The sequence below is a fragment of the Ursus maritimus genome, unplaced genomic scaffold (genome assembly GCF_017311325.1).
Source record: "Ursus maritimus isolate PB19 unplaced genomic scaffold, ASM1731132v1 scaffold_18, whole genome shotgun sequence".
Classification (NCBI taxonomy): domain Eukaryota; kingdom Metazoa; phylum Chordata; class Mammalia; order Carnivora; family Ursidae; genus Ursus; species Ursus maritimus.
Window position 1 is genome coordinate 23,129,844 of NW_024424230.1, and position 71,626 is coordinate 23,201,469.

Below are 71,626 nucleotides of genomic sequence, written 5' to 3' on the forward strand. Positions count from 1 at the left end.
ATGTGAAGAGCTGGAAATTTGGGTGTGCACTGCCTTGTCAAGCCAGAAGGCGCATGAATTGGAACAGAGCTGTAACAACAACTTTGACCGTGCTCTGACTTTTGACTGAAGAGATATTGGGCCTGTTCCCAGATTTTAGGCCTGGAATATCCTCGCACTGCAGAGTAAAGCCAGAGTGTGACGCTGCTTCTCTCTCACCGGTAGGTATTTGACTCTGATAATTGGGCCCCAGTCAGCCTTCAAACCACAGGCGATTTTAGGTTTACTCTGTAATTCCATAACCCTTTGATGTGTCTTAAATGCTCTCATATAGTTAAAGAAGGACAAACAAGGGGCGCCTGGGTGGCACAGCGGTTAAGCGTCTGCCTTCGGCTCAGGGCGTGATCCCGGCGTTATGGGATCGAGCCCCACATCAGGCTCCTCTGCTGTGAGCCTGCTTCTTCCTCTCCCACTCCCCCTGCTTGTGTTCCCTCTCTCGCTGGCTGTCTCTATCTCTGTCAAATAAATAAATAAAAATCTTTAAAAAAAAAAAAAGGACAAACAAAACAAAGCTGCATTTATGACAATCCAGAATACATTGTTCCTAATTTTTTAGGCCCTTAAATCTAGTTCCACAAAATCTAGGTTCCACAAAAAAGACATTAGCTTGGTTGAAAGGTACTTGCTTTCACTTTTACCAGCGTCTACCCCACCACGTGGAGCTGTGAACAGTGTTTTCGATATCTTGTAACTTTTATCTCCTATAATGCTTTCTTTTATGGGAAACCCTACCACCCCAGAATTAACTTTACTAATTTGTTTTGTATATTTATTTTATATGACAGTAGTATCCTGGGTGGGCATCTTCAAACTGCACAGTGATAATGTTTGAAATTTATGGGGCTAGAAGTTTGAAGGTAGCTGCTGAACACTGTGTTTGAATTCACCTTAGTGAAAGTGAAATAAGTAAGAGTAACTAAACATCAAAAGTAACCAGCAACTTAGGGACTCACATAACTAGAAAGGAAATTCCCCTCTCCTTGCGTTTTGTTTTTTCAAACTAAGAACCATATAACCCATGACATACTCTGTCTTGACATTTCACATTGTCTTTTCTAAATAATGTAAATAAAACAAGTTGGTTTGTCTCTTCCAAGTGGGGATATTGTGGAAGCATTTCTGAACAATTAATATCCTAGTTATTTGCAGACATTCATGTTAGGAGCGAAACCTTAGGTATGTGGGTGAAAAGCTAACCCTTTTGACTTGGATGGCTCTTCGCTGTCTGAGAAGGGCATTCTGCACCTATTACTCAGGGGTAATAAACATTATGCTAAAATATCAGGTAACATGCCGATGAACTAGAATAGAAGAAGCAAGTATCTAGCAGCACAATCATACAGTTGGTTTAGCCATGGGATTTATTGACAGATGGAAATGTTCTTGGGGATATTCTTATTTTGGCACTTAAAAAAATTAGTACAACTGAGCAAGTGACTGTCCAGCAGTATCTCACATTCCTCCCTGCAGGAAGCCCCTTGGTTTTTCTCCGCTGGATTCTCACCTTGGACTAATCTCTGGGTCTCAATTTCCTTAATTATGAAGAGACCTTTCGATCCTCCCTCTGCAGGTGGCAGGGAGCAGGGAATAACTGTTAGTGGGTTTGGGATTTCTTATGGGAGTGATGAAAATGTTCTGAATTTGATTTTGGTAATGGTTGTACAACTCTGAATACGTTAAAAACATTGAATTGTACACTTTCAATAAGTGAACGTTATGGTATGTGTTCTGGGCTGAATTACGTCCCTGTCAAAAGGCACATGCTGAGTTCCTAATGGCCAGTACTTTCAGAAAGAGACTGTACTTGGAGATAGGATCTTTAAAGAGGCAATTTAGTTAAAATGACATCATTAGGACGGGCCCTAATCCAGTATGACTGGTGTCCTTATAAGAAGAGATTAGGACACGCACACACCACGCACCATAAACGCACACCACACCACACACACACCACACCATACACACACACCACACACACACACCACACACACACACCACACACACACCACACACATACCACACACACACCACACACCACACACACACCCTACACACACACACCACACACACACCACACACACACACCACACACACACCACACCACATACTACACCACACACACACCACACACACACCACACCACACACACACCCTACACACACACACACACACCACACACATAAGACACACACACCACACACCACACACACACCCTACACACACACATCCCTGTTGTTTCTGTTTCTCTGGAGAACCCTGACTAACATATTGCCCTAGCAGGCTAATACCGTATGTTTATTATATCTCAAGAAAGCTGTTAAAAAAAAAAAAAGAGGGGAACCTGGGTGACTCAGTTGTTAAGCGTCTGCCTTCGGCTCAGGGCGTGGTCCCAGGGTCCTGGGATCGAGCCCTGCATCGGGCTCCCTGCTCTGCTAGGAGCCTGCTTCTTCCTCTCCCTCTCCCCCTGCTTGTGTTCCCTCTCTCGCTGGCTGTCTCTCTCTGTCAAATAAATTTTAAAAAATCTAAAAAAAAAAAAAAGAGCTCAGAAGGCTACATCCAAAATCTTAACAAGAATTATTTGGTGGTAGGATTTGGAATGTTTTAGGTTTATTTTATGTTTAGCTTATTCGGACTTGTGATTTTTGTGTGACTATGTTATAGAGGCCACTTTCAGGCCTATGGGAACTTGAGCAAGGCACAAGGGCCCCCAGTGACCACCCAGCTGAACGCAAATAGGCTCATTAAGTGACCTACCTCGAAGTAGCCAGAGGCCCTAACTAACCAAGGGCTACTTAAAACCAGGCACAGTTAGCGTAGAAGGGAAAGTTCGATAGGTTCCTATACTTCCCTCATTCCGCCCTACGACTGTGGCCCCTCACCACTGCCCTGCCACAGACGGTCTCTCCTTAGCTGTCCAACCTGCCGCTCCCTTGTGGTGCCTTCAGTAAGCTTGATCTTTTTTGTTCTGCCTTGGGTAAATTCTTTCACTGCCCGCAGCAATTGGAGCCCAGTTGGAGCCCCCCTACACATGTGTTGTCTGTGTAATAATTTAAGAAAAGATTTCCATTCAGAAGAATGTTTAGAAGCAAGGTTAGATAACCAGCACCCGGAAGACCTAGGGATCTGGTGGGCCACATCGTAATACCACTTACCCAAAGACTTGGGTACACAGAAACCAAATTACATCTACTACAGGGAGAAAACCTCAGCATACGACAGACTTAGCTTACAGTACAGCTGCTAAGGTTGCCCCCTGGAACATGAGTAACAAAGGAATTTCAATTTTCCTACTAACTCTGTGTTTCTACCATTTTCACTTATTATTTCATTTAATCATCTAACAAGCCTTTACTGGAGACCAGTTGTGTCCACGGGGGACATGAAATACCAGAGATTGGAAACAAACAAAATAGACTCATTTTACACTCCTGTGGAGGAGACAACATGGTACAATGTGATAAGGGCTCCCAGGGGGTAAGAGAATTATTGGTGCCCAAGGGAGGGACTGCCAGCCTGGAAAGGTGGGGGCGAGATGAGGCCTTTTAAAGTGAACTAGTGTTACTCCATTTTATAGTTGAGTGAATGGAGGCTCAACGAGGTTAAGTAATTGGCCCAAATCTCTCAGGAATAAGAAAGGGATGTGAATTGCATCTTCTTTCCACTGTGCAGTGTTGCGTGTCTCTCATGCATTGTCATGTGGACAAGGAAACAAGTAGAATACATGGAAATATCTGAAGTAAGAACCCAGCTCTATATACTCTATCATTTGTCTCAGTCTTAATTACCTTGTCCAATTCTTCCATCAATTCTCCTAAGTGCTACTAATAGTAACAACAACAGTTAACATGTATTGTTTCCTGGTGCCAGCTGCTACAGTCAGTGCTTAGCATAGGTCCTCTCAATCAGTCCTCATTACAGCCCAACGAGGCAAGCTGTGGCATTGTTCCTATTTTATAGACAGGGAAACTGAGGCTCCATGAGTTATGTGGTGTTAAGTGGCAAAGCTGGGATTTGACCCCAGATCAGATTCCAAGGACAAGTTTTTAACCATTTTGCTGCAGTGCCCAAAACCAGACAACTGACAGCTTAAAGACAGTTGCTGAATTTTTTTTTTTTTTTAAAGATTTTATTTATTTATTTGACAGAGACAGCCAGCGAGAGAGGGAACACAGCAGGGGGAGTGGGAGAGGAAGAAGCAGGCTCACAACGGAGGAGCCTGATGTGGGACTCGATCCCGGTACGCCGGGATCACGCCCTGAGCCGAAGGCAGACGCTTTAACGACTGCGCTACCCAGGCGCCCCTTTTTTTTTTTTTTTTTTAAAGATTTTTATTTATTTATTTGACAGAGAGAGAGAGAACACAAGCAGGGGGAGCGGGAGAAGCAGGCTCCCCACTGAGCAGAGAGCCAGATGTGGGGCTCGATCCCAGGACCCTGGGAAGGTGACCTGAGCTGAAGGCAGCCGCTTTACCAACTGAGCCACCCAGGGGCCCCCTTTTTTTTTTTTTTTTTAACAGATTTTTTTTTTTTTTAAGATTTTATTTTTATTTATTCGACAGAGATAGAGACAGCCAGCGAGAGAGGGAACACAAGCAGGGGGAATGGGAGAGGAAGAAGCAGGCTCACAGCGGAGGAGCCTGATGTGGGGCTCGATCCCGTAACGCTGGGATCACGCCCTGAGCCGAAGGCAGACGCTTAACCGCTGCGCCACCCAGGCGCCCCCTGAATTTTTTAATTAGAAGAAAATTCTGCAATGTCATTGAACTTCCAGATCACACAGGAATGATCAAAAATATCTTCTTCAGTTTCTGAAGAAGAACTCCTTAAGGGAGTTTCAATTATTCCATTTCATCCAGAATATTTTTTTGTGGCTGCATCCACGAGTGGGCCACAGTGAATTTCTGGAACTCTGGGCTGCTCTGAGAGACAGTTACTGGACTGCTGGGATGTTTGGATTTGGGACCAAGGGGACCCAAACAGACCCTTCCGCAGATTCTTTCATGGTAGCAGGCTCAAGCGTTCCATTCCATGGAAGCCACCCCTGCCCCTGCTTTCTGCTCTCCTCCCTTGAAGGCCTGGACTTCACAAAACAAACCAGGCAACATCTGCAGTGATGAGCCTCTGGAGGGGATTTGTAAGGGATGAAAGAACGGGCAAGCTGTGCTTCCTCGGACAGTTCTCCCACGGCTCCCTGTTCACTGGGACGCTCTTTTCCTGACTCAAGATGGGAGCAAGCTCACATGAGAAGCAGGCACAGAGGTCCCTGGGACACCGGGGGTCTGGGGAAGTCGAGGCAGAGCAGAGGAAGGAGAACCAGCCCACAGCCATGGGTTTGGTTGGGAATGAAGCTGAGATACACCCATATAGATCCACTAACCTTCAGTGTAAGGTGGATCTGGCTTAGGACATATGAAAAGATGACTTTGAGAGTGTTGATTGTTTACTGTGAAAGCATTCACCCCTTGCCTGTGTGCCAGGTGGCCAGAGAGTTCAGGAATACGGCAGTCCAGGGCTAACCTTAACTGACCCAAGCTTCAGGGCTCACAGTGATAAGCCCTTCAGAGGCAGAGTGGGGATGTGATAAGCCCCTGCTCCAGTAGGCACTCACACAGGCTGTGAAACCTTAGAGCCCTGGTCCCTTCTGGTGGGGCACGAGTGTGTACCTCTTTTGGAGTGAGGAGGATGAGGGGGGGGCTCTGAGAATCTTGCCTCACCCCCTGGTTGCTCTCATATCTTTGGATCACCACGATGCCATGCCCTCTGCCAGGTGGCAGTCAGGTCAGAAGCTATGTCTTAGTTGTCCCTGCATTCTTAACCCTTGATGCCTCTGCCACAACCGGGCTTCCTTGTCCAAGGCAGACGGAGGACTTGGGAAGCTGTAGGAGGACTTACCACCTGCAGGCAGGGTGATGGCAGAGCAGATGGTGGGGGCCCCGATCTGGCAAGCTGTAGTCTCTTGTGCCCAGCACGGACCCTTTAGGTCTCATGTTGAGCACTGAGAACTGTGATGGCTCTGGACAGCGGGGGCTCTGCCCACAGAGGAAGAGCAAAGCCTCTGCCTGCAGTGCTGGTGGGGTGGGGAGTCATTATAGCCAGAAAATGTAAGTACTCAGCACCCAAGGCCTGCACAAGGAGTACTGGGGACAGGAATCTGTGACATCATCTATGCCTGGGGCAAAGACACTGTGCAGACTGGCCCTGATTGGCCTTGATGGAAGGGTTTGGACTGATGAGGATCTGAAGGCTCTGTTTGCTAAGGCCCCTTACACCTCCTGCTTTCATAAGATCTTTTTTAGCTATCATTTGGAGACTTTAGGGCCTATTTTATATAGCAGGTGGGGGTTAATCCAGATTAAAGATTATGAGGCAGTCCTAGTAAAAGAAGTAATTTTTATTTTTTTTTAAGTAGGCTCCATGCCCAGCATGGAGCCCAATGCGGGGCTTGAACTCAAGACCTGAGCTGAGATCAAGACCTGAGCTGAGATCAAGAATCTGATGCTTAACTGACTGAGCCACCCAGGTGCCCCCAGTAAATGGACTAATTTATCCCTAAAAAAGAGCATTTACGGAATCTGATTAACCTTTGAGAGCCTACCGGTGTCCTGTGTTTTCACAAAAGTTAAATGAGGGTTTGCAATGGTGAATGTAGTATACACATTTAGTCTTAGTATTTGTTGAGTAAATTCACAAATCAGTTCAACCTAAATCCACATCCATACAAATCACAATTCAATGCAACAAATATTTGTTAGATGGCTAATAAGTGCCTTCATGGGGCTTAGAATATAGTTCAGTGTCTTTAACTTTCACACTGGGACACAGTAAGAAATCTATTTTATGTTGTGACTCAACACGCCCCCACCCACTACTGCAACAAAAGCTTGTCTTACTAGGTGAAATCCATTCTGATGTTTTCTATTTTATATATATTCTACTTCTTTTTTTAAAAAGGTGATTAAGACCCACTGAATCGATTTTGTGACCTGTTAATGAGTCACAATCTGCAGTTTGGAAAAACACTGGTTGCTACATGAAGTTACTGAATTTCTAATTTCACCTTCATTGAGCTAAAAGTTGAGAGGGTGAGTTCAGAAGCTGGTGATCACAAGGAGACATCTCCTCACTTCCTAGTGTCCTGTGCAAGTGTGTGTCAGGGGAGCCGAGGGTCCAACAGGCAAGGAAGTGGGGGGATTTCCCAGGAAATAGCCCAGGAAACTGGGAAATAAAAATTTTTCCTTTGTCTATCTTCCCACAAAATAGATCATGACAGGAATGACAAACAACAAATTTGTCATCCTTGAAAACAGAAAGACTGTCCCCTACTAACAAATCTTTAATTAAAAAGCTTTTAAATTATGGAGTTGTTAACATCAGAACGAATCTCCTGAAAATAGTATCAATCCAGAAAATGCTGGTTCTGGAGAAGGTCTCTGACTGATGTCAATGGCTCATAGTCAGAATTTTGACTCTGCCCCACCAAGAGCTGACCATTCCTGTCTTTCTCTCCCCTTCGCATCTATTATTTCTCTCATAGCACCTGTGAAATCCTCTTCCTTCCACATTGTTGGCTTACAAATCTGTCTCTGTCCCAGATTATAAACTGTTGGTGGACAAACAATGGTTGCTTCTCCATCTTTATATTCCCAGAGTGGGGCACAAAGTAAGTGCTTTGTATATGTTTGTGGAATCATTGAACGATGCTGGTTCAAATTGGTTGGAAAGCTACTAATAGGGGGAAATGCAGATTAGTCAACTTATTGAAGAAAAATAAGCTGCCAAAAGAGAGTGGACTTTATGAAAAAGAACTTGAAATTCTAACTGATCATAACTTGGATAAGGTCAGGATGAGGGCATGGTACAAGTATTCTTTTTTTTTTTTTTAAGATTTTATTTATTTATTTGACAGAGATAGAGACAGCCAGCGAGAGAGGGAACACAAACAGGGGGAGTGGGAGAGGAAGAAGCAGGCTCATAGCAGACGAGCCTGATGTGGGGCTCGATCCCATAATGCTGGGATCACGCCCTGAGCTGAAGGCAGACGCTTAACTGCTGTGCCACCCAGGCGCCCCTCTTTTTTTTTTTTTTAAGATTTATTTATTTGAGAAAGAGAGGGTGCACGTGTGCGCATGGGAGGTGAGAGGGAGGGGCAGAGGGAGATTCTCAGGCAGACTCCCTGCTGAGTGCATAGCCGGACTCTGGGCTCTATCTCGACCCTGAGATCATGACCTGAGCTGAAATCAAGAGTCGGACACTTAACCAACTGTGCCACCCAGGTGCCCCCCAAGTGTTCTTACATAAGAAACATACATAATACACTTACAGTTCTTATACGGAATTTTTTTTTTTTAAAGATTTTATTTATTTATTTGACAGAGATAGAGACAGCCAGCGAGAGAGGGAACACAAGCAGGGGGAGCGGGAGAGGAAGAAGCAGGCTCATAGCTGAAGAGCCTGATGTGGGGCTCGATCCCATAACGCCGGCATCACGCCCTGAGCCGAAGGCAGGCGCTTAACCGCTGTGCCACCCAGGCGCCCCTTATACGGAATTTTGAATCACAGGTCTCAGATCAGTGAGAAATCCCAAGAAATCATCTAATCCAACCTTCTACCTTTAAGGAATTGTGTGTGCGTGTTTTTTTGGTTTTTTTTGTTTTGTTTTGTTTTTGTTTTTAATAGATAAAGCAAACAGGGCGTCCTGGGTGGCTCAGTCTGTCAAGCGTCTGCCTTTGGCCCAGGTCATGATCCCAGGGTCCTGGGATCGAGTTCCATATAGGGAGCCTTGCTTCTCCCTCTCCCTCTGCCTGCTGCTCCCCCTGCTTGTGCTCTCTCTCTCTCTCTCAAAAAAACAAAAGAACGTAGCAAAAGTTTGAGATTTATACAAGTTTCATCTTAATGATTTTGAGGTATCTGAGAGCTCTATACCTGATGAAAGATGTGGGTGACAAAGGGTAGAGAGCAGAACTTCACAGCCCTACACATGGCTTTTGTCGAGTAGAAGGTCCATGTGTCAGACCCTGTTACCAGTGTCATATCCACCCCTCTCCTTTCTTGCTAAAAATATTCTTGATGTTGTTCCTGGTGGTGACGTGCCTTGGTTCTGTTGACAATTCATTATTGGCCTAAGAAAATTATGTCATCTATCTTTCCTTTGCCAGATACTTGACTTTCTTGCCTCTGTTGCACTTGGAAAGAAGTGTCCCTGTGACTAGTTTTGGCCAAAAACAGATAGAGGAAGTGTGCCGAGGCACTTCTGGTAAGGATTTTGTTTCTCTGATAAAAGAGAAAGATATGGCTGGTGCCCCTCTTTCCCGTTCATCCAACCTTGAATGTGAAATGATACCTGGAGATGTGGTCACAGTCCCAGACAAGCAGATGAAGGACTGGTGTAATGACAATGGCAGTCTAAGTACAAAGATAAAACGGACTGAGGTCCTTGATGGCACACCTTAGCAGCTGAACCAATGCTAATAACCCCTATCTGAATGTTTGTGTTATGCAAAACAAACAAAACAAAACAAAAATAACTCTTGTTTGTTCCAGAAACAGAGGGTTGGGTATTATGTTACAGCTAAAAGCATTCCTAATTTATGTGGCCTATTGATATGGGATACATCAATGACCAGACCTTCTTAGCCCTATCAAAAACACTTAGAACAGGGGGATGGGGTAGCTGGGTGATGAGCATTAAGGAGGGCACGTGAGGTGATGAGCACTGGGTGTTATACACAACAGATAAATTATTGAACACTACATCTGAAACTAATGATGTACTATAAGTTGGCTAATTGAATTTAAATAAAAAAAACGCTTAGAACAAATGGAAAACAGTTGTTATTTATTTTAACAGCTAATAAGGGAATTGGGGTTTAACAAAAGTAATTTATTTATGCCCAAAATAAAAATATAGTGCTCACAGATCAATCAAAAAATATACGCAGGTCATCCTTCAAGAATCACTGAAATGCACACTGAAAAAAAAAAAAAAGAATCGTGGAAAAAGGAGCTGACGTTTACTTTGTTGGCCACTGGCCTGGCTCTGCACCACATGTCTTCACGTGTAATCCTCACAAATCTCACAAGACGTATTATTTTTTTCCATTTCGTGGACGATAGACCTGAGCTTTACAGCTGTTAAAATAGCTGGCCCGAAGTAACACAGAAAATCTTAGGGCCAGGAATTAGGCATAGAGAATAGTTTTAATGATCTCCAAATGAGTAAAATTTCATTCATTTTGCTCTAAATTGAAGGGGATCTGAATTAGAGGGGAAAGTTCAATTAAAAAATGTGTAAAGGAAATGGATTTTGATTACTTAGAAGTATGTATGGTCTACCTCAATGAAGGTAATGAAAGTCTTAACAGATTACCTTATGAATCTTGCTTTAATAAATAGATAAGATTTGTTTCTTAATAGTACACCAGTTAATTTTTGGTAAAGGGTATACCAGACATACTTGAAGGTGCTCAAAAAGTATTTGAGCTTTTAAGATATTTAAACCTCCCCCCCAATAAAATTTGCTTGTATATTAATTGCTGCCATTTGTCAATAGTAAAAGTCAGACTTCAGATTCACCCTTGTCTCCGTAAGTTCCAAATTATGTGCATCAATTAAGTTTTACTACATACAGAAATTTACTATCTGGGTAAAAATGAGCGTATCTGAAGTGAAGAGACGGAAGCTAATTAGCTCAGGACACCACAGGAAATCTTTAAAATAGGCTTTCATTCTCTAGAACCATCTCTTACCTAAAGCCTGGTTGACTGGTGTCATTGTGACAGTGATCTTTCATGAACAACAACAGGGAGGCTAAACCAAACAAATACTATTAGGGCGATGGGGAGACCCCTGGGCTGCCCAGAGTAGGAGTGGGTCTGGGGGGAGCAGAAAACAGGCCATGAAGATGAGGTTGGAGAGAGAAAATGGGGCAGAGCCGGGAAATTTTGAGGATCCTGAACTTGACCTTGAAAAGTTCTGGAAGGTTCTGGAGGATTAATTGGAGTCCCATTGTGGGATAATGTGAAGTGCACATAGAATGAAGTCAGAGAAATTCATTTTGATTCTTGAATTGATAAACTTCTCAAAAGCAGAGGCTTCATCGTTCATCTCTATGGTATACATATGCGTATAAATCACATTATGTCCAACATATACATTCAAAACCTATTCCTCAAAATTGTTTATTCAACCCAAACCAATGAAGTGACAATATTACAAAGAAACACATGCTCAACATTGAAGCAAAGCGACTCTGGAATTTTTGCAAACCTTCTTTGTAGGAGATCCCTAAGAACAAATTAGCAACAATTGGGTGGGTTACTTGGTGGCAATTTATCTGTACCCGGCAGTCACTCTCAATCTGGTAATTTCATGATAATCCTAACTGTATTTGGGAATCTGAGGCTTAAAGAACTAGCTGACTGGCTGGCTGGCTGGCTTGATTATTTGGTGTTCCAATCCAGCATTATTTGTGGACAATGAAATTTGAGTTTCTTATCATTTTCATGAGTCACAAAATACTCTTTTTTTCACTACCTTCACCCATTTTCCCTACTCCCCTCTGCCCCCACCTCTGGCAACCACCACTCTGTCTCTATTTCTATGAGTCTGTTTTTTTCAGATTCTGCATAGAATTGAGAGGACACAGTATTTGTCTTTCTCTGTCTGATTTCTTTTACTTGGCATCATGGCCCTAAGGTCCATCCACGTTGTTGCAAATGGTGAGGTTTCCTTCTTCCTTCAGATAAATACCCAGATGTGAAATTGTTGGATCGTATAGTTGTTCTATTTTTGATTTTTTGAGGAACCTCCATACTTTTAGAAAGCCCTAAAGTCAAAACTTGGAAGCAGATAAAATCAATGATTCTTCATTTAGATTTCCTTTAACACAACCAACTTCCCATTAACTAATTTTAAAATCTCATTGATTTGACAGAATTTCAGTGTGTACACACCTGTCCAGAAGCCCAGACACTGAGCAGTGTGAGTTTCTCTTCATTTACCCTCTCTACAACACCGCTGCATTTCAAGTCACATCTCCTGAATGCATGCCGGAACTTCCAAGTTTGCAACGTTCCTGGTTGACAGTGACTACTTGGATTGCAGCAGTAAAGTCACGATGGACCAGAAAATCCTGTCGCATTCCACATTTAGCATGTGGTGCTCATTCTGAGTTTTACACATTTGAGGTGGAGGGGGGTGCTGCCTGCATGTGCAGGGGGGAAGTAGGAGAAACACATCACAAAGGGCTTTGCCAAGATCTTCCAAGAAAGGTAAGGGTTTTCCATTCAGTATTTTGAATTTGTTTACTTGAAATGTTTTACCAGAGTTGCTATAACTCTAAGCTGCTTTGTTAAATCACACCATGAAGACAAACGTCTCATACAACAGGTCCTTTCAAGGAAACAGCAAGAAGAGGGAAGGGCTACTCCCTAGTTCCAATGATTGGGCAAATTCAAGCTTTGGCCATTAAATCAATTCCAAGATGGATTTTACAAATGCTCAGAGTGGGGTTGATACTGGGACAGTTTTGATAGATAATCTCTTCCATGGCCTTGTAGAAAGCAGATGCCATGAGTAAAATTATGCCAAGGGTCCCAGGCCACTAACTCCTCCAGGACACCATAACTGTACACTTAGAAGACCGCTGTGTATGTGTACGTGTGTGTGTGTGTGTGTGTGTGTGTGTGTGTGTGTGTGTGAGAGAGAGAGAGAGAGAGAGAGGAGGGTTGCAATTTCCTACCCTGATGAAGAGGTGTGCCTTAGTAATATATGGGGGATGCTGCTTATAAAATTGGCCAGGTCCAGTTGTATTGCCACACTATCACCCTCAGCAAAGAGATCTTGCTGTCATTAAGAGTTGCCCAACTTGGGGACACCTGGGTGGCTCAGTCAGTTGAGCACCTGCCTTTGGCTCGGATCATGGTCCCAGGGTCCTGGGATTGAGCCCCACATCGGGCTCCTTGCTTGGCGGGGAGCCTGCTTCTACCGTGCCTGCTTCTCCCCTACCTGCCGCTCCCCCTCCTTGTGCTCGTGTGCTCTCTCCCTCTGTCAAATAAATAAAATCTTTATTTAAAAAAAAAAGAAGAAGAAGAGTTGCCCAACTGGAACCGGGTCCCCAGTGTAATCCACTATCAGAAGCCATTCAGAAGCACTGGTGCCCGAGGAGTGGCAGTGTAGATCTTTACCCAGTGACTATCTTGTATGCAGTGAAGAGAAAGCCTATTGTCATAACAATTTAACCACTATCCCCGGCACCTCCCTACACACAAATGAAATTAGCACTGAATGAAACATCCATTTACTTAAGCTACGATTGTGTTTAATTAGCTGCTGGGAAATACCCCCAAAAAATGCCTTTTTAATTTTTTTTTTAGCAAAATAACTCATTGTAATTCCTATTTTGCTTCTGTAGAGTTAAACTTGAGTATCATGAATGCCACAAACCAATGTTGGCTTTTGTTAAAGTAAAAGAAACACTAAAAAATGTGCTGAAAATTGTAAAGATTCAGATAAATGGGGGAATCATTTGCTAAGAGCCCACTCTATGGACTAAGTGTTTGTGTGTCCTCCCCCCCCCCCGAATTCCTATGTTGAAACTCTATCCCCAGATGCCTTTGGGAGGTGATGAGGAATAGGATTAGTGCCTTTACAAGAAGAGACGAGCGAAAGCGTGCTTCCTCCCTGACCTCTGCCACGAGAGCGCACAGCAAGAAGACAGCCGTCTGCAAACCAGGAAGCAGGCCCTCACCAGACACTGCACCCCCCAGTGCCTTGATCTGGGACCTCCAGCCTCCGGAATCGGAATCGCGAGAAAGGTATGCCGTCTGTGGTCATCTGTTCTAGCCGCCTGCAGGGACGAGGACACCCACTGCGTGTAAACACTGTGCTGGGTGCCACAGGTTTGGAGTGACATTCCACAAAGACTCACAACCCAGGGTTGGAGAGGCAGGTTCCTATGTAATCATTTGAATACAATTTGGCCAGTGATAAAGGCCATCGTGGAGTGCACGTGCGGGGGAAGAAATGGACCAGGCTCTTGGGTCTGGGCTGACTTTTGGTGTGGGGTTTGAACAAGACCGGGATGGCTTAGAGGGAGGGTAGCATAGTTCTAGGCATGAACAAACACTGAGGGTAGACATTTTCAGGAAAGTGGAAGAAGCTGAGTTGAGGGCAGCTATGTCAGTGAGCTGGGAGAAGGACAGCGGAAGAGAAGAGGAGCCCATGTGGGAAGGTCAGGCGGCCAGGTGGCCAGGCGCGGGGGCTGGCAGGCCAGGACGAGAGTGAAATCAGGAGCCCTAGAGCTCTAAATTTGCTGGGGCCCTCCCTCTCAGGTGCCCACCTGCATCTGCCTACCCCTAAGAGGGAGAGTCTCCTAAAATGTTGTCCCATGTCTCTCTCCCCTTCCTTCAGCCCTGGCCCTGATTGTACTGAACAAACATCATAATGGACATTGGACATAATTGCCCACGGCCTGCCAGCTTATGACCTCTCTGAGGGCAGGGATCATATATTTTTATCTCCATAGTTATCTTTATATTCCCTTACGCGTTAGTGTTGGGCTGAGAGCCTGACACTGAGGAGACTCTCAATAAATGTTTATTGAATGAGTAAATACTTGTTTAGTGACACAGTCAGGGCAGCCAAGGCAAATGTGGTAAGCAAATAAATACTGGGGCTCCAAGCAGAAACTCAGCAAGATATAAAAGTGTTTTTATTACATCAGTAATAAGAGAAGACCTTGCCCTGAAATCAGCTCAGTATTTAAAACCCATTTCCCAATGTGTGGAAGAACAAGAACGTGTGTAACTTATCATCAAAACATGTATAACTTAGAATCAGAATCAAGGTCTGTGGTACCCTTGACACTAGAACAAATGCGTGATTCAAAATACAAAAGCCCAAAGCAAAAAACATTCTGTAAAATTTATAACATTCAGAGTGCTCTCCTCCTACATCCGTTCCTGAAAGGAATTTTTTTCTTAAGAAATACAAACGGTTCTTTCTTTTTTTTTAAAGATATCAAAGTCACTGTATTGTTAGATTTGGGATTGCTATGTTACTTAATTATATTAAATGTTATTTCTGCTCATCAAAGACAAAATCTTTCTTTTCATCCTCTTTTTTGGGGGAGGGGAGAATAACGTATGTGCAGCCTAAATCAATATTCATTTGGGGGAGTAAATTCTTAACATAAAATTTGTGACGATGAATTCAGCTTTATTTTTATTCTAACAGGTTTAAAATTTCAGGAACAATAGAAAGCTAGAATTCTCTTTTCTCTAGGGATCAAAACCAAAGAGAGAAAGACAGCTAATCTCATTATTCTACCCCCACTTAGTACCATGAGATGAAGGAAGCACATGATGAATAGCTTTCTAACAGATCCCTGAGCAACTCTGGAAGCACTGAGTTTACACTCAAAACCAACAAAACAAAACAAAACAAAACAAAACAAACCCACACAAACCACCCCCCCATACACAAAAAACCCCACCACCCCCAACAACAAAAAACTAAAAACCCCAAACAACCAAAAACCAAGAAACTGCAGTTTATTTTTTTAATGTATTCTGTTGGGGGATGTGCACTGCAAGTAAAAAACATTTCTTAAAATAAAATAAGATAAAAATATACAGGGAGGCAAACTAGAAGAGACTCTTAAATATAGAAGACAAACTGAGGTTGCTGGAGGGTTAAGGAGGGCACTTGTTGGGACGAGCACCATGTGTTGTATGTAAGGGATGAATCACTAAATTCTACTCCTGAAACCAATAGTATACTGTATGGTAACTACTTGAATTAAAAAAAAAAAGTAAAAAAAATTTCTTAGTTTTTTTTTCATGCTTAAAAATGCAAGAAAAAAAAAAAAAAGACTAGTAACTTTCTATTCTGATTACCCCTGCTGATTTTTTAAACTGAAAGTAATAAATGCTTTTAGTAAGAAAATTCAAACAATGCAGAAAAGTATACAGTTGAACTAAAAGCTTTCTTTCTTGCCCAGTTACTCTCCTCCTAGAAGACTCTTGTTAATGATTTCTTGAATGTCTTTTGAGAAAAAAATGTCTTTTGGGAAAAAAAATTGCTGATACAGCCAATTTTTTCTCAAAGACATTCACATACATTGAATTATTAATATATTCTCCTCTGCGCCTTGCTTTTTTCACTTAACAATATACCTTGAACATCTCTTTTAACAGACCTACTCTATTCTTTTTATACCTCTTCCTAGTATTCCCTTGTATAAAGTTACCCTAATATAGTTATTTAACCTGTCCCCTGCCGATGGACATTTGCAATAATTTTTTGCTATTATAAATAATGTTTCTATGAATACCTTCTTACATATATATTGATGTCATCCTTCATATGTATTCATAAGGTACCTGGCGCTACTTTATACAGTTGCCTTGGTTGTACACCACACAAAGCACTTCATCTATGTGGGCAACAGTATCTTTTAGACCTTATAACTTTAAATACTTATTATAATAATTTTTTGGCAGGTTGCATAAAATGTCTTAAGGAAGGGGTTCCCTTTTCTAATTTGCACAAAATCGCCGCAGCCCCCCGGGCTAAATGACTATCAACAGAACTACTATGTCAAAGGGCATATGCACAAGGACTTTTGACAGATATTGTCAACTTTCCCTCCAAAATGGTGGTACTAATAGCCATCAGTTTTCACAGCGATAGCAATGGAGTCTAAGATCAAAAACTTGCTGTGTTTTTTAAAGCCATGGTCAATGTTCATTTACCTGAAATTATAAGAAAGAATGAGAACAGGAATACTTAAACGCTACCAAAAAAAAGGGCACCTGGGTGGCTCAGTCAGTTAAGCAACTGCCTTCGGCTCGGGTCATGATCCCAGGGTCCTGGGATCGAGTTCCGCATTGCACTCCCTACTCAGTGGGGAGTCTGCTTCTCCCTCTTCCCCTCCCCCTTCTCGGGATCTGTCTCTCTCAAATAAATAAATAAAATCTTTTTTTAAAAAGCTACCCCCCCCAGGGGCGCCTGGGTGGCTCAGTTGTTAAGCATCTGCCTTCGGCTCAGGGCGTGATCCCAGGGTCCTGGGATCGAGCCCCACATCAGGCTCCCTGCTGAGGGCCCGCTTCTTCCTCTCCCACTCCCCCTGCTTGTGTTCCCTCTCTCACTGGCTCTCTTTCTCTCTCAAATAAATAAATAAAATCTTTAAAAAAAAAAAGCTACCTCCCCCCAAAATCCCAGTGGATAAGATTAGGTGATTTGCTCATTACCTACTTTCTTTTTCTTTCCGGGGACAATCTAATGTAAAGTCTCTTAAAGGAACAGAGGCCGGTGGAAGAGAGAGGAAGCTGCTTGAGACCTAAGGCCCACAGAGTTGATTCCTGAACATACATGTGTAGATAAAACTGTCTTCTCTTGTTCTTTTCTGGAGAAATTAAATGAGCAATACTGGGAAAGGCACAATTAGCTGTGGATGAGAGGCTGGGATTGTGGGATCAAAAACGGGATTATTGAAGTTCATCTCTCCATGGTTTATGTAAAACACACCCTATTAAGATAACCTTCTCCAATCCCTCAAGGAAGAGTCAACTGTCCCAAAAGAGACTGCTTTTCTAATGACAGAAGCACTTTCTAATGACTTCTAATGATAGAAGCATCTTCAAGCATTTGGGACATAGGCGTACTGCTCTGTTGGTAAAACCATGCCTGAAATTGTGTCAGAAAATGCCGACACATTTGTCGCTCAGTGGGATTCTACTGGAAAGGTAAATGCAATCCCGAGACTGTCTAGTTTAAGAAGAAGGAACATACTAAGCATTATCCACAACGGACAGAAAATGGACACAAGGAAGGTGGGGAAGAAGGTGGAGAAGAAAGGGATGGGAGGAAGGGAAGGAAGGCCTCCCAGAAGGAAGGCCACAGAGAATAAGAGTGGCTTGTAGAGGTGAATGGCCAAATCCACGGAACGGCGAGCTTATCAGAGCACGAGAGAAAGCCAAACGTGGAGTCTCCAGTTCCACCAACTGCCTTTGAGACTTCAGGCAAGCCCCACTCACTCTGCCTGCCTCTCGGTTTCCCTACTTGTCAAGGAGGCATGAGAATGACCCCCCTTCCCCCAGGACTGGGAGGAAACAGGACAAATAGCATAGAATGCTTTGGGCTGTAAAGAGCAGGGACAAAGTGACGCCCAGTCTTACTGGTGGAGGGATTTGGCCTCTCCTGGTGCTGTCTGTTGTTCCGATCCCGTTCACCAGTAAGTACGCATAGCTTTCTCACTGGGCCCTTGAACAGTGGGAAACTAACGTAAGACTCTTCAAAGTTTGCCAAACAGCATGGCCTGAAATGCATCTTTAGCAGTTATCAGGGGGTAGATAGCCTTAAAAGGTCTTATGATGTATTTCTCTCTTGTGATAAAACTCTAATTCATTCTATGTTGCATATTCAAGGACAAAATGCAGCTTGGCCCGCCCCACGCTTGTTTAAGGGACAGCGATGTTCCTGAGATTAGTTACATTCACCTTTCGTCGGGATGAGCTGAGGCAGAAGCCAGCCGCCCGGTGCTGCTCACCGCCTAGTTCGGGTAAGACTGCACAAAATGTTTTCTGGATTCAGCCCATTCGGTGAAACCCTATAGGTCTTTGATTGCTATAGATGAAACCAATTAGGTCGAAAGATGTTTATGTACATTTATGATTATTTTTTGGAAGTCGGGGGCATTGGCGATGCTGTAGGTGTAATTCATGAGTCAGATAGGAAGGGTATTTAAGATTGAACTTTTTAAAAAACCTTTATTGGCATTTATTTTATGCTGAATTTACTCCTGGGTCAAAAGTTTTTGTTTTTCCAGTTTTTTCTGGGATATCTTTTTCTTCGGTGCAACAATCTATCTGCTCTTTTTCAGTATCATCTCAGTGTGGTGGGAGGACATCATACAGGGGTTAATCTGACTGCGAGTTCTTAAATCCGGAGATGCATCTCTGGGGCCTTGTTCACCTAGATGAGCCCAATGACCAATGAATCAATGTCTAACTTCTTTTTTCCTTTTTTTTTTTTAAGATTTTATTTATTTATTTGAGAGAGAGAGAGAGAATGAGTGGGGGGAGGGGCAGAGGGAGAGGGATAAGCAAGCTCCCCGCTGAGCAGGGAGCCCAACACAGGGCTCGATCCCAGGACCCAGAGATCATGACCTGAACTGAAGGCAGACGCTTACCCAACTGAGCCACCCAGGCGCCCCTCAACATCTAAATTCTTAAATTCAGCATTATTCTCTGCTTTTCTAAGCATGTGCAGCAAAAACTCAGCATTCTTTTGGGGCCACTGATCCTGTGTCCAGCCCCATTGTTTGGCCTGAGTCCTACACCATTGTAATGATGCAGTGGGCATGCATTGCTTCTGTAATGTGACATCTTTCAGGGACCTGGTGGCTTTTCAGATATGCATACCTTTGATCGTCTGGGCTGTTTCATGGATGTTCGTAAAGTAAACACAGAGGTTTGAACGTCTTGATGTGCATGATTGGTCAGGGTTTTCTGGGTCAAGTGAGTAGAGAACCATTTTCAGAGATCATCTCAGGCTACATAAGGATGAGTGTGGACTTATTCTTGCATTCCAGTACTAATAATGCCTGCTAAGTAATAAAGTCAGGAGACCAGAAGGCAGGACAGCCAGACAGTGGGTTAGACAAGCAAATGGCTGCCAGCAACTTTCTGTTCTTAGAGGCTGTCAAACTAAAGAGACTTCACTCCACTTCCCCATCTGGGTATCAGAAGGCTCCTGCTTCCCTGTGCTAGAGGGTGTTCGAAGCCAAGAAAGAAATGTGGTGCTTTTCCCTATGGCATTTACTTTATTCAAAGATTTGAGACAAAAAGACCATGGCTTTTATATGAAAACAAAACAGATACATAGTAGCGTGGGAAGCAAACAGTGCTGAAGTTTGAGAAGAGCCTTCCAAGGGATGTCTGCTTGCAGCAGGCAGCTTTGGGCCCTGCCATTGCTGCAGGTGGCTTCTGGAAGAATCTGGAAAGGGTGAGGTTGCCTGGCTCATCCAGGTCATCCATCTGGGCTCCCAAACCCATGCCACACCTGCCTCCTACAATACCTTTCTTCCCTGTCTCCTTCTGCTAAACTCTGTTTCTGGTAAGCCCTGGTACAGTGCTCCTTCCTTTACAAAAGACACCCTGAAGGACTGGCCTTTGACTCCAAGCTCCTTGTCAGCTCCTGTCTATGGCACTAATAGATTCCTCCGGACACACCAGACCATGTCTCAACTCCCCTCTCCGTTGGTTCTCCTGGAGAGCACAGTCTGAGTGTTGGGCCACCTGGAGAGCGCTGTGCATTGTTGAGAGTAGGATCTCCATAAACATTTGAAGAATGAACAACGAATGAACGAGAAGTGGGTATTCTCAATATTCGACTAAGCAAGCAGCTGATTTTATTTCTTTTTGGAAGTGGAAATCAAGAGGGGGTTTGGCCTGAGCTGGAAGGAGTTCCTAAAAGAAGATGAGAGGGAGGAAATGGAAAACTATCCCTTTTAGAGGAGCTTTGCACCTAGACAATGCACCATCACAGAAGAAGGGAGCTCTGAAAATGCTCACACCGGAGAAAAACCATTGGATCGGTGACTATTTCTCCTCATTTCCCAAGTCTAAAGGGAAAGTGAACTGGTGTTGATTGATTTGGTTCTGCCTGTTGCCCTTTTCATCAGTAATGCAGACCAAGTAATTATCCTCTTATTTTAGTTACATCAGCCCCATAATGTACTTTTGCAGATAAGGAAATATTAATTGAGAATTCAAATGGAGTTGTTAAACAATAAAACTAAATAACGATGGCATGGAAAGGACATCGTGTCATCAGTATATCAATATGTTGCTATCAAATTATCAAAGAAACTTCCTCTAATTCCCAGAAGAAAGGTACTGTGTCCTAAGGCCATATTAGGAGAAGCTTAGCTCTGTTGGGCATAGTCCTAATGTGGATGCTTCCCAAGTTTGTGCTGTGTCTGGAACTCACGGGGCTATTAGCTGTGCTGTGCCCTTTGTGGGAAATGTGTAATAGAGCTGGAGTTGGATCAGGGAGTTTCCTGGGCAGTTTTGGTTCTGCTCGTGATCTTCTCTGCGGCTTTAAGCCAAACAGGGAGAACTTGTCTGCATTTTAATTTTCCCATTTGGCAAGTGAGGAAGACAATACTTACCTGTCAAATGTTTTAAAACCTGAATAGAAAAGAAACTTTAAACGTGTCAGCTGTGTTCCTGTCCACACAGCGGGTCAACTTCTGTCCTGGTTCCCCGGCGAGAGTTGGCAGGGAACCCACATGCTTGCCATGCAGATTTCCCTTCTCCAGCCTCCTCCATCGCCTGGTTTAATTTTATCAGCTTTTTGGTCATTCTGAGCACTCGATGGATTAGTTCACCATAAGAAAATGTCCTCCCAAGTGTTCCTCCCACTCCTGCAGATAACCCAACTCTGGTTTTACTGAGAAGATTAGGGCTCATTTGGAAGAAGTAAACTTGCTCGTCTTTCTCATTGTGCGTTGATGTATCTCCATCTCTGTGGCTGCCTCCCAGTTTCAGACAAAAGGGGGGCCTCTCTCTCCCTCCTCTCCAGAGCTCACCCTTGCCCCTGTGTCCTGAACTGCCCTTCCCTGTTTTTGGTTTTTGGTTTTTTGTTTTTTGTTTTTTTTGCTTCTTTCTCTTCCACTTTCCAGTACTTGCACAAGCCAGGTCTCCCTTGCAACTGCTTTCAAACGCGCCCAGGCTCTATTCTATTCTAAAAAGCACACAAGAACACCGGAATGCCTTTGCTTGACCTTGCTGTCTCTTCTAGTCTATTTATTGCCTTCTTTTCCCAGCAAGACATCTCAATTTCCTCTTCCCACATAGCCCCTTAGCTCTGCGGCTTCCTTTCTCTGTCACTGTTGAAACTGCATTCTCAGAGGTCACCATGGGTACCTGGTGGGTCCAGGCCAGAGAGGGTTTTGTGTTAGCCTCATCCTTCTTGTTTTCTCAAAAGCATTGCTTTTCTTTCCCTCTACTTTTTTTTTTTCAACCTTCCACTCTGAGGTACTTCTCTGGTTACATTGTGTATGTCTTCATCGTGTTTCCTGCGCGTGTTTCCCCCAAAGTTGCCCACCGCACAGCATCGTGGCTAAGAGTCTGAGCTCTGACATTAGCCCGCCTATGGTTTAATTCTGACTCTGCCACCAATTAACTGCATGACATTTGGCAAGGTCAACTCCCGGTGCCTCAGTTTCCCCATCCTTACTATGGGGATCATACTAAGAGTACTTACCTTAGGTTTGTAGTAAGAATCAAATGAGATAGTCTATGTAATATTTACCTCAATGATTGGCACGTAGAAATATCCAATAAACGTTTATTAACTTAACAATAAACTCCTAGGGGCGCCTGGGTGGCTCAGTCGTTAAGCGTCTGCCTTCGGCTCAGGGTGTGATCCCAGCGTTATGGGATCGAGCCCCACATCAGGCTCCTCCACTGGGAGCCTGCTTCTTCCTCTTGCACTCCCCCTGCTTGTGTTCCCTCTCTCTCTGGCTGTCTCTCTCTCTCTGTCAAATAAATAAATAAAATCTTAAAAAAAAAAAAACAATAAACTCCTAGAGCTTTGAAAACGTGACTTCTTTTCTCTTAGGACATACTGCCCACTTTGCCAAACACAAGGCCAGACAATAAATAATTAATGATAAATAGATTTATGGGAAGTCCAAGGAGGGAGGAGGGAGCGGAGGAAGGGAGGCCTGCAAATTTGCAAGTACAATTATTCCCAGTTTTGTTTTGTTTTACCAATAAATCAACTGTTTTGTTGAGAGTTTAAATCGGTCCTTTCAGCATCGATGGTGTTTGTTGAGCAGAAAGGGGCGTCAGCGTTAAAGCTGTAGCTGTTGGTGCACCGATCAGTCACGGAGAAGCTGCTTGGCCTGGAACACTGTGTCCCATCCTTAGATTAAATGCTGCTGGAACTGGATTAGGGAAGGAAGCATCGCCCCTGCAGCTGTGCCCGGAGCCTGGAAGCCGTCCATTGAGTGATGCTGCCATCTAGTGGCGTCATGGGAACCGCGCTGGGCAGACCCTTCACTGATGCAGGGGAAGAGCCTCAGAATTGCAGTCCTTTCTTTACAAAGTGTGGGTGAGACTCGGACCGAGGGAAGAATAAGGGGAAAACACAGCAAGGGGAAGGGGGAACGACACCTCAGCACAGTTTGGGAGAATAAAAGACACAAGTGATGCTTGCAACCACTAAGAACAATCTCATCGGATTATTAGAGCGCAATTCCCTCTTCCACCCCAATACCGTCATCTCAACTTTTGGTTCTCCCCCCCTGGGATTCTCACTTTCCAGCACTCTGTGCTGACCCGTTATCGTGAAAAGATCCTGTTTCACCTTCTCATTTCCCTTCTTCTACGTTAGGAATTCAGGGCTGGGAAAATTGAGCAGAGTCATCCCACCTGGCGACCACCCCGGAACAGCGGATCTAGGACGCGGACTCCAGCCGCACCTGCAGCAGCTGACCACGTGACCCGCGCCGGTAAGGGCCCGCTGCAGTGCGGGAGGAGGCCCAGGTCGATCGGGGTTTCCCCGGGCGGTTTTGGATTGTCACTCGGGTCGCTGACATCAAGGGCAGCTGACGTTCTCTTTGCAACACTGAAGTGGGCGATGCTGGCCATGAAGTCAGTCTTTCTTCTTTTCACAAACTATGTCAGTCCACCTCTGCCCAATGGATGGATTATAGATCCTTGTATCCAGGCAACAAAGAGCTTTAGGAAGGGGGAGGGGGCCTGAAGGTGAGATATTTGTGCTTCAGACCAAAGCGTGGACGCAACGTGTCCTTCCCCGCTGAGCACGCAGGGCGCTGTATGGAGACTGGACATTAGTTTTTGTTTGTTTGTTTTTTTAAAGATTTTATTTATTTATTTATTTGACAGAGACAGCCAGTGAGAGAGGGAACACAAGCAGGGGGAGTGGGGGAGGAAGCAGCAGGCTCCCAGCAGAGGAGCCTGATGTGGGGCTCGATTCCAGGACCCTGGGATCGCACCCTGAGCCGAAGGCAGACGCTTAAGGACTGTGCCACCCAGGCGCGCCTGAATATTAGTTTTGCACACACTGATCCTGTGCACACAGTGATACTTTGCACACAGAAGTACAAATGCTGCATCTCCGCCCTTTGTTACGAGCGATTTGACCTGAGTTGTTTACATTACTCTAAGCTCATTTCCCTCTTTGCTAAAACAGACATAATTAAACTAACCTTTCAAGATTACTGTGAAGATTAAATTAAACTCAAGAAAAGCCTCTTCTTTGGAAGGTTAGATTTGAGAGAGCTAATGGAAGAAGTTGGTGAAAGCAGAGAGTCAGAGAATATGACGCACGCCTCAAATATTTTACCTTAAAATATAGACTTCCCCAGTCTTTGATGCAGGGCGGTGGTCTTGTCTTTGACTATGGATCCGCGAGCCGGTGGATTTTGAGGTGTCTTGCATAAGGTACACTCATCATCTGTGAGTTCTGGTTTTGGTTTCTTTCAGTGGAACAAGAGCTGAAAGGCACCTGGGGAGACCTGTATAGTCACTTCTGTGCCGCCATTCAGGTTCCAGTCATCGTNNNCATGAGCACTCTTTCCAAATGTTTACTGTCCACCCCGTTTCTAAGCAGACAGCAGGTTTCGAGCAGCTTCCCATTGTTGGATCTTTCCAAAACATTCCATTTGGCATTCATAGAAACAACTTCCTTTCTTAGTGTATTCATTTATCATCAACTTCTAAAATGTTTAAATGCCACAGTTATGATAACAAGTACAGGTGTCAGAAACTGGTTCTTGGTCAGCATAAAAAGAACAGGGAGCAAAAGTGAGGAGTGGACGCCATCAGCCACACACGCTGGTTGGTGCAGTTCATGGAGGGCCCGAAGAATATGGTTCCCCTGGCAAGCTGGCTCAGCAGCAGTCAGCCAAAACAGCTTCTCCGGCGGTGTGTACAAAGTGCTAAATGTGGTACCTAGCATACACAGTGCCCAATACATGGTAGCTGTTAATATTATTATGATGATTAATAAGGTCAGTGTCAGCAGAAGTCTAACAGTTTTGGGACGGGTGGCTCAGTTGGTTAAGTAGACAACTCTTGATTTCAGTTCAGGTCATGGTCTCAGGGTCATGAGATCGAGCCCTGCGTTGGGCTCAACGGTAGGCACGGAGCCTGCTGGAGATTCTTTCTCTCCCTCCCCTCTGCCCTCCCCCCTGAAAAAAAAAAAAAGAAATCTAACAGTTTCTTCCCCTTGATTTACAGAAACGATCAAAGTGTTTTGTAATTTTGGCCTTCATAATATACCTCTTGGCTTCACTAAGTAAAAGGATTATTGACAACAGACCTAATATTTTGAGTCAGAAGGATTTTAATTTACAGAGGCATTTGGGAGTCAGCCTAAAGTACAAAGCAGTTTTCTAGGTCGCCCTGAATCCATGTCTGTTCAGGAAGACCAGGTAGAATCACATGTGATGAAGACAAGCTCCACGGTCTCAGAAATGATGAAAAATGGGGGACAAGGCATTAGCAGAAAGCACTTCCCACAGGAAAAAGAACACATGGAAGAATGCACACAGGGATGAATGAAACGATAAGCAGAGCCATGCCTTTGGCTTTGAAGTGGCCTCCAGGTGGCCTCCCAGACTCAGTCACACCGGCCTCGGCACCTGGGATGACCTGAGCAATCCGCCAGAAATACCTAATTCCTCCTAGCAAAGTGTGGGGGTGAGTGGGCTTGCAGCTGGGGGTTCGCACACCTAAGAAATCCTTGAATCCATAGACTGTGTTCAGAAAGCTCCTGTGATCCTGCAAGGCAACAGGTGGAAATTATCCTTTCATTTGATTGGATTGGGTCTAAAGGACTTCAGTGTTGGAAAGGAGAAGGGAAGAAGACACCGAAGGCAGGAAGGAGGGCCCGTGGGTAGTGGGAGCGGCGAGCTCAAGACCCACAAAGCTCCAAGTGAGGGGCCTTGGGACCCCCAGAGTAACTTTTATGTTTGTTTTCTCTTTTAAGAAAACGTTTAATGTAAGAATAGTATTCAAGAAGAGTGTACAGATCATAGCCTGTACAGCTCAATGTGATTTTTATTGTGAAAGAAATTCAACGTGCTTCACGAACCCAGGCTGTCAATACTGTGTCCTCGGCAAAGACTGACACTCTCTCCTCTCTTACCCTCTTGGCCCCAGCTGCTCCTCTGACTGCTGGGGTCTCTCCCGATGTGTGGAGTATGCCAATTCTGGAGTTATTTAAGTTCCACTGTAGAGGCAGTAAAAAAAAAAAAAAAAAATGCAGTGCTCAGGCCCTGCGCGCTGAGACTCTGACCCAGGAACGACGGGGTGGGCCTGGAGTTCCTAACAAGCGCTGCGGCGGATTCTGCTGTCGGAGGTGCGGCCAACATGGTGAGAAATGTTTTGTTTTTCCTGCACCAGGAATGGAGATGAGCCCTCACAAGCTGTGCAATCGAACTGGATCATAGTTTCATCTTGTAATGAGGACGCAGGGAGGTAGGAAGGGCTTGCTAGCTGAGGTCGGAGCTAGAGCCCTGGGCGTTTTCCTAAGCACGTACTGAATCCACCGGGTGGAGCCCTCAACCCTCACGTCCTTGGCACGGCGTGAGAGCCGTCCACGGCCTTAAATTCTAAACATGCCTATTAAGAGGTGACAGGGCTGGACGCTTGGCTTCCGAAGCCTGGAGCAGACGTTTTGGGTGGCTAAACTTCCCCTACCTGCTAGGCTAGTCCTACAAGAGAAGTCCAGCGTAATGAACGGCAAACCAGCTTTGCTCTCCTTCTCCGTGGAGAGAAGCCTCTGGTGGGATCTTCATGCCTCAGAACAGAGATACCAGCTGTTTTATAATGAGGCCTTCTTCGGGAGCAGCCCCCAGCTTGACCAACTTTGCTTCTTTTAAGCTCCCACTACCCACAGCCAGGTGCTTCTCAACTCTGATCAGGACCATTCAACCCAATGAACCTGCTGAAACAGAAGGCGGTGGGCGGAAAATCCCCAAAAGAAACAACCAAGCATGTTTGGCCCCAGTGTGAATTTTTAAATCCCTTCGTTCTGGAGAAGACTGGCATAGTAATAGTGTGGTTTCTTTCTCTTAATGCAGTGGTTTTCCCAGTGTGGTCCCCAGACCAGCAGCACCCCGGTATTACCTGGGAGCTTGTTAGAAATGTGGATCTGGGGCCCTGCTTCACATGTACAGAGTCAGAAACTCTGGGGATCAGGGCTGGGCATCTGGGCTTTAACAAGTCCTCCGGGTGATTCTAGCACACATACAGGTGTGAGAACCGCTGGCTTAATGGAATGCAAAACTTACGGGAATGCCTTTATTCAAACAAAGAAAATATAGCTAATTGGTGGGGGTGATCTTTTTTCTGGGCTTTTATTTGAGATCCCCGTTGCAGTAGTGGGGGGAGCTCTGCTGGCCAGAGATGAAGAAGAAACAGAGCCTAGGGGTGGGGGATGAAGAGGTGTTTTCATGAATCTCTCCAGTGTCTTCTGACCAATAGACCATTATGAGAACTGCAGGGGTGGAGGAGCAAAGACAGTGGAGAAACCAAATCCCAACACACCTTGGTCAAACAGAGTCAAATGTTCCAAAGCACAGCTGTTTAACAGGGCTGGGTGTGTCAGCCACCCGTGTTTAAATAAGTTTACAGTTCAAGTCCAATAAGTAGGGTGGCCAACATGTCCAGGTTTGCCTGGGACTTCCCTCCTCTTGGCACACAATATCCCACGTCCCAGGAAACCCCTCAGGTCCAGGCTCCGGTGTGTATTTTTCCCACATCACCAATCAAGTCTCCAATCCTCAGCAGATACCAACTGGAAGTCCTATAATTCAATTCTGAACTATCTACTTAGAGATAGGGTCAGGCTCACAGGTTAAGGGCTCCGTCCTACAAGACAGTCCCCAATCCCTTTCCTTTAGATGTCAGTTGCAAGTCTGGGTTGTCACCTGTGCTTGTAACCAACCGGCTATAGACTGGATGTTCCCGCAGCCCCCTCTTTGGTTTTGAGGAATTTGCCAGAACGGCTCACAGAAATCAGAGAAACATTTTACTTACCGAGTGACCAGTTTATTATAAAAGGATATAACTCAGGAAAAGCCAGATGGGTGATGTATGGGGAAAGGGCATAAAGCTTCTAGGCCCTGAGTGTGCCACTCTCCCCAGATCACCATGTGTTCAACAACCGGAAGCTCTCTAAACCCCCTCCTTTTGGGGTTTTGTCCAGGCTTCATTTTACCTAGGCACAATTGATTCAATCATTGACCATTGGTTGTTGAACTCCGTCTCCAGCCTCTCCGGCCTCCCAAGAGAAGGGAGGGGACTGAAGTTTCCAACCCTCCAATCACAGAGCTCGTTTCCCTGGCAACCAGCTCCAGCCTTCCCTGAGAAAGGGCTTTCTGAAAGTCGCCTCATTAACATGACAAAAGATGCCTAGATCGCTGTAATTGCTTGGGAAATTCTAAAGGGTTTAGGAGCACTGTGCCAGGAACAGGGACAAAGACCGAGCATATATTTATTATAAATCTCCACATTGCGGGGCAAACCATGGTGACTGGTCAGGACACACCCTAGTTCAGTGACCGCCCATTGGAATTACTGGGTGAGCTTTAAAATTACGGATGCTGGGGCTCACCTCCAGAGATGTGATAGACTTGGTCTCAGGCACAGCCAGGGCATCCGGAGATGGAAAGTTCCTCAGGTGACTTCATAGTGGCTAGCGATGGGGAACCCCCACAGCTCCTTGCGTATCATTTCTCCTACCAAAAAAAATTTTTTTAACCAAAACAGAAGTCAGTGGTTCTGATGAAGTTAGAGTCCTACCACATACCACATACAAAAATGGACTCAAAATGGATCAACAATCTAAATATAAGAGATAAAACTATAAAAAATCTTGGAAGAAAACATAGGGAAGTCTTCATGACTTTGGATCTGGCAATGGATCCTGTTATCCTAGTTCGGACTTCTACTAGTTCAGACTAGTTTATATTAGCTTATGCTAGTTACCTCAACTCAGGTTGTAGATCAGAAATACTTTGTGAGCTATATTTATTTATAATATATATTTTAAATAATACAGACACCTAGTAAAATTACAAAACTGTAGATATAAAAAAAAAAGTATGAAAAAGTAAGTGTTCTTCTCCCCTTGGTTTCTCAGATTTCTACCCCACAGGCAATTTTTGTGAAGATTTCTTGGGTATTCTTCCCTGTTCTATGCACGTGCAAGCGTATGTGTACATATATATTCCTTTCTCATACTAACAGTAACATACTAATTTTCACTTTTCACTCAACAGCATGTTTTGGAGATCATTTTAGCGTAGGTCGATCTGCCCAATATTCTTTTATTTCCTTCCAAAAAATTATGTTTATTAACATATATTATCTATATAGATTTCTCTTTTTTTAAATATTTTTTTAGTGTTTTTGTGCCCAATATTCTTTTTAATGCCTGTGTTGTGGTCATGTGTAGTTGTAATATACGGTCTAACTTATTTATATTAAATAATCAGGTACAACTATGAAAGGGGATTAGATTGTTCATTACCAAGTGGTGGTGCCTTTCCTGTACATGTGTCCTTGAGCATATGATGTCCCTGTGTCTCTGTGGGGTGCGAGAATGGCTGAAAGATATGCGCATTTTGAAATTATAGGAGATGATATCAGGCTCCACTCTAAAATGCAGTACCAATTTACATCGTTGGGGAACTTTTAAAAACACAAAGTTTCAGGCTACTTTTTACTTTAACTCGTGAGAATCTGTGTGGGTGGGGCCCAGCATCTTTATTTTGTTTCTTTGGTGATTCTGATGCGAGAAGGCTCTAGGATGGAATGGGAGCCCCGGGACAGACCGTTTGGATGGCCCTGCTGGAGTTCCTCCTGCTCTTTATCTTTTGATGGGACTGTTCCTTCTCCTCACCAAGGGGACAGGATCCTCAAGGACAGACTTCAGGGATGTCGCTTCTTTACGCTCTTACCCTGGCACAGTGTTTTGTAAGACACTGCTTGTCAATGACAAGGCTTGGAAGAGTGTTTGCGGCTCATGTGACGATTCTGTTTTCTTTTAGTTCCATGGACCAAACAGAGAGAAGAATCCTGGGCCAGCCCCTGCCAGTCCCCACCGCCCAGCCCAAGAAGAGAAGGATGTCAATGATGTCTTTCTTTTCCAAGGTCTGTCACCAAATATTATAAACAGAGGTCCTTCCCCGACAACCACTTGCAACAGCGCTGGGTCTGCGTGAATCGTGGTGGCTCGGCTGAGGCACCTTCTGAAAAAAGCCTGATGACACCTCTGATAACACGGACAGAATGTTTATAGGGTAACGCGATAAGCTGGGAGGAATTTAGCTTGCTGCAAACTTAATAATAAAAGTATAGAAAGAACTGCAACGAGTACTGAGAAATAACGATGAGACCCAAATACTGATTAGGACTATAGGTCTAGTCTGCAGCCCCTCACTACCCAGGATGGTGAGGAGGTGGCTTTTTCCTGGATCCTGTCTAGATCCTGCCTTGTCTTGGTTCTGACGTCAGCACATGTTGCTGTGTCCTGTGAGGGACAGAACGCTGGCGTCTCCCTGGTCTCGTAGGCTCACAACAGAGGTAACCTAACTCTCGCTCTGCAGTGAGAGTTTAGTCCCTGAAGCAGCTTCCTGCATTAGCCACATGGTGTTTCCCAATTTGCATTACTTGTGCGTTTCTTTTCCTAATCTCAGTTGCTCAGACGGATGCATTCTGGGATGGGACATCCTTTAGGTGCCCTGAAATGTTTATAGTTGTGCTGTGCTAGTTGGGTCAAATGCTATTGAGGCGTTGAGGAAGGAGAGTACTGAGAATGAACCCTTGGATTTAGCCACATCAACCTGGCTGCAGAAGGTTCAAGAGATAATGGAGAGATGAATTGGAGAAACCAAGCATGGACACGTCTTTCGAGGCGTTTAGCTACAAGGTAGAGCAGAAAAGTGGGGAAGAGGGGAGGAGTAAGAAGGGTTGGGGAAATGCTTTTCTTTGAGATGGAAGCAGTCCAGCATTTCTTGTCCTGTGAAGGATCCCTGGTCTCAGCTCACATCAACGCTCTAAAGCCCCCTTTCTTTTTTCTTTTTTTAAAATGATTTTATTTATTTATTTGACAGAGAGAGAGAGAGAGAGAGATAGTGATAGAGAGCACAAGGAGCAGGCAGGGAGCCCGATGTGGGGCTCAGTCCGGGCCCCAGGGTTCAATCCGGGACCCAGGGATCATGACCTGAGCTGAAAGCGGATGCTTAACCGACTGAGCCACCCAGGCGCCCCCTTTCTTCTGAGCTCTAGTTCAGCGATCCTAGAGCACCTGTCCCCATACTTCCCCCAACCTACCTCAACACCAGCCCTACATTATTTTTCTCTATCTCTTTCCTCTTCCATCCATTTTCTTCCTTATGTAGATCAAATTAATGTATTTCCAGCAAAAATCAGGTGTCTTTAGGTGGAGAAAGATGGGCTAAGTTGAGCAGGCCACACAGGACTTTCTTTAGGGGGAGGGATTGGGGTTGGGATGGGTATGACTCTGAATACTCCCCCAATCAATACTTTTTTGACTTACTACCCAGGTCTCTTGGACACTGAGGTTCCAGAAGCAGGAGTCTCTGAAGAACATGTTTTCCATCTTGGCAGAAAGAGCCCAGGACCCCAATGCTAAAAAGCGTCACATGGCGATGAGAGGCCTAGGAACCATGGCCTGTGAGACCCCTGACAAGGTAGGAGGGGAAGGTGGCACCCGGCCAGCCCTCCTGGCCTGGAGTCCCCAGGACTGGGACAGGGCGCTTCATGTGCCAGTTACCTGTTGCTGTGTGACAGATCACCACAGACCCAGCATTCATCCTCTGGCAGTTTCCTTGGGTCAGGAGTTTGGGTACAGCGTAGCCGGGTCCTCTGCTCAGGATCTCACAAGGTTACCATCAAGGTGTGGGGCAGACTGCATTCCTTTCTGAAGCCTGGGCTCCTCTTCCAAGCTTAAGGGGCCGTTGGAAGAACACGGCTCTTTCCACTTGTAGGACCAAGGTCCCTGCTCTCTTGCTGGCTGGCCACCTCAGCTCCCTGAGGCTGTTCTCTCACAGCATGTGAGCTTTTTCCTTCAAGGCCAGCAGGAGAGCCTCTACCACTCATGCCTGCTGAGATGGACTCTTATATAATGTAATGTAACCATGGGAATGATATCCTATCACTGGTGCCATATTCTAGAGGCTAGAAGCAAAGTCCCTATTTCCTTCCACATTTAAGAGGAGACTGTGCAAAGGCATGACTCATTTGGGGTTATTTGGGCGTCATCACACCCCAGTATTATCAGCCTTGGGAAACAGAGCTGCAGATGGGATTAACACACACCTGGACATCACCCTCTTGGGTGAATTTAATTTATTTTTTAATAATTTATGCCTGTTCAGTAAAAGGTGTTTTCCCCACCTCTGCTTTTAGCATCTGTCCACTTCAGTGACCATTTTGTCTCATCCCCAATAAAAGTATCTACTATGTCCCAGATGCCTAGGCCATCCAGCCCACCACACTCCTTGATGTGCCCTTCCTGGCCTCATCTGCTCATTGGCCAAGCTCCAGATTGCTCTTTCTGTTCTTCCTCCAGGACTGGGCTGGCTCTTGGGTCAGACTAATGGAAGCATTTGTATTTCAGCGAGAGTTGTGGCAGTTCCTGAAGAAAGCCACGCTCTCCGTCCAAGTCTTAGGTTATTGGAAGATTAGAAGTAGGATTGCTTTTTAACTCACAGGGAGCAATTTCTGGACTGCTCATGATTTTCAAACCTTGTTAACAGGTGAGAAAGTATAAGAAAATCATCCTAGACCTGCTGGTGCATGGATTATATGACCCTGTGAGTGCTGAAGTCATCCTCGAGAGCGTGAAGACTCTGACCATCATCTTGGGCAAGATCCAGGGGAAAAGTCTGGGTTCCTTCTTCGTAGACATCACTCTTCAGACTAGGACTTTATTAGATGACGTAAGTGAGGACAATTCAGAAGAATTCTGGGTTATTAAAGTAGAAGTGGGATGAGACATGTGAGCCCTGGGGGGTGCATGGCTCAGAGAACATGGTCTGTATTATTAACTTACTTATTAAGAAATCATGAGGGCTAGTATCATACATGGGGTCATGGAAGACATGTAAAGAAGTTTTTGTTGTTATAGAGAAGTGAATACATACACGCCAATGATGAAGATGGTGATGGAGATGAGGGTGAAGATGATGGTAACAGTGCCAGCATGTGCTCAGTGCTCTGTTATGAATGTGACGATAGCAGTTGTTAGCATTTAGTGCGCCTGTACTGTGTGCCAGGCACGGTGCTGGGCAGTTTTCATGGGTTATCTCACAGAATCTCCTCAATAACCCTGTAAAGTAGGCACTATTATTATCTTCACTTTATAAATGAGGAAACCAAGGCACAGAGAGGTTAGGTGACTTGCCCAAGATTCACAGAGCCAGTAAGCGGATATGAACCCAGGCCCTCTGACTACAGGACCTGCACTCTTCACTGCCTGGTGACAAGGCAGGCTAAGTAAAAGTGCACGGATATGTTGTTTGCTCTGAACCTGTGGGGACTCTGAGATACCTTCCTTTCAGGCTGACCAGTTAGCCTGCTGCAGTTACACACACACACACACACACACACACACACACACACGCACACACCCTCTAACAGAGAAATAATACCTGTAGAACAGGAAACAGACATTGTATTTCCTCACAAAGCACCTTGCGTGAGTTCCCCACACTGAGTTCCCCAGATAGACCTGTACCACAAGAGAGGAAGAGAAACCTCGAAATGATGAAACTTGGAGTTCATATAGGAACGTCTGGCCCATCTGCCTCTCCCACTCAGAGAGATGGAGAGACCTTTGCTCTGGAATGCAAACCAGCCATCTCTGTGGGTAGCGGGGAGAGGAAGGTCTCTACTTTACCTCCGTGAAACGTAAACAAGTGTCTCCAGGAAGATGTCTAAATCTCTCTGCACGTGCTGTCTTAATTCCCAGGACTTGTTTGCAATCACTTTTTTATACCCAGATGACTGTAATTTTTTACCAGGAAGCCCTGGTTGTATAGTAACCTGGAAATACTCAGGGAGAGCTGTGTCCTGACGGTGTATATCTAGGACAGCCCTCTTGACTGCCCGTCTTACGCTGCGCTCCCTTGGGCGTGTGCTCCCTGTCAGATGACTGTCAGGCACTAGCAGGCCAGGCACCCCTCTTATGTGTCTCATACATCTTATAGCAGTAGGGTAGTATTGAAATGAATTACACACACGCATGCACACACATTGGTAGAACAATGAAGAAAGTACAACACTAAAGCAATTTGTGTAAGTGTCCCATACACTAAAAAATATTTTTCAATCCTTCACGAAACGATCAGTGGTCTTTGGCCTTGCTGAGAGTCTATGACCCCTAGTCCTAGGTGCTCCTTGCCCCTGGAGAGGCCCGGCCCAGCTCTGTTCCTTCTGGTTTGCCTGGAGATTTCATGGGACCAGGAAACACTGATATAAAATTCCTTCACCAACAGTCACGAGGCTGGGTGCTACCTGGTTCCTTGTCACCTGACAGAGTGACTCTGACCGAGTCACTGAAATGCCCTGAGCCTTGGTGTCCTCATCAGGAAAGGGAGAAACTTGGACCAGACCTCTCACCTTGGAGACAAGAAAGGACTGAACCCACTGAGACACACTCAGAGACAAATCAGCCAGCCGTACTAAAAGCTGGGAGAGTTGGCAGGTGGTGAGGGAAGAAACGATTGTTATTTCTACTGCAGAAGGGAGAAACTCAGACCAGAAGTGAAGAGAGATGCCTTTGTAGAAACACTGGAAATAATCAACAGGAGATGGGCCAAATGAATTACAGTGCAGCCACCCCAAATTCCTTTAGATAGAGACATGGAAAGAGCTCCCAGATAAATTGTTTGGTGAAAAATCAAAGTATGTAACAGTGGGATGGTGTGATTCCGTTTGTGTAAAAATGTGAGAAAGGACTATAGAATACATATTTTATTCTTTTTCTTCTTAATTTTTTTGGAAGGATACACACAAAATTTATAACTTTGTTCATTCATGGGAGGGAAATTTAGCAGCAGGCAGAAAGGGGTAGGAAGGAGACTTACTTTTGTTAATAAAACGATTTGGTTATTTTGAATTTTGAACATACAAACGTATTCTATCTCCAAAACATTAAATAATAAATAACAGAGCTGGGAAGCTGGGATTAGCACAACAATCCCCCCGCCTAATTGTCTTGTCCTCTGGAGAAGATGGTCGTTGAAGACTCAGCCCGTCTCCTCTCTGTCCCCCACCTCAGCCAGCTAAGTGCTTTAGACTGGATCTGGTGACAAAGAACGATGATAGTGATGTTCTCTGATGCAGTGGCCTTTTGGTAAGGACCTGGGTTTTGTTGTTTTGTCCACCGGGGACCCACAGGAGAATGACAACCTGAGATATTCAGCCTTCATCTTGTTTGGGCAATTGGCAGCCTTCGCTGGGCGGAAATGGAAGACATTTTTCACCAGCCAGGTCAAGCAGACTCAAGATTCCCTCCTAATACATTTACAGGACAGAAATCCCCAGGTTGCCAAGGTAAGTCTGTGACTCTCCCACTGACCCATGAGAGCTCTGGGCCATTCCTAACAGGGGCTATGGTGCTGCTCTGTTGCTTTGAGCCACTAGACCTCCCGTTCCTGCCGGTTCCACTAGGGACACTCAACAGCGTATCCACATGGATCCTTGGAAAGGTGCCTGCTCAGTGTGTCATCTCTCTCTGAGCAAGCGTGCTATTTTCCATTTGCTCCTGCCCCACCTGCCCAATCCAGCACCTGCCGACGCTAGATAAACTCAGGTTCTGGAGCGTGGGGGGCAGGGAGGCATGGGCTAATGCAGTAGCCCACAGAATGAGGACATTAATTCATGCCAGGTAGCTTCTGTCACTGTGTAGACTTCCCACCCCTGGCTTCTCAATCCCCTATAGAGCTTTTGTTTTATTCTTAGAGAAAATATGTCTTAACGGTAGGAACCACGTCAGGCCTGCTTTGGAGTGGGTATTTTTCAAAACCACTGGGAGCAAGAGGTCCACCAAACCACTTGTCTTTTTTTAATTAGTGCACACAAGAGGGAGACAGTGACAGAGAGAGAGGGAATTTGGGAATATAGGAATCCAGAGCTACTTCTGATGGGACAATAACCAGTGGTAAAGTGAGATATACAGTGATGCCTGCCCCACCAGGCCCAACTTACAGACATGGTCATTTTAGAAGCAAAATCCTTTCAGGTTGCCATCTTCAAACTTCCAGAAGTCACTTCCATATCCTTAGAGGCCTCCAGACCACAGATTGGGTGCAGTGCTCTTCCTCACTTCGATTCTAGAACTCTCTAACGTTTTTGACAATAAGATGGTAATATTATTTTTCTCAGGCTTGCAAAACAACATTTCGAGCCTGTTCTCCGTATCTGAAAGAAAGAAAGGAAAACAGCTTCCAGACTGAAGAAGATCAAAGGAACCCTAAACTCTGCCGGCAGCTGGTGAGTGAGAGAGGAGAGAATTCTCCCAGAGGTCCCTGCCCTCCTGGTGTCAACCCAGCAGGTGGCCAGGCACACTCGGGAGTTACTCCCCATAAGTGACTCTGGCCAATTGTGTTTCGATTGTAACTGACCCATCATGCAATGTAAGTGACAGACGCCCGGGGGACTGTGCACCAAGTCTGTTGGCACTTCCAGCGTAGATCATTAGATGAGCGCAGGCCGTGGTCTCCGCCTCCGAGAATCTGAAGGTTGATCGTCCTCACGCTCTGTGTTTGACGACTGTCTACTCATTGTAGAGTCAAGGCGGTGTGTTGAACCCATCCCTCACGTGTGCTTTTGCTGATTTCTTTCAGAGCCATTATCATCCAGAGCTCCTGCAGTTCTTCTATGCAAATAAGATTCTGTAAACACAGAGCAGCAGGGAAATTGTTCCAGAGCACCTTGCTGGGGGGCTGACAGTCCCCCTCTTTTAACTCTTCGGATGCTTCTGCTTGCCTCTTGGGATTGTAATAGAAAACGGGATGCTGGGAGAACAATTGATGGCAATTGCATGGAATTGTATGATTCTGTCCGGAGTAAATTCTAAATTGCTTTTATGTATCTCACTTCCTCCCCATACAAATTTGATGAGAAGGTACCCGCTTTGTTTCAAACAGTGAAAGCATATGTAGATTCAGTCTTAGTGCCCAGCTTTTTCCTTCGTAAGTTCATCTCTGTCATCTCTCTTGTATATTTTTATCTTATTTTTAATTCCTGAGGTTTAGGAGAATATTACCTTAAGTATTTTTTTTAATCTGCCATTGATACTTTGCAATCTGTTATGGACACCTTTTATTGGCAAGATCTATTTAAAGTTGGCCCGGGGACCAAGAAGGGGGTTTGGAGAGTATCTTTAGCTTCTCATAACCTTCAACAGTCGTTGCCTCCAAGATCATTCCAAACACCAACTAATAAAGAGGGAAAAAAAATCTGTAAAGCATGTGTTGAAAAACCTCAGGCTAATAGTAATGAATGTATAAGTAACATTTATGGAGCATGTTTATTGGACACTAATTATTTAATACTTACAACAACCCTGTGAGAAAGTACTATTATTATTCTCATTTTCCAGATGAGAAAACTAAGGCACAGGGAAATTAAGTAGCTTGCCCCAGATGACCCGGTTAGTAATGGAGCTGGAATCCAAGCCCAGACCACCTGACTTCTGGACCCTACATTCAATCGCCATGTGATTCTGCGTCAATGTGGGATAATTGACAGATGGCTAGAAACGTGAAAAAAAAAAAAACAAATTTTAAAAAACCCCTCAGCTTCTGCTCTATTTAACTCAGTTAACTTCTGCTTTTATATGTACTAAGTACACATTTTTATTAATTTAATTTGTGATTTAAGTATACATTTTTACTTGTCACCTCTTGGCTAATAATGTCAATTTTTTGGTGATCAATTCTAGTTCTATGAGAGGTCACGTGGCTCATGTAAAAAGTTTCAAGAAAAACCTCAGTCCCTCCCACCTTCTTTCCAACCAGTTTGCCTCCCAAGCTTCTCCTATAGAAATTCTGATATTATCACCCAACTTGGCATTCAGGCCATATAGGACGACTGTGTCCAGTTGGGGAAATGGAAAACACAAGAGGGTCATAAATGCTGCAGAGGGATCTTAATGTCGTTCTGAAAACCGGGAACTCAATCTTCTGCTCTAGCTCTCCCAAGATAGGACTGTGTAACACAGAAGAGGGGTGTCTCCTAGGGGAGACAAGAATGTGGCAGATGGCAGAAGAGGGAGCAGGAGCCAGACCTGAATGGGTTTTCTTTCTTCCTGTGTTGAAGCTGGGGTACACGACCAGGGGCTCTTGGGAGTGACGAAGGCTCTGGAGCAGGTGGGATGGTTCTGAGCTGAGAGCCCTCGCCCTTCCCAGATGTTGGCCAGTTTGAAACGGGTGCAAGGTCCCTTTAGAAGCTGGTGCAGCTCTATTAAGTAATCAGTGAGTGGCCTGAGAAACGATTGCATTTTGCCAGCATTCGGAAAAGGTGGAGGTGGAGTGGGGCAGGCAGGTTCTGTGCCCTAGAGTAGAGTCATCTATGGACTTAATGCCCCTTAGTTGAATAAAATTGTGGAAGATGCTATTGAATTGACTTGAAGATTTGTGGTAGACTCTTACTTGGGTGGCCTCCAATGAATCATGCCTCCTGGTCTTCATGCCCTTTTGTAGACCTCTCTCGTTGCATGTGGGCTGGCTTCGTGACCCACTTTCACCATGAGAATGTGCAGAAAATACCACTCTGCCGATTTTAGGCTGCTCTTTAAGAGCCCTGGCAGCTTCCTTTTTTGTGCTCCAGGTGAAGCCGGCAGCCATGTAAGAAGCCAGATTACCAAAGAAGAATGTCTGAGGTCGCCATTTTGGAGGGAAGACCAAGCTAACTGCGTGGAATGCCATGTGAGGAGAGCTGAAGAACCCAATCCTCAATCAAGTCTGAGGTCCAGACATGTGACCCAAGTTGGCTGTTCCAGCCAGACCCCGGCTGTGCAAGCAACCCAGCCGGCACCAGCTATCTCCATGAAGCCCATCCCAAATCGCAAAATTGTAAGCAAGTTGAGTGAATGATTGTTGTTTTAAATCACTAACTTCTGGGATAGTTCATCACTCAGCAATAAATAACCAAAAGACGTTCCTTATCATTAATTTTGTCATTTGGCCAGTTTTGTTTTGCTCTTTATAAGTCCTCTTTGAGTTTAAACTATATTTCGAGAAAGTTATCATGGAATTCCGTGGTGAGTGTGAGGGATGCCTTGCTTTGGTACCACAAGCCCTGCCTTGTTTTCCTTTTTTTATCTCACTGTGTGTATCACAGCACCCAGCACATAGCAGATGATCAAGAAACATTTGCTGAATGACTAAATAGTTGCAAATTATAGTGGGAACAGAGTCCAAACTCGTTTGCTACTCTGGGCTCTCAGCCATGGGCTCACACTCTTCCTTTCCAGCTTTTTCTTCTGTTACTCTTTTTGCTTTAGCCAAGTTTGGCTCCTCTCTCTTCTTTAAACACTTCTTGGTCTCTTAGCCTCCTTTGCCTTTGCTCGGTCTGTTCCTTTTGCTTTGAATTCCCTCCCTGCCCAGCCATGCTTACTCACAGGCACACCCACACACATATTTCTCCTGTCTCTTATCCGTACTCTAAGACTCATCAGTGCCTGATGCCCTCAATCAGGAAAGAGCTCAAATCTCTGAATTCTCTGAACATTCTAGCAGTCTCATGCCACTCAACATGTTTTATCTCATTTGAAAATGTTTACCTACATGTCTTTTTCCTCCCTGGTTCGAGTGAAGCTGCTGAAGGAAGGATCCTATCTCGTATTGCTTTGTATCTCTCATGTGACCTCCAAGGTATTCAGTAAGTGCTTAGTAAATAAATATGGACTGGGGAGAAAAAAGTCAGAAATCATCTGAAGCTACTCCTCCTTGGGAGAAGCCCATTTTGTCAAATGAGGGCCATCCTTTCTCTCCTTTTAACCAATCTGCAGGTGACTTTTAGGCTTGTGTACTTAAAGTATCCCTTTCCTCATAAGATGCCTGTTAATTTGCCATTCTAAAGGTAATGCTTTGACATTTCTTACTTTCAAACACTAGATATGCAACAGTTGAGTGAATTAAAGACCGAAAAAGGAACGTTCAAGTGCTACCATGCTAAGTGCTCAGGGTAGAGACCCACATGAAACTCGGTCCCTGCTTTCCAGTTGCCCACATGATGGGCTTTTCTTAAAGGGAAGGAAAATGGAGGGAAAGACAAAGAAGGAAGTTGAGAATCTGACAGGTAGGTAATCAGTACTGGTACTCGCTGTGAACAGAATCCAGTGGAATTCCAGTCCATAGAGTTGAGTTATAAAAAGCAAGAGCGTGTTTTACAAAGAGAGAAATAGCAGCTGTGTGGGACAGCTAGCAGATAGTGCTAGAAATAAGGCAAATATGTATTTGTGCTTTCCTGCATTTTTCAAGTTTTCTGCAATAAGCATGTATTACTTTTGTAATCATAGAACACATGCAAAAATGCTCTTTCAAATAAAAATGAAGTGTTCATTGGTGTGTGGAGTGGTGTGCTTTGGAAAGCCTGGGATGGTTATTGCTCACTCTCGGTAGTATGTGTTTGCCTTTGTCCTTTTGTGACATTTTTGTTTCAGCCTATTGTTGACAAATAAAATGACTTATGGTTGATTCAGTATTTATGCTACTGAATTTACATTCTTTTCGTATGACCATAGTAGAATAAGTCTTTTGTTCCTGTATTTATTTATGTGTTAAATGCTCTTAGAAAAACCTTGAGTTCTAGAGAAACTCAGTGCATCCCAGTTTACTGAAGAGAGATGGTTTGATATTACAAAGGTCCCTTTAAATGATCAAGTTAAGCAGACTCCCAAGCCTGATATGTAAGATTCTTCATAATGGACACCAACTTATGATTTCCCTTGGCTCTTCCTAAATTCCTACTACCTGGAATGCTTCAACCTCCATTTGCTTGTTTCTCTCCACCATTCCCTTGGCTGATTCCAAGTGTCCTTCTTTTTCAGAGGTAGAGCAGAGCAACTGGGAAGATAGGGCCTGGAACTAAATCCTCCTCATTGTGAATCTGGCTTTGCCACCTACTGGCATAACCTTGGGTAAGGCAGCCTGCCAAGCCTCAGTTTGCTGCTCAGTGAAATGGACATAATAATCCCAACCATAGAGTTGGCGTGCTACAAAGATTCAATTGTATAACATCGAACAATTTCATAGTGCGTGGCACCTAGAAGATGCTCAGGAAATGTTAGTTCATTTTGTTCCTGACCCCCAGTCAGTTCTCCAGGTCCTGTTTCTTCTCTTCTTGATGCTGCCCAGGTCTTCAGCGAGGTCCGTTCTGGCTCTCAGTATGGGATCCGAGTGTCATCTTGATCGTCCCCAATGAATGATTGTAGTCCGAGGTTCAGCTCTGCCTCTTGTTCCTCCCCGGGTCCCCAGGACTGTAGCTTTGAGCCTTGCCCACCATGGGTGTTCGATAAAGAATGACTGAATTTATGGAGTCACAAATATTGGTGCCTTGATCAAGCATGAAACTGGTACCTCGTGGTCAGCTTTAGAATGGCCCAATACATTTTAATAAGAATGAGAATCATAACTGCATGAGAACAGCAAGTTGTTCTTTCCCAGTGCGCTCCTGTAGGGGTGTCCTGAGCATTCAGAGCAGGACCAGGAGCTTTTCATGCTCCAGAGCTGGCTTAAATGCGCTCTGTTCATTCCGTCCGCACAGCCCCAGTGGCTCCGTTAATAATTCTGTGTTGTATCTTCTGGGCGATCTCCTGTTAATAATTAACACCCCACCTTCTGTTTCTGAGTGTGATTACTGTAATCATGTTCCTTTCAAGCTAATGAATTTCCTGCAGCACTTTGCAAATGTTAACTAGGTAATGGCCCAAATGTCTCCCCGCAAGAAGAAAATGTTTTTCAGAAATGTAGATCAGAGAGTTAAAATGCCTTTCCTAAGCCATGCTGCTCGAGGCACATGCCTCTGCCCGGGCGAAAATGCGATCAGAAATCCAATGCTTTTTGACATGCTCGCTCGGCCCGACTGCGTCCGCAGGTGTAGCTTCCTTGGGGAAGGAAAGAAGCCCAGTCCCAAAGGTGACGTCACGTGTGCTGGAAGGACGTGGGAGCTGGTGTCAGAAGACCTGGCTTTGTGCCAGTTATCTTCATCAAGTCACATAACCTCTCAGAGCCTCAGGGTTTTCATCTGCAAAATGGGAGGAAGAACGTATCGCCGAAGATCCCGTGATGGTGAAACGAGACAGTGGGCGTAAACCGTACAGTGTTACTCCGTGATGAGGTGTGTGCTTACGTGCGCAGTGGCCACTCCTCCGTGGAGCCAATTTATACGAGGGGAAGAATGGGAAGAAGGAAATACAGGATTAACACAGACCCCGATTTAAAAGTAATAGACAACCAATATTAAAAATCTTAAAAATATAAAATCAGTGAAATAAGGTACAATACGTTCTTCTATATCTGGATGCTTCTCCAGTTAACAAGTACCCCTGTCACAATGTGAAATAGGATCAGTTTACAAGTTTAACATGTATCTATTTTGTATAATTTAGTTACACCCAAAGGTGTTTGATAAGCTCTGATGAGTAGCATTCAAAAATTGCAGAAAACCTGGCACTCTTTCTTCAGACGACTCTAACATTGGGATCACATTTAACTCAAGGTAGTTATGACTCTGTTAGGGAAAAACGAAAATCTTGATCTGTTTGGATTTAAAACTGCCAGTGACAGTTTATTTACCAGCCCTTTACAAGCCTGAGGAGAGTAAACCCAGGGATCTGAGATTTTCTGACCAGCAAGAAAATCTACACCATGCGCAGAGTCCAAGATTAAATGACCTCAAAGCAAATGAGCTCATTTTATGACTTTAGTGAGCAGATTCAGTTTCATAAACAAAAATCGTATGACTTGGGGCGCCTGGGTAGCGCAGTCGTTAAAGCGTCTGCCTTCGGCTCAGGGCGTGATCCTGGCGTTCCGGGATCGAGCCCCACATCAGGCTCCTCCGCTGGGAGCCTGCTTCTTCCTCTCCCACTCCCCCTGCTGTGTTCCCTCTCTCGCTGGCTGTCTCTCTGTCACATAAATAAATAAAAATCTTTAAAAAAAAAAAATCGTATGACTTAAGAGAGCAAACACAATTTACTGTATTAAACAGGGGTTACTTGTTTGTAAGTGTTGCTTCTCATTAACTATCAGTAAACAAAGAAAGTATTTTATCATGAAGCTAATGGAATATGCACCGTTAAGTCTGTTTAATCTTAAAAGACCTTTGCCCTATCTGGATCTGTGTTTATACTTCAACCTAACTCTTGGTTAACCTCCTTGCTCTTACCTTTCCCAAGAAAAGGAAAGGGGCAGGCCCAGCATTTTGGATTTCACATGACTTTTGATTAAATCTGATTTAAACGTACGTGTCACTAAATGAAGTCTACCTGAGAAATCAAAGCCTGGTATCTTCTGGCTTCCTCCATGTTGGCTCAGGACTCTCTCCACCTCTCTTCAAGGAAGGCCCTCCTCTTCTTAGACTAGAATGGGGAAGAGTCTGCGGGGGAGGATGGGTTATGCTCTCTCTAAGAGGCATCCAGATCTTACCCTCTCTGCTTCTAAGTGTTTTTAGAGCTGGAGACTGTGGTGTGGCCAGCGGCGGGCAGCCCATGGCAAAGGGCTCAACTTCAGGGTTTCTTTCCCTCTCAGAGTTCTTTAGTAAGATCATTAATGGTGATCTCTCTCAACTAATGAAAGCCACAGTCAGTAAATTTTTTTTTCATGGATGGGCATAAAACAACCATTAAAAATAAACCAAAAAAATTTTTAAAAAGCCCAAACTGACAACCCCCTTGCCCCATTTCCAGCTCACTCAGCTGCTCTCCTTCTGGCCCCTCCCTGGCCCCACTGAGTGGAATACATGCAGCTTAGCGATCTGTGATATCCTGTAGGAAAACACGGTGGGCAGGGCTTCATAGGTAGTTTACTGTAAGGCAGGGGTTGGTGAGGATGGGATTCTCCTGCTGGGTATGTGTGGTGAGGTGATGGAAATTATTTCTGGCCTCAAAGCTTAACTCCTCCCTCCCCATGATGAACGTAGCCACCCCCAGGGGCCCCGCCAGGCACCCTTCCCTGCTCTTCTGAATACGGCCCTTTCACTTGAGGTAAGCTCTGTCGGGGAACATCAATCATTCCGCTGAGCCTTCACACCTTTCTGCTGGGTTATTAGCTGTAGCCCATCACCTCTTACAGCAGCTTTGAAAGCTGCCTCAAGAACTCCAAGCTCCTCCTGCTGCCCTGCCCTTTCTAAAACTATCTGACGGCGTAGCTTGTACCAGCTGGGGCCCAAAGTCTGCAAGGAAGGCAAGTGTGGTCAACCAGGATCACTGTCCCCTGCCCCTTGAGCCATCAGACTGTCTTTTCTAACCAGATTGAAACCTATTGCTTTGCTTAACTTCTCTGACGCTTCAACACTGCCAAATGCCATTAATTCCAAAAACCTGTGGAGTGTGTGTGTGTGTGTGTGTGTGCGTGTGTGTGCATGCAAAGTATGTTTGGGCAACACAGAGAGAAAAACTCTTCCAAAGACATACCACTTACCAAGGAACCTGGCTTTCAAAGAGTGCTGGGAAGTTCAATGGAGCTATGTATAAGCCACCTCCATCCCACCACAACAGAGAGCCCAATATAGCCAGGTTTTTTGTTTGTTTGTTTTGTTTTTTCTGTTTTTTTCCCCTGAGGCACTTGAGATTTGACAACTAACCTTTGGGCTCTGGGGATAGATCCCTTCTCTGATCCATCATTACAGTCTTAAGAATTCAGGGCCCTTAAAATGTTGGGTAATCATTCTTTCTGATGGCTGAGTAATATTCCATTGTATATATGGACCACATCTTCTTAATCCAGTCATCTGTTGAAGGGCATCTCGGCTCCTTCCACGATTTAGCTATTGTGGACATTGCTGCTATGAACATTGGGGTGCATATAGCCCTTCTCTTCACTACGTCTGTATCTTTGGGGTAAATACCCAGTAGTGCAATGGCTGGATCATAAGGTAGCTCTATTTTTAACTTTTTAAGGGACCTCCACACTGTTTTCCAGAGTGGCTGTACCAACTTGCATTCCCACCAACAATGTAGGAGGGATCCCCTTTCTCCACATCCTCTCCAACATTTGTTGTTTCCTGCCTTGTCAATTTTTGCCATTCTAACTGGTGTAAGGTGGTATCTCAAGGTGGTTTTGATTTGCATCAACATGGACGGGACTGGAGGAGATCATGCTAAGTGAAATAAGTCAAGCAGAGAAAGATAATTATAATATGGTTTCACTCATTTATGGAACATAAGAAATAGGAAGATCGGTAGGAGAAGGAAGGGAAGAATGAAGGGGGGGCAAACAGAAGGGGGAATGAACCACGAGAGACTGTGGACTCTGGGAAACAAACTGAGGGCTTCAGAGGGGGGTGGGGGAATGGGATAGGCCGGTGATGGGTGGTAAGGAGGGCACATATTGCATGGTGCACTGGGTGTTATACGCAACTAATGAATCATGGATCACTACATCAAAAACTAAGGATGTGCTGTATGGTGACTAACATAACATAATAAAATTATTATCAAAAAAAAAAAGAGAATTCAGGGCTCTTAGAGACCAGCCAGGTCCTTCGCATTCCTTCGATCTCTTCAAGAAGGTGTTCTCTATTGAGATCCTCCCATTTTTCCCTGGGACCCGCACTTGGAAGTGCTGCCCGACAGCGTCCGCTTCCCCACCAGCCTGGCGTAATGGCTGCTCTGGGATGTTCCCGGGAGGAGAGGTGCCCTGTGCGGGGTTATGGCTAACGGACATGTCAGCAGGCAGCCTCAGCGGAACAGGGAGGAAGGCACGTGTGAAGCACGCCTCACTTCTCTGTATGGCTCTACGACACCCCTTCTTCCTTCCTTCTTCTCACAGTCCTGCTCACCAGGGGCCCTCGGTCCTGCGTGTAAGTACCCCTTGCAGCCCCTCAGCCTGCTGTCTGAGACCACGGACCCAGGCAGAGAATTTGTAGGGGTCCCCTGCTTAGCAGCAGGTGGTGGCAGCAGCCCCATATGAATTTGAATTTGCTTTTCTTGCCCTGGCCTTGACTCCTCTCTGCTATGATCAATAACTAATCATTCCATATCGTATTTTGTGAGGACCCTGTTCTCTCTGACCTCCAAGGAGTCTGAGTTGTCAGATCAACGATCCATGAGTGGTGTTTGTGTGATAGTACCCTTCCCAGGGATATTCGCATGTGTTCTGGGCCTCTGGTATGTGCTGTCCTATATGGTGGCCGCCAGTCAGACATAGGGCAACTGAATACCTTAATTACGGTCCATCTGAATTAAGATGTGCTGTACATGTAAAACCTACTGGATTTCAAACACCTACTATGAAAAAAAGAATGTAAACTGTCTCATCTCAATAATGTTTTACATTGATTACACTTTCAATGACCATATTTTAGATACATTGAGTTAAATAAAAGATATTTTCCAAAATAAGTTCCATTGGCTTCTTTTTACTGTCTCTTAGTATGGCTTCTAGGAAATGGACAACGATCTGTATGGGTTGCATCTGTGGCTCCCTTCTCTTTCTCTTGGATCGTGCTGCCCTGGTATACGCTTTAAAGCCAGGTAGGTAGGGAGAGGTTTTGAGCCTGGGATTCCCCAGAAAGCACATTTTGGGGATGGTCACCTGCTCTCTCTAAGAGTAAATCTTGCTCTGATGGGTATTGAGTGGGTTTGGGTTAACGCAGCAGCCTCCTGCATGATAACCTATGAGGCCCGCAAGGAGGGCGGAAGTGACAGAGGGAAGTAAGCCATAGGCAGGGGCAAAAATTCCTGAACCTGGAGGAGCCCACTGTAGTCCTGGCTCACGGTGGCCCTCCTCCGCTGGGAGTTGGGGCTGGGACGTCATGGAGAGAAAACTCAATTAATCTGTCCCTCTGTCTCTGGGGAAATACCAACTAAGTCATTTTGGCATCTGGGTGGTGAAGAGCCAGGCTGGGGCATCACTGCCCTTCGCAACAGCTCTGTGACCTTGGACAAGTCACTGGGGCTCATTTTGCTGATGTCAAATCCGGGGAGGTGTTACTACAGGACCCCCTCTGGTCCCGCACCCATTATTCTCTTACCCATCACAGGTTCGACACCTTGGTGGTGTCCCCCAGAGTGACGAATCACCCCAGTCTGCCTGGGACTGCCTCTGACCAGTTTCCTGGCTTAGAGGACTTCCAGGACTAACCTGGGACAGTCAGGGTCACCCTGCCTCCAAGGGCTGAGCTGGGACTCGAAAGTAAATAGCTGCTAACTGGCGCAGTGTGGGGGAGGTGGGCAAGGGGGGCGGTGCATGGGAGGAGGTTAGTGGAGGAGTGGGGGAATGAGACCACCACCGCTTTTGTCTTCCCTCAGCTTCCCCTGGAGCAGCAACTGCCCCTGGGAAGGGGCACAGGCGTGGGGAGAGATTGGATGGGTCAGTGTTCTGGGCAATGCATTTATTCCCACGCCTCTCTCCACCCTCAGGCAGGTGCTTAGATCTGCCTGAGGCTCGGCCTCTGAGGAGCCTACAAGAAACAGAATATCTGCTCCTATAACCTCCCTCCCAACAGGATCATTTTAGACTCCAGCCTATCACAGGCACGTGTTAAAATGATCACCCTCACTGTAAAAAAAGAAAAAAAAAAAAAGTAGGAACGTCTCTCAGCTTTGTCTCCTTAAATAGTACATTTTCCCCATTCTGTTTCCACAGTACCCAGGGGGCACAGCCCCCGTGCACGTCAATCCCTGCCGCTGGTACAGGCTGCATGCTGAGTTCCCAGCGTCCTGGGCAGAGTGTGATGTGGGGGAGTGCTTTCCAGAGGCTTCTCGGCGCCCACCCGGCCGCTTGGAGTCGCTCAGAGTGTTGGTTAAAACGGCACATTCTTGGAAATTCTGAATGAGTGGGTCAGAGGTGGGACCTGGGAGTCTGAGAGCATCACAGGTGAGTCTGATGTGGTGTGAGAGCACGCTCAGCCTGACCAAACATTAGAATCACCCGGAGTGTCTTAAAAACCCAGGTGACCGGCCACATTGCAGACCTATGGAGTTAGACTTTCTAGGGGGAAGACCCCGGCATCAGTGTTTTTACAAAGCTCTTCTGGTGCTTTTAAAGATATAAGAAGGTGTTGATGAAGACATTATACAAACTGAAATAAACCAGAAATAAAAAGGCAAATACTGTATCATTCCACTTATGTGAGTTACCTGGAGTAGTCAGTTTCATAAGGGTGGCCCAGGTGGGGGGGGGTGGAGAGGGAAATGGGGAGCCAGTGTTTAATGGGGAGAGAACTTCAGTTTGGGAAGATGGAAAGTCCTGGAGATGGATGGTGGCGATGTTGCTCAACGGTGTGAATGCGCTTAACGCCGCTGAACTGTATGCTTAAAATGGTTAAAATGGTAAATTTTATACTATGTGCATTTTACTGCAATTTAGAAAAGGGAGTATTGAGTAAAACATGACTTTCTCTTCCTTATCCCCTCATTCTCTTTCCCATAAAAATCATATCACCAGTTTATTGAGTATCCTTCCAGGCATATTCTATGTATCTATAAACACATATGAATATATATCTGTATACATCTACCTACTTCTGTTCATATGGAAACATTACACTGTACGACCCACTACGTTTTATCCAACATAAAACCTTGAAGAGACTTTCCTATTAGAACATAGTAAACAGCCTCATTACCAAAAGAAATTCATGGTGTTCTGTGGGTGGTTGTACTATGATTTATTTAACCAGTCTCCTAATGATGAACATCGAGGAGTTCCCTCCTCTTCTGTTACTACAAACTGTGTTGCAATACACATCCTTGTCATTGCATCCATGTACAAGCATATCTATAGAAGAAATACTTGGAAGTTGAATTGTTGGGTGAAAGTATCCATGCACTTCAAATTTTGACAGATATTGCCAAGTTACTCTTTGTAGAGGCTGTACCAGTTGGCCCTGTGCGCAACGGACAAGGAAGTGTCTATTTGTCCAGTTGCTCACTGCCATGATGAATTATCAGACTTTTTGGTCTCTGCCAGTGTCATAGTGAAAAATGACATCTCTGTGCAGTTTTATTTTGCATTTCTCTTAGGTGTGAGACGGAGCATCTTTCTAAGGGTTAATGGACACATCAAGGTGAAGTGGTCGGCTAGTAAGGGAACTATCTTTGCTGGGCAAGGCATTGAAGATCTCTCCAGGCACCCTGAGCAGGCAGCTCTTTATCTACATAAAGGCCAGGCCATCTCCGATCCAGGAGGAAGGGTGGACCTTCTGGTGAACTGGACAGCACCCTGTTAGGTCTTCACGGATGAGAATAGACCACCTAAGACAAAGGGACACCTTTTGCCCAATCTGATCTTTATCACCGGCCTGGGGGGAGGCACCTTCTTAGTGAGGAGTCCATCTGGCCCTGAGATGATTGTAGGACAGGGTGTTGGAGAGTTCCCTCCTCAGAGCCGAATGTTGGGGTAGAAGCCCAATGTATCGATTGCAAAGGAGGAAGCTTGGCGCTATAAGTTGGGAGCATTACATCTTGGCAACTTCTCCAGGTTCTCCGTAGAGATCAGCAATCCACATGAAAAAGGGCATGAACTTGTCTTTCAAGCAGTGAGCAGAGGAATGTGGGTGTCTGTGGGCTCATACGGGAGAGGAGGGCAGGCTGAGACCCAGGAGCCTGCTGCGCGTGAGGATGGAAGGTACAAGAACACCAGTGTGGGTGTGAAGCGGGGACAGGACGGCAAGGGCGGTGCTACCTTCACGACCGCTGGTAGTTCAGCTCCCGGAACATCTCAGGACCCGGCTCTGCACACACAGCAAGGGGAGACTGCTCAGCCAGCCCCACTCCAGCCGGCGGCGGGTGGTACTTCCCTCGGGCAGAGGGAGTAAACCAATGCTGCTCAGTGACCAGAGGAGGGCGACAACGTCCTGCGTTTGACCCTGTAAGAGCTATTCTTTGCTCTGGGCAAAGAATGGTTTAGGATTTCTAGGCCAGCTGCAAGTTTTTGTTCTGCCGCTGCATGGGGGCGGGGAGGAGGGCAGGTATCGCTCTTCACAGCACCGGCAGGAAATGTCTTTCTTTCGTGTCTCCAGACTTTCAAGAAGAATTTGTTGAAGGCTTTTGATGTGCTTCGTGGGGAACTGTCCGTGCGTCACTCTGCCTTGTTATATGGAAGCCACAGGTGCACCTCGGGACTGATGAGGTACCCCTGCCCTGTGCACACACACCCCCCACCCCCGACCTGGACTGCTCCTCGGAAAACACCTCTGTCTGTTTTCTGGGGCTGACTCGTTCCCCTCCCTCTGCAGAGCCCCTTTCCCTTTGTTGGTTTTTTAGTGATAATACTCATATAACATGGAACTCAGCATTGAGATCATTTTAAAGCGTACAATCCAGTGGCATTCAGTACATTCACCACATTATATTATCACCATCACTACCTCCTCCCTCTCGGCCCCTGGGAACCACTAACCTATGTTCTGTCTCTATGGATTCACCTATTCTGGACATTTTCTATAAATAGAATCGTGCTATATATATACACACACACATGGTCTTTTGTGTCTGGCTTCCGCTCAGCATAGCGTTCTTGTGGTTCATCAACGATGCTGTAGCATCGTTATGACTTTGTGAAATTACTATCTGTTAAGCGGAGCAAAGGGTGCCCATGGTGAGCGCCAGTGTGCCAGACCACAGGAGAAACTGAAAGAGAGCAGGTGATCACTCACAGGTCCCGGAGGAAGTACACAGCACACCTCCAGGGGCCATACGAGGAGGTCGAGGCAGCGTGCAGAGAAGGGGCCTCCATTAGGGTCTGTGGGTGGAGCGCTTTGGGGTTTCCTGAGCTAGGGCTGGATTGCTCAATTTAACCCCCAGCGCATGATTTTGGGAAGCCCCATGGGAGCTCATCTAAGAGCTACATAAGGCTCGCAGGAACTGCGAGGCGGGAGAGACTGCTGATCCCAAAGGCTGTTGCGGAAGTCCTATCTGGAACTTTCACGTGCTTGTGACTCTGTGGGCTGCTATCAAGTGCACGTGCTTGAGTGAGGAGGCTAGTGTCGGTTTGAGGTCCTCGAAGGATGCCTGGCCAAACAAAATGTATGCCAAGGCCACAATGCCATGGCGTAGTTTAGCAAAACTCTTGACAAGCATGCATGAGGACTTCATTTGTTTTTACGGCTGGGTACTAGTCCATTGCATGGGGGTACCATAGGTGGTTTACCCATTCATCTGTGGATGAGTATTTAGGTTGTTTCCATTTTTTGGCCATTGTGAATAATGCTGCAATGGACGTTGGTGTTATAAGTATCTGAGACCCTGCTTTCCATCTTTTGGATATATACCTAGGAGTGCCGTTGCCGAGTTAACCGAGTAATTCTCTGTTTAGATTTTTGAGGAATTGCCCAGCTATTTCCCAAAGTGGCCTTACCATTTTACATTCTTACCAACAATGTATGAGAGTCCCAATGTCTCCACATCTTCATCAACATTTGTCCTTTTTTGTATTGTTATTGTTATTATTGGTCACTTTATTATTTTATCTGTCCTAATGGGGGTGAAGTGGAGTGCTGTTGTGGCCCTGATAACATTTCCCTAATGATGACTGGTGGGGAGCATTACTTCACGTGCTGGTTTCATTCATTTGTATATCGTCTTTAGAAAATTGTCTGTTCAAGTCTTTTGCCCATTTTTAAAATATTGGGTTGGTTGTGTTTTTGTTGTTGAATTTTAAGAGTTGTTTATATATTCTAGATAGTAGAAACTTATCTGATACATGAGTTACACATATTTTCTCCTGTTCTATGGGTTGTCTTTTCACTTTCTTGGTAGATGCATAAAAGTTTTTAATTTTGATGATATCCAATTTACTTTTTTCTTTTGTTGCTGTGTTTGGTGTCACATCTAAGAAACCATTGTTAAATTCAAGGTAATAAAAACATTAGCCCTTATGTTTTCTTCTAGCAGTTTTATTGTTTTAGTAATTACAGTCAGGCCTTTGATCCATTTTTTTTTTTAAGATTTATTTATTAGACAGAGAGAGACAGCCAGCGAGAGAGGGAACACAAGCAGGGGGGGTGGGAGAGGAAGAAGCAGGCTCATAGCGGAGGAGCCTGATGTGGGGCTCTATCCCATAACGCCGGGATCACGCCCTGAGCCGAAGGCAGACGCTTAACCACTGTGCCACCCAGGCGCCCCCTTTGATCCATTTTTTAAAAGTGTTATCTCAGGAACACCTGGGTGGCTCAGTAGGTTAAGTGTCTAACTCTTAATTTTGGCTCGGGTCAAGATCTCAGGGTTGTGAGGTTGAGCGCCCATGTTGAGCGTGGAGCCTGCTTAAGATTCTCTTTCTCCTTCTCCCTCTGCCTCCCTCCCCCATCCCCCACTGCTTGCGCTTGTGCGCTCTCTCGCTCTCTCTCTAAAAGATAAATTAATTAAATAAAATAAAAGTGTTATCCCTGTGGGGTTTTTTAATTGAGGTATCGTTGACATGTAAATTATGTTAATTTCAGATATAATGTGATGATTCAATATTTGTACTTTTGATCCATTCTAAGTTAATGTTTATATATGGAGTGAGATAAGGGTCCAGGTTTATTCTTTTGTATGTGGATATCCAGTTGTCACAACACCATCTGTTGAAGAGATTATTCTTTCCCCTGAATGGTTTGGCATCCTAGTTGAAAACCAGTAGACCATCAGTGTATGGTTTCTAGACTCTTAATTCTACCCCATTCTCTTTGTTTTTAAGCCTGCCCGGACTGTTTGGGAATAAGGTGCTTTTCTTCGTTTCTCCAACCCCTCGGCACTCTTCTTAGTTACTGCTCCTGATGCTTTCTTTTCATTCACCATGTGATCCCCTCCATCACAGGCCCAAGAGGTCAGGGGATTGGTCAGAACTCCATTACAGAGAAGATAGTAAAGGTGAGATTTGCTCTTTCTAGTGACATAGTCAAGTTCTACTCCCCTCCCCCCCAGATTTATTTATTTATTTTAGAGAGAGCAAGCAAGCATGAGTGGGGGGAGGGGCAGAGGGAGAGGGAGAGAATCTCAAGTAGACTGTCCACTAAGTACAGAGCCCACAGGGCTCAATCCCATGACCCCGAGATCATGACCTCAGCCAAAAGCAAGAGTTGGACACTTAACCAACTGAGCCACCCAGGCGCCCCTAGTCAGGCTCTACTTTCAGTGAGAACAACCTGGTGGGGGTCTGAGTGAGGGCCCTTGGCTAGGGGTGGAGCTCTCACCTTGGTTGTTGGAGATAAGTGAAAACAAGTGCCACTCATCACCAAATGTCTTACAGCCTTGTTTTCACAGTGGTTCTTCCAAATTCTTTACAACCTAGTCCTCATAAAGCCCATGTCAAGGCACTACCCTAGCTGTCCCCCACTCTTCTGTCTCCCCCTCCTCCCCCTTTCTCTGTCTAAGATTATCCCTTCGGACTGAGAGGTGAGTTAATGGGAGTCATAAGGAAATATCTTTTTTTAAAGATTTTATTAATTTATTTATTTGACACAGAGAGAGAGACAGCCGTGAGAGAGAGAACACACGCAGGGGGAGTGGGAGAGGAAAAAGCAGGCTCCCAGCGGAGCAGGGAGCCTGATGCAGAGCTCGATCCCAGGACCCTGGGATCACGCCCCGAGCCAAAGGCAGACGCTTAACGACTGGGCCACCCAGGCTCCCCCATAAGGAAATACCTTGCACCATCCTTCGGAGATTGAAAGTGTTCATGACAGTTATACCTAGAACCTGGTCCCTTCCAGTAACAGATAATTTAGCATGGCTTTCCAGACACTGGAGAATATCCCTGGGCTTATAGACCCACTGCGTGTCCTTGAATGCTTAGCACACTGCCACCTTGGGGCTTTTGTACTTGCTGTCCCCACGGCCTGGGATACTGTGCCCCACCTGCCCACAGAGCTATGCCTTCTCTTCCTCAAGATGACCTGATTGGGAAGGCAGACCACTTAAAATAAAACAACACCTCCCGTCTCCATTTGCCAGCACTTTCAAGCTCACTGCCTTCTTTATTTTTGTCTAATATTTGCCACCTTGCACCATTTGCACCTCCTTAGAATGGGAGACAGAGACTGTCACTTTTTTTCAGTGTTGTATCTTGGGTACCCAAACTAGGACCTGATGTTCAATAAATACTTGGATGATTTCATCTACAGTTAGGAAAACTGAATTTTTAAAAAGTTTTATTTATTTAAGTAATCTCTACACTCAACCTGAGGCTTGAACTCACGACCCCGAGATCAAGTGTCACATGCTCTTCCAACTGAGACAGCCAGGCACCCCAGGAACATTGAATTTTTTTAAGACACACAAGGAAAGAAAAAGAAAATCCATATTAAAGAGTTGTTTTTTGTTCTGTTTTTTAAAAATATTGATTGGCTGATTGATTGAGTGACTGATTGCCTCTTTCTATTCTCAGTGCAGTGATCAGGAATTTCCATTGAGTGGGGTTCTGGCTCCAATTGTCTTGAATGTGGAACAGCCTAAAAGGCTGGAATAATGGGGTGTCGGAGATATGAGAAGAGATGCTGGAACTGTGTCCTGACAGAGGTGGGGTGAGTGTAACCACTAGCCGGGCACCCAATTCCCCCGGAGCACCATGAGAAAATGGCATTGTCATGAGATGTATTCACCAAGACTCGGTGGAGGCTGAGATGCCAGAAAGAAAAGAGAGAGGCTAAGGAAAATTCTACATACAGAATGGTGCAGAATGCAACATTACGGGAAGAACCAGTTAAGAAAAAAATCTTAGAAATAAAACTAAAAGTATGTCAAATGATGGGGTGATGAAGTTGGAAAGCGTCCAAAGTACAGCAACAAAAAGAACAACGAGGAAGTGAAGATAAAATAAACGACCATTCCAGGAGGCTGACAACTAAGAGTCACTCCAGAAAGAGAGATGGGAGAGAACAGGAAGAAGGGACTTACCCAATAACGCAGCAATATTGACCAGAAGGGAAGTAAGTGTCAGATTAAAAGTGCTCATTAAGAGCCTAGATGATAAATGGGGGGAAATCCGTGTGAAGGCAGGCCGCTATAAACTACTGTAACAGCAGGGATAAAAGAAAATCCTATAAACTACCAAGGAAAGAAAGAGAACACACCCCGGCAACAACAGGCCCGCTGCAGAGTGTCAGCTCACAGACAAGCCCGAGACTTCTCTGCCTCCAGAAGCTACTGGACGCGCGAGAACTTTCTCCTCAAAATTCTGGGAGAAAATTGTTTCCAGTCTGGAGTTCTGGTTCCAGACACTATTGATTTTGAAATTCAAGAAAGACATTTTGGGGAATGCAGATTGTTTTTAAAAATTAACCTCCTGCTGGGGCGCCTGGGTGGCACAGCAGTTAAGCGTCTGCCTTCGGCTCAGGGCGTGATCCCAGCGTTACGGGATCGAGCCCCACATCAGGCTCCTCCGCTATGAGCCTGCTTCTTCCTCTCCCACTCCCCCTGCTTGTGTTCCCTCTCTCGCTGGCTGTCTCTATCTCTGTCGAATAAATAAATAAAATCTTAAAAAAAAAAAAATTAACCTCCTGCAAAAAAGGTCATTAGTGCCGTTCCACAGTATTTCTGTTTCTGTTCAGGAACTTCTCTTTCCCTCTTTGAGTTGCGATGGCCGGGAAATAGCACGACTTCTGCAGGTGTCCGCAGTCCTGGGATATTCAGTTCTGTTTTTCTCTTTCTTTTCTTTCCTTTGTCTTTTTTCCAGTCTTTGTTCTCTTTGCTTTTCAGTGTTGGAGGTTTCTGTTGAGACAGCCTCAAGCTCAGAAATTCTTTCCCAGGTTGTATCCAGTCTACCAACAAGCTCACCAAAGGCATTCTTTATTTCTGTTACAGTATTTTTTATCTCTAGCATTTCTTTTCGGGTTCTTTCTTAGGATTTCCGTCTCTCTGCTTACATTGCCCATCTGTTCTTGCATGCTGTCTACTTCATCCTTAGAGCCCCCTTAATGCATTCATCATAGTTGTTTCAAATTCCCGGTCTGATAAATGCCGCATCCCTGCTGGGTCTAGGGATCAACTCCAGAGAGAGGAGGAGGAGGATGTGTGAGGATGACAGCCAGGCATCAGGTCCAGAGAGTCTGGAATGTTGGTGCAGAGTAGAGCAGGAGAATGGGGAGCTCTAGGAGGGACCCCAAGGAGAAAACGGACCTGACAAATTATCTGATAAAATGGTCTGAGATGTTTTGCAGGGTGGTTGGAATTTGTGGGAAAACTTAGCCACAGGTTTAAGAGAATGATTGAATTTAAAAAAGAGACAATTGTTAACTCCAAGAAAAACAAAATATAAGAAAGGAAATGTAATCATAGAATACCACTTGGCTAAGCAATAAACACTCTCAGAGTGATCAATTCTTTTTTTTTTTTTTAAGATTTTATTCATTTATTTGATAGAGAGAGAGACAGCCAGCGAGAGAGGGAACACAAGCAGGGGGAGTGGGAGAGGAAGAAGCAGGCTCACAGCGGAAGAGCCTGACGTGGGGCTCGATCCCATAATGCCAAGATCACGCCCTGAGCCTAAGGCAGACGCTTAACCACGGTGCCACCCAGGCGCCCCAGAGTGATCAATTCTAAATTGGGACTGAATTCAAAATCATAATTTCATTGAGGTGGAAGGAGCAGAAAGCAATGGGGTATGAGGTCCTCAATTTTGTTTTTAAAGATTTTATTTATTTATTTATTTAAGAGAGAGAGAGCACATGCATGAGCAGGGAGGGTGGGGAGGGGGAGGGAGAGGAGAAGCAGACTCTCTACTGAGCAGGGAGACCCATGCAGGGCTTGATCCCAGGACCCCAAGATCATGACCTGACCCAAAGTCAGACACTTAACCCACTGAGCCACCCAGCCACCCCTCAAATTTTTATATACTATAATAGGAAGTCAATAGATAATGTTTAAAGTTGCTAAGCTCAGAGAAAGCAGTGGAACTGCATTAGACATGGTAGACAGACAATAAATATTGGCTGTAATAATTATTATTTCTACTACTAATAGCTGTCTTTATTATAGGAAGTTGTGAAGGTGTTGTCAGGTGGTTTATCTCATGGCTGGTGCCACGTGGCCTGGAATTTGTCCTAGGGGTTGCTCAGTGGTCAGTGGTGTCGCTGTGTGATTATCTTCCCATTCACTAAGCATGGTTCACAGGAAGGGATCCAGGGACCCAGACTGTTCAGAAAAGTTGGGTGTGGGCTCCTCCACATTGTCTCCATGCCTGGGTGTGGCTGGGTTGTAACTCACAAGGATATGACTTTGGAGGGTTTTCCCAAGGTGAAGGGGATGAAAACCCATTCTCCTATTTCAAAAACTTGAGATAACCTTTGAGCAGAATGAGAGTCTTTGGGGGATCACATTTGCTGGGAAGAACTGAAACCAGGCGGTGAATTGAATGTCACCTTCTTTGCACCCCATCGGACATCTGAGGGCCACTGGAATGTGCGTGCGGTAACCTAGAGAGACAGAACGGAAGCAGCAACAGTGAGACTCCCAGAAAGGCATGAGGACTTGTAACTCCCACGGTGCCTCGTGAGTCCTTGAATGAGTCCTATTAGTGGATAATGCGTCCGCCTTGAGCCCATGTCCAGCTGTCAACAGTGGTAGATCTGAGAGACCAGGAAAAATTGTTAGTTGTACTGGAAGGGGCAGAACGAGGATGTGATGGGAAGGGGCAAGGATAGTTCTCTTGGGTCCAGAACTGCCCTCAGGAGCAGGAAGGCTTGGGAGTAGGGGCACTTGGGTAGCCTAAGAGCTGGGTTTCTGTCCTGAGAAGTAAATGGAGTGCTATCTGACTTGAAGGGCCAGGAGGGCCTCTGGTTGGTTTGGAGGATGAAACCCAAGTGTTCTAAGAAGCCCCCACAATCAACCAAACTGTCAGGTGGTCTGTGTCAAATTCACAGATGTGGTTCCCACTCCAAGTCTGGAGCCCCAGGAACCTCCCAGTCCAGACTACTTCCAGACAGCCCTTGCAGTGGGAGGCCCTGGGCTCCGTGCACGGAAGGCAGGCTGGGGAAAGGGGAGGGAAATGACTCTATCAGGGAAAGCAAAACCTTCAAGAGAGGCATCGGCCCCCCTCAACTTCCCTGTGCTTTCTTCGCCCGTATTTATTTTGTTCGTTCAGAGCGTAGTTCCAAAGAAATAAGGTGGGTCAGCCATCTTGACTGACACCTGCTTAGTTGTCACCCCTCTACCTAGCCACGGGCATCCGTTTCTGTGTGGCACAGCTGTCTGTGTCTTGGAAGTGGCCGCTTTCCCCCTGCTTGATTTTTTAACTAGTTTAGACTCATGTCAATAACTAAGATATATTTTACTGTTGAAGAATGAGACCTGGGCTGGAGGCCTTCTCTGCTGATCAGATGGCCCTGGGGGCGGGGGGGGGGGGGGAGCCCAAGTAATTCAGGCTGACGTAGCAATATTTGCCTTGCTCAGCCAGAATCTAATGTGTGGCGTCTTTGCTTCATTACTTCCAGAGACCAGAGAGAGGGCCTTTTGGTTCGAAGCGCTCTAGAGGCAGGGAGCTCTCTGAAGCTTCTAGTATAATTTATTCTGATATAATTTAATATGTGCTTTCCTTTTAATATAAATAAAACCCAAATACACAATGTTTGCCAACATTGCACTGATTTTCTTTAAGAGGTTTTAACTATTCCCTGTAAGGATCTGACTTCTCAGTTCATTACTTATTTTTCACCTGGAAATTTCTTATGGCAACAGTGAAAGTGGGTGCTCATCTGATAGTATTTCTTCAAGAAGTTAACCTCGGGGCACTTGGGTGGCTCAGTTAAGCATCCAACTCTTGATTTCCGCTCAGGTCATGATCTCAGGGTCAAGGGATAGAACCCGGCATTGGGCTCTGCACTCAGCAGGGAGTCTGCGTCTCTCCTTCCTCTCCCTCTGCCCCTCCAGTCTCTCTCTCTCTCTCAAATAAATAAATAAATCTTTAAAAAATCTTAAGAAAAAAAAAAAAGAAATCAACCTCTCTCCTGTCATTCATATGACCTTGGAGGTTATGACTAGTAAGCTAGGTACAGTCAGAGAGATCTGCGGAATCCAATCAAATTCTGATGGGTCCAAATGGATTCATGGATTATAGGGAGACTATGAAAAGAATTCATAATAGAATCAAGTAAATAGTCAGTCAAATCCTATCAAGTGGCTGCCAGCCTGGCTATGAGTTAGGTACACAGTCATTCAACTTAAGAATGTGGTCTTGTGTAACTTGAATTCAAGCAACTTAACTAAGATCACCCTGTCAAATTATGGTTAATGTTACTCTGTCAGAACCACTTTACAAATAAATGCATATTGTAAGAAAAATGATCCCTTTAGCTATTTCCTAACATTAGGAAAACTGCTTCAATCCTTTTGAGTTAGTTTGAGCCACACAAGTAATGTCATAGTGAATTTATTTGTCACCGAGATTGTTGGGAATTATCAGTTTCCTGTGACCAATGTAGCTCATATCTCCAAGTGAACAGACACCATTTTCTACAACAAACATTCTTCCAAATGTAGTTACATATTAGTCTTAAGACTGTAAGTCAAAATCCTTGAACTATAAGAATAAAACTTTCAGCACTTTTTTAGCAAACTAGACAGGATTTAATTCTGATGACAAGATGCAGAAAGTGGATAGAATTTGCTTTCATTATTTGTTCACAGGTGTATAAATATTCACTATTATTTCTTCTACCTAATAAGATTTAATGGTTACCTCAAGACTTGTTTTTTCAGAGCACCTGTATCAACAATCTGCAATTTTTCCAGGATTCTTCTTCAGCAACAGCTAACTGGGTCTTAGGGATTCTGCTGCCTCCCGCATTTTCTAGCCAAAGCTGAATGAAAGAATTTGTGGTGTACAATCAGTTTCACAATCCCATTCGGAAAGCATGGACTCAGACTCACACTGGCGCCATGGTTGTGGAAGATGGCTCTGTCTCTCCTTGTCCTGGAGAACGACAATTCCTGTTCTTATATCCTGCCACAGTCTCCGGTCAACTTGCAAAACGGTCAGCTGAAAGAAATCCTCAGAGTTTGCTTGGAAATCCTCTAATTGAATAGAATTACGTCATTGTTCCCTTAGTGGATGTTATAGATTGTATAGGATACAATTGTATCCTCCCAAAAAAGACCAATTCAAGGCCTAATTTCAGTACCTCAGAATATGATCTTATTTGGAATCAGGGTCTTTGCAGATTTATCCGGGTAAAGATGAGGTCATTATGGTGGGCCCTAATCCAATATGAGTCGTAACCTTATAAAAAGGGGACATTTGGGCACAGACACACACAGAAGGAAGATGATGTGAAGACACAGGGAGGCCATGTGAAGGTGGAGGCAAAGATGGATGGAGGCAGCTACCAGCCAAAGAGCTCTAAGCATTGCTAGTGGCCACCAGAGGCTAGGAAGAGGCCAGGAAGGATTCCACCCAGAGTCTTGGAGGAATGATGGCCCGGCCAACACCTTGATTTTAGACTTCTATCCTCTGAAAATGGAAGAGGATAAATTTCCATTGTTTTAAGCTACCCAGTTTGTGGGACTTTAATATGGCAGCTCTCTGGATCCTCGAGAACTGAGAATGATGCAGAATTGAGAACAGAGATTATGAAGCGAACCAAACCCACGGTATTACTACTGTGTGAAACCTGGGAATGAGGCGTGCCATCAGTATCTGTCTTAGCCTGCATCCCGCCCTAGAAAGCAGAGCTACAATGATGGCTTTGGGGCAGGTCATTTATTTTGACAAGGAATCCCAGGGTCTAGGAGTAAAACAATAGAACTGGGTGCACAAGTGAACTGGTCAATTGCCATGGGTAACTGAGGCTCCATCCTGCCGGCACCTCTGAGGAACATTTTGGAATGCGCCATGGAACCATCTGCCCAAGGAAGAGTAGAGAAGCATTGAAAGAAGCACTGGGGTGGGGGTGGGGGGCCCCTGGGTGGCTCAGTGGGTTAAGCGTCTGCCTTTGGCTCACGTTCAGATCCCTATTCAGTGGGGAGTCTGCTCCTCTCCCTGCTCGTTCTCTCTCTCAAATCAATAAAGAAAATCTTAAAAAAAAAAAAAAAAGCACTGGTGTCTTTTTCCCACTGGATTTCCTCTCCATGATGTCACATCCCTTACGCTCTGGGGTCTGTGCATGTGGGAATGCAGATCGGTTCCCAGGCATGTTTGCTATGGGTCTGAGACAAGGGCGAAAAGCAAGAGAGGTGGGGTTGCAGGGGGCTGTCAGGCTCACCTGAGCGGAGCTGGCGGGCTACAGCCGTGGCTGGAGCACAGGCTGAGAGGCTGTGGCTAGGACAGGAGAGTCATCCCAAAGTACTTGGAGACTTTTGTCTTATTAGGGTAATTGGGCAATTCATTTAGATTTTAAGCTAAAAAGTGCCAGAGAATTTTAGCCTATAAAGAGCACTGGAACATTGAGAGGAACTGACCCATCATATTTATAAACTTGATTTATTAGATTTGTAAGAATTGTTTAAGTGGTTGCAAAAACTATTTGCTTTGCCAGACAATTGAATTAGTTCAAAAAGGAAATTGAGTGCATTGGATTTATCAATACAGTTAAAATATTTAAAGGAATTTAATTAAGTTATACAAGGCTCCTTAAAAATTACCATGAACATTTGTGAAATTTATAAATAGAACTCATCTCTAAATTGAACTCTAAAACTTAGGGAAAACAGGCCTTTGAATGATTTGAATATTAACTTTATATCCCAAAGTAGCTCCTGAATATTCTTTTCTATACAAATAAGCTACTACTAAAGACCAAAAAATTTCATAATTACACCTTCAATGCTATGGAAATCATTTTCCTCCTGAAAAATGAGTTCTTTAAAAGTGGCATAAATACAAGATATCCATTTATTTTGCAACTTAAATTTTGTATCAGCTGGGGTTCTTTGGCTGCAAACAAGGAAAATCAATTTTGGCAAAGCAAAGGGAATCTTTTGAAGGATCCGGGTAGCTCAGAGAATTAATGAGAAGGCTGAGATCCAGCCTCTGAAATGGATAGGCATCCAGTCGGCCCTGGGAGTCTAAGCAGGGTGTGTGGACTCTGTCCTAGGCAGATTCATTTGCAGGTGTCAGAGGCCGCTCTGGCTGCTATCTGACAAGAGTACTTAATACTGGGAGTTGAGTGCTTGCCAAATTCATGAAAGGCTGGAGGAAGGGGCTGTAGACCACAAGGCTGACCTCCTCAGGAAGCACTCACTTTGTCACTGCCAGAAGTCCGAGGGTCCTATAAGCCGTCCTTCCTCCCCCACCAGCCTTGCCTTTCGGAGGACCAGAGCATCTAAGTCTCCCACAGGTCTCTCCTGCTGCCAGAATGACCTGCGGTCAAGGCATGTTCTCCCGGCATGCATTGGAGAGTCTCTTACCACCTGGGGCCAGCCCAGCATCCTCAGCCCCAGCCCTGGCTTCGTTCTGGTTGCTCCATTGCTGCAGAACAATGGCCTGGTAACTAGTGGTGTAAGACCACGAGCATGTCATCATGTCACTGATTCTGTGGGTCAAGAGTACAGATGGGGCAAGGAGGTTAGGGCTGTCTCTGCTCTATGAGGTCTGGGAATACTCAAATGGCTGGACTCTGGAGTCCCCTGAAGGCTTCTTTGCTCCCATATCAGGGGCCTAACTGCAGGATAGCTCCATAGGGGCTACTGACCAGAGCACGTGTGTGTGTGGTCCCTCTGGGATGCCATCTTGGGTGGTGGAATTTCTCACATGGAGGCTCGGTTCTTCAAGCGCACAGGTTCCACTTCTGCTCTGGTCAAAGCAATCACAAGCCTGCTCAGGTTCAAGGGGAGGGATGCAGACCCTGCCCCTTCGCCGGGGGAGTATCAAGAATTAGCAGTGTTGTACTCTTCTGAGGAGGCACTCACGGTCCTCCATGAAGCTCCACTGCCCCATTTGGTATAGCTACACCTGCAATGCCCTAGCCAGTGTGCTACTGCGAGTGGGTTACCGCAACACGAATCCTCGCAGCCCTGGGGCGGGGGGTGGGCGGTCAGCCAGAGAATCTGGGCTGGTCCCCTCTAGCCAGAGCAACCTCATCATTCACCCTAATATGCAATATGCATGTTTTCGTTTCCTAGGTGTACACGAGGTAGAAGAAGTCGGGGTCTGCTGCACCAGACCATAAGCTCCTTGCACATGTTTTCTTCATCGCTATATCCCCATGGTGCTCGACGCATAGCAAGTGCTCCACAAACAGTTGTGAATGAATGAATGAATGAATGAATGAATGAATGAATGAATGAATTTGCTGCAATGCTCCCAACGTGAAAGCAGCTGCTGCAGCTCAGCCCGGCTTTGTCCGTCAGGGAAGAAGGGCTATACGTAGGTAGTTACCAGGAATTTCCTGAGGTAGTGGAGCCGCTCTCCCCCACCCGAGTGCTTTGATTCCACGGGGCAGGTCACCTTTAGCCCTTTATCCAAGGGCTCTGCGTTCTCCTCATTGCTTTGGGTCCCACAAGCAATTGGTGCCTCCTTAGGCTCCAACCAGCTGAGGAAGCAGAAAAAAGCAAGTCTGAGGAGGAAGAGGCAAAGCAGGAGCGCATCAGCCAAAACGGCGTTCTCTTCAGCTCCCCTCTTTCCTTCTGGGCCCTCCCTCATCAGGGCAGCCCCTGACAAGCCCTCCACGGCAGTGTAGGCTCTTCCTAACAGGAACCTCGAAACCCTTCTAGCTTCTACCCAGCACCCACTTCTACCCAAAATGCTTCCACATTTCGAGGTATTGGTTATAGCAGAGCCCCCCCAGGGGACCAATTTCTGTTTCAGACTGTCTAGGCTGCTCTATAGAAACCATAGACAAGATCTCTTATAAGCAACAAACATCTATTTCTCATCGTTCTGGAGGCTAGGGAGTCCAAGATCAAGGAGCCAGCAGATTCAGTGTCTGGGGGGGAACCCACTTCCTCATAGACAGCTGTCTTTTCACTGTGTCCTCACACGGCAGAAGGGGTGAAGGAGCTCTGTGGGATCTAGCTTATAAGAGCACTGATTCCCCCCTCCCACAAGAAGAGTACTGATCCCATACCTGCGGGCTCCATCTTCATGACCTAATCACCTCACGAAGGCCCTACCTCTTAACACCATCACCTTGCGGGTTAAGATTTCAATGTATGAATTTGGGGGGACACAAACATCCAGTCTATACTACTTACCCTCCCCCCACCCACACCATAGGCTACCCCTAAACTCTGCGCATCCGACCTTAAGGTCCAATTCCATACCCCAGTCCAACCACAGACCAGCTGTGAGGTCATGGACGGAGTGGGGAAGCTCCCCTCCCTTGGTGTTTAATCTGGAACTTTCCTGCCTTTCTCTTGGGCTGGGTTGAGGTCATAAAATGGATGCTCTCTCTGCAAGCTCTGAAGTCTTCTCACAGGGAGGGCGTGCACATGCTTTTGGTTGTTCAACGGCTGTCATATTTATCTGTTTTCCCAGCCCTTGCCCCAGTCCTTGGGCTATAGTAGATCCTCACTCCATATTTGTTGATTTTAAGGAATAATTGAAATATTTACTTATTTATGTATTTATTTTGTATTTACTTGAGAGAGAGAGAGAGATTGGGCCCAAGAAAGCAGGAGCAGGAGCAGGGGAAGGGGGAGCAGCAGAGGGAAAGGGAGAAGCAGACTCCGGGTGAGCAGGGAGCCCTCGGGGCTCAATGCCTGGATCCCAGAATCATGACCTGAGCTCAAGGCAGACGCTGACCTAAGACTAAGACACCCAGAGGCCCTTCGAGTAATTTTTAATTGTCCAGATTTTGCAGGTCAAGAAACAGAGGCACAGAAGGATGACCTCAGCTCGGAGTGGCAGGAAAACTTTCAGACTGACACTTGCCGAATTGCCAATTATCTCTCAGCCTCCAGATGTCCTCATTTCCCATTGTCCGCGTCAGTTGGAACAACGAGGCCCAAGGATCAAATTCGAACCCTGGCTGCAACGGAGCGCGACCTTTATAAACTCAGCATCTCTCTCTCCGAAACTCAATCAGTTCCTGCTCATTTAATTTCTTCCCCGATTCTGAGGGAGGTTTGGCTCCAGGTGCTGGGTCTGTAAGTCAGGGCCGAGGAGGCAGAGCGGACATTTCTGGCCTAACAGTGCAGGGAAGAGCAGAGACCATCCTGCTGGAAGTAAGACGATCGGTGCAGACCTCCCCTGCGAGGGCCCGATGCCAACAGCACGCCAGGCTCTCTCCACGACTCTCCCGTGGCGGCCAGCGTTCCTGCCTGGTGGCTCTGTTGTGCAGCGTCCGGCTAGATCTCCGTTCTTGGCCTCCAGAAGGGCAGGTCGTGAAGAGTGGAGCTGGCAGCTGTGCTATTAGGGACATTCATTAGGACAAATAGTTCGTGGGGGTAAATACACAAAAACCAAATTGAGTAACATTCTAATTCGTAGGAAAACAAGCCCCCGAGCAGCTTGTACCAGATGAGGTAAATGGAAAAACATGATGTCACTGTTAGGCAGGAGTCTCTCTGGCGCCCCCCCCTTCTCTCTGTGTCTCCTCTTTCCATCACCCCTTATTGCCTCCCTCCCTCTCCCCACTCCTTTCATCTCAAGATCCACTCCCTTCCTTGCTCTCTTGGGGCATCTTCTCTCCTTCCCCAGAGCCCTTCTGACAAGACCCCAGCAAGTTATCTCCAGTTCTTTAAAAGAAACTCTTTAACAGTGAGGGGCAAGCCACTGATAAGGTACCAAATCCCTTGGTTTCCAAGGACACTATATTGGCCTTTGGACAGGTGATAAGCATCTCAAAGTCCCCTCCCCAAGGGAGAAGGGGTCTCGAACAGTGGAACTTCCTTCCCCACCTTATGAGTGGGTGAGGTGTTTCGGGGGCTCTCGTTTGGAGTCCTTGAAATCATATCCTACAGATCCGAACTACAAGGGTGGCAAATTGCAAATTCTGCTGAGTAGAAGCATTTGGGGAGGTGGGAAAGGAAGGCACAAGGTCAGCTTGGCTCAGAAGCAAGTCTGGCCCGTGCGTGGGCCTGTGGGACTGTTCACTGCCCCCTCCAGCCTGGAGCAGGTGCTCAGCAGACGTGGACAGGATGCTTTGTCTTCGCTCAGTCGAGTCAGATCTCATTATCCTCTCCTTTGCAGCAGCTGCTGGCTGCGTTCTCAGCTCTCCCCCTCCCCTGCCTGCTGCTCACCCCTCTACTTCTCCCTACACCCCCAATCAATACTCCTTGTACTTCCTGGTAATTCCATCACCAGGCATTTGACCTAATTTTGGGTGCACAGCTTACCACGCATGGCAGATGGAAGGCATCAGAATCCGCAAATGAAGAGCCGGCTTGAGCCATTTGCCGGAGCCAGACGGGTGATGCTCGAAGCATAGGAATAGCCATGGTGGATACGTTTCCCACTCCCCTTGCCGTGCTGTGAGGTCCTTTAGGGCAGGAGTGGGTCGGCTCTGTTCATGCTGCACCCCCAGTGGGCACTTTGCATTGTGCAAAGCACTGTGCCCAATGGGCACTTTATCAGGCGTGTCATTGCATTAACCATGTCTGGTCTTGTCTGGGGCTCCTGCTTAGAGACTTGCTCAGAAGAAACCTCTGGCAATTGCCAGAGCCATCCAACCAGGTGTCAGTGTCCACCTGAATTCCTCCTTTTTAGGGAATCCTTCCCATTAAACGATTATACATGTGTACAGGACCACATGGTATGTTGCACTTCCAGACCCGTCATCTCATCTTAATTGTGCCATGTGGACAGAGCGGGGTGCACATTCCCCATGATGCAGGTAGGCAGGGGAAGGACCCAGAACTCCTGTCCCCCGGCCTGGAAGTTTGCTTGCTACCGTGCAAGCCTTCTTCCCCACATTTCCACTTCCCTGCGGTCCACCTCAGCGGGAAGGGAATCCACTCTCCTTCCCTCTGTCCTGTCCAGCCCCTTGGCTTTCGGCCTGGCCCTTCATCTGGTCACCACATCTCCACCAGCCCTCGCTTCCCCTGTCCCAGCTGCTCAGAGTCCACAAATGTGGACCAGCGCCCCTCTCAGTCTCAGCCAGGGTTCCCATTCCTGCACTCACATCCCTCTCACCATGGCCAAGGCCATCTCAGGGCCCTTCACACCACCCCCACCCCTTCCCTTTAACACTGGTTTAGTGGCAGTTTTCCAGCAACCTCTTAGCTTCTTGAGATATCTAAAAATAATGTACTCCTCTGACTATTTCAGACATGATCCTCTCTGCTCAGTGTGTTAGGGTTTGCATTGCAAAGCCCTAATTAAAATTGCTTCACTTTCCTTCATAGTTCATCTCCCCACCTCCCCCTACCCTGCCCCAGGCTGGCTAGGAAAAAAACAGCAGCAAAGGTAGAGGCATGTAGTTCCTTTAACAGTAGTCATCATGTCTTCCACTAACCCTCTCTTCTCCTGACACCCAGCAGAAGGGAGCTAAGTGGGGAGAGGAGTGGGGAGCACTGTTGCTGGAAGGTCAAGGATGCTCTGGACAGGTGAGTGCACCATGGGGGCAAGGTGCTCCCAGTGGAAATCTAGAGTGACTGCTTGGTGGGGCTGCTTCATCCTGAGGTGGTGTGCTGGGAAGTTTCCCCTCTCAGTTGTGAAGGAGATAAGAATATGCCTCCCACAAAATATACCACTTGGGCATAAAGATCATTTTGAGCTGTAGGCAATCGAGAATCAAAAGATGCAGAGAGCAACCATCTCAGAGCTTCCCTCATCCGACTCTAAAAGCAATAAAATCTGGGAAATAAGGCTGTGATAAATTCCTTCTTCAGGCCAGACCTACTCCCAGAAGGGAGAATGTGAATAAAATCTACTCAAATCCCTTCTTCAGGGTGGTTTTAAGGCCCTGACAGAAACGGAAAGTTCACTCATAATTGTATAGAAAAAATGCTATTACAAACTTTATCTCTTAAGTGTTCTAAAAACCCCTTTATTTTTTCCTAAAAGCCTTTTCTTCCCCACCCTCTCTCCTACTGATTTCGGTGCATAATCTCCTAACTTCAACTATTTAATGAGTCAGCTACTTCTTCTGTCAGCTCCCATATATATACAAATAAACCTTGTCCTCTTGTTAATCTGTCTTTTGTCAGTTTAATTCACACACCCCAGATACAGAACCTAAGCAGGGAGAGGAAAATTTTTTCCTCCCCAACAGTTGCATGTCGTGATGTGGATGGTGACAGCCAGCGGCTTGGCTTCCGCTCCCTGTTGGCAGGTGTCTGGTCTGCAGCAGGAGGCACTCAACTCACTGTGGACACCTGCAGATGATTTTCACTTAGAAGAACACAATCTTCTTCTGCCCATTATCTCAGCCCCCAAAGTGAATATATTCAGCCTTCATCTGAAAAGGTTTACAGAGGTCGATCTATATATAATTTTTTTTAAACTTTCTGCTTTATAATCTTTACACACAACAACCCTTACTCATACTCATTATTTTTCACAGCATCCCTGAACTGGAAGTACACTGTTAAAATCAAGGCCTCTCACAAGCAGGGGTTTGTCACCAAATCCCAGTCTGATTGTTTTTAATTCATCACTTGTTGGGTTCCCATTAAACCCCTGTAGTGCTACAAGTCACAAAAACACAGTTAAAAAGAAGTATGGCACTTTCCAGGGGAGATCAAGAGCTGGCCACACCATAGTGGCCACAGTGGCCTGAGTGGTGGCCTTGGGGAGGGTGAGATGCTGGAGCAGTGGGCCATCTCTGGAAGTCTCTCCTCTACTGCATCACCCTGGACTTTGGTCCAAGAATGACACATTCCATTGCAAATCAGGGGCTCCGGAAGGTGGAACTGTCTCATAGGTTTATTCCAGGGCTAGTTACCTCCTAAACAAACCCCCTTAAACGGAAATCCCGTTAGCATGCCCGAGTTCATCCCTGTGGCAGTCCTTTTTGGTCCTTCCTCTTGTCGGTGACCTGTTACTACAGACCGTGGAAAGCCTGGTGCTCTTGGGCAACGTGACCACATCGGGGCACTAGCCAGGATTTTCCGGTGGTGCTGAGACCCATTTGACAGAAGATAGGGCTGAGCCCACACTTGAGAGGAGAGAATTCCAAGCCGAGCTGATTCTGATCTGTCAGCCCAGCCTACTCAGGAATCCTCCCCCTAGCAGAGCCCTTTCCTGGGATTCCAGGCCATGCATATTGATGGCCGATCTGTCATCCTGCTGGTTTGTGCAAACAAAATGTCTCCCCCAGGCTGGGCTGAAGCAGGTGGGAAGTAAGTGATGGGGAGACACCAAAGTGATGGATTTTGGCCAGCAGCCCCCATACAGGGTGTGAAAAGAGAAAGGAAAACAGAAATTGCACAAAGCAATCTGGAGGCTTTCCCGGCAAGCAGCCAGAGGTGTTAACAGTGAGACTTGTCCACTAGGAACCGCTCGGGGCTTGGAGGCCAGAATCCAGCTTTGCCTTTCTGAAGCAGAGGGGGAGGATGGAGCGGGCGGCTGAGCAGCTGGTGGGCTGCAGCTAACTGCCCTCACAGATAGGCTGGGGTTCATAAAACTTTAATAGCGGCTTCACAGAGCCTAATCCTATAACCCTAGCAGGCTTTCCCCCCTCCCTCTTTTAAGTCAATAGACTTTCTTTCTGGAAGAGAGGAGCCAAGGGGTGACCTGTTTCTCACTTGCACAGCAGAGACTCTGGTTTGAGCCCCAGAGAGGGGGAGGCTGGTGGGGAGGGCCCTGCTAGCAGTCCGTCTGCTTCAGGGGACCAAGCCCCTCTCCTTCTCGCAGTCGAAGGGGAGGGAGCCTTGACACGGTTAGGAAGAGGCAGCAAGGATAGAATGGCTGCACTTACAGAATTTATGAGCGACTCAGGCAGTCCCCAGAAGGGGCTTTGATCGGGCTTCACCGTGACTTTCCTGCAGCTACCACAGCCCCCGCAGCTGCCACTTGGCCGTTAGGCCTGTGGACTCCGTAGCCAACATGGTCTTGCAGAGCCGGAGCTGAGGGGGAGGACATGGTAGGTGTCATGGGTGGCCAAGATGGCTTCTTTGGTGCCTACGCAGGTGTGCCTCTCGGTGACCACAGAAGCTATTGGTGGAGAATTTGATGAAGGCTAGAAGTCCTGCATTACCAGTGCTGCAAGGCCAGCTTGGTTCCCAGGCTACTGGGCCTGGGAAATGAGGCGACGAAATTTTTAGAAGGAGAAATCCACTCAGGCTTTGCTACCAAGGAAAGAGCCACTACAGGGCTTCAGATTAGTAACCAGCCCGACCCAGGGAGGCAACATCCGAGCTACTGGAGGCTCCTGGTGTGGAAAAGGGAAGGTCAAGCTCTGGGGCCCACAGTGCCTGGGGTTTCCCATCGGAATACTCTTCCTTCCCCTTCTTTACCAACATCCACATGGTCTGCCTCCTGCAAGGCTCTACGTGACTTTCCCTCCCCTGAAGAGGGATTTCAGATTCTCTGTCCAGAAAAAGAAATACTTCCCCAGTGGGCCCTTTCCTACTTCTCCCTACAGAAATTCACCCCTTCGTTCTCTCCTTCCCTGAGTGGTCTTGGGTTCTCCCCCCCACCCCGCCCCGCCCTGGTTTTCATCTCTCTTTCTTGGAAAAGAGGTTCTCCTAGGGGAGGCAGGATGTTCCCTCTACCCATTTAGGATTTCAGTGGGGACTCTAATGAAGAGACAGCTTACCAAGAGGGAAGAGTTTAACATGTGTGGTGACATCACGCAGGAGAACCCTAAAATAAAGAGTAGCTCAAAGTGGTGAGGGCTGCCAGCAGCTTCGACAAAGAGCGATGCATCGGTAAAGAAAGGGCAGGACCAAGGCAAGGGGTCTCGGCTTCCAAGGGCGGTGAACCGTGGGAAAGGTGAATGAGTGGGAGGGAACGAATGGAGTAGTTTGTTTGCGGATTCCTCTGGTGACTTCTCTGGGCTGAGAAGAGTCTGTCTGCAGTAAAAGGACAATTAGGCAGAAGGGAGGAAAGGTAGAGAGCACTTTCCCATGTTTGCTGCTTCTTAATTGCCTTCCACTCGAAGTGGCATATTTTGGGGTGGCCTAATTCTGCTACCCTACATTCTGTTGCAGGCTTACACTGTGACTGCCCATCTCAGCCAGCCTCAGAAAGCTCTCTGCCCCTTTCTTCAGGCTTTGCTCTCAGTCAAGGTAAGCCGGTGAAGGATCTCTGCCGAGGACAACATGTGGCTCCTTCCAGGTAACATGGTGGCAGGTGATAATGAATTGTAGAGATGGGACAGATGTCAGGGCTCTGGGACAGGCTTGAGTGGGAGGGCAGGGGAGGCGTCTACCATGTGGAGTTGTGTTCACTCCACCTGGGGGACATCTGCCACTCTCATGAGAGGTCTAGCCCTGGCTGCCTTTTCATCTGACCAGGTCCCATTAGGTTTTAAGGGATGAGGTTTTGTCCGTACAATCCTCCACATACACAAGGTTTTGTAATGATGAGTTGTCATAAGAGGGTTCCA

At 45.8% G+C, this 71,626-nt stretch overlaps 1 protein-coding gene across 2 annotated transcripts; it reads left to right on the plus strand.

Moving 5' to 3' along the window:
• Positions 1-17,960: 17,960 nt before the first annotated feature.
• MRO (maestro) lies at positions 17,961-40,788 on the plus strand. 2 transcript variants are annotated; one of them, XM_008692115.2, is made up of 8 exons: positions 17,961-18,600; positions 23,445-23,562; positions 30,136-30,238; positions 31,654-31,800; positions 32,869-33,051; positions 35,513-35,668; positions 36,500-36,607; positions 38,948-40,788. In XM_008692115.2, exons 3-8 carry the CDS (start codon positions 30,140-30,142, stop codon positions 38,966-38,968), a joined length of 714 nt encoding a protein of 237 aa, XP_008690337.1. In that variant the 5' UTR covers positions 17,961-18,600; positions 23,445-23,562; positions 30,136-30,139; the 3' UTR covers positions 38,969-40,788. The 2 variants fall into 2 exon arrangements, with proteins under 2 accessions (XP_008690337.1, XP_008690332.1); XM_008692110.2 differs by lacking the exon at positions 38,948-40,788 and adding an exon at positions 36,961-38,297.
• Positions 40,789-71,626: the final 30,838 nt, after the last annotated feature.

Bases quoted from the DNA above. Each gene is read 5' to 3' on its own strand.
- MRO (XM_008692110.2), top strand. From the start codon at position 30,140: ATGGACCAAACAGAGAGAAGAATCCTGGGCCAGCCCCTGCCAGTCCCC. The intron at 30,239-31,653 runs GTCTGTCACCAA...CTTACTACCCAG, and splicing joins TGATGTCTTTCTTTTCCAAG to GTCTCTTGGACACTGAGGTT. The intron at 35,669-36,499 runs GTAAGTCTGTGA...TATTTTTCTCAG, and splicing joins GAAATCCCCAGGTTGCCAAG to GCTTGCAAAACAACATTTCG.